This window comes from Phocoena phocoena, chromosome 4 (assembly GCF_963924675.1).
Source record: "Phocoena phocoena chromosome 4, mPhoPho1.1, whole genome shotgun sequence".
Taxonomy (NCBI): Eukaryota; Metazoa; Chordata; class Mammalia; order Artiodactyla; family Phocoenidae; genus Phocoena; species Phocoena phocoena.
Genome location: NC_089222.1, coordinates 94119249 through 94191337, shown reverse-complemented (window position 1 = coordinate 94191337; position 72089 = coordinate 94119249). Strand labels below are relative to the sequence as shown.

At 37.5% G+C, this 72089-nt stretch overlaps 1 pseudogene; it reads left to right on the top strand.

The window, feature by feature from the left end:
• Positions 1 to 24663: 24663 nt before the first annotated feature.
• On the top strand, positions 24664 to 26170 carry LOC136122409 (calcium-binding mitochondrial carrier protein SCaMC-2 pseudogene; annotated as a pseudogene).
• Positions 26171 to 72089: the final 45919 nt, after the last annotated feature.

Here is a 72089-nt window from a genome sequence, read left to right as displayed (position 1 = left end):
GGTGAAAAACTGAAAGCATTTCCACTAAGATCAGGAACAAGACAAGGTTGCCCACTCTCACCACTCTTATTCAACATAGTTTTGGAAGTTTTAGCCACAGCAATCAGACAAGAAAAGGAATCCAAATCAGAAAAGAAGAAGTAAAGCTGTCACTGTTTGCAGATGACATGATACTATACATAGAGAATCCTAAAGATGCTACCAGAAAACTACTGGAGCTAATCAATGAATTTGGTAAAGTAGCAGGATACAAAATTAATGCACAGAAATCTCTGGCATTCCTATATACTAATGATGAAAAATCTGAAAGTGAAGTCAAGAAAACACTCCCATTTACTATTGCAACAAAAAGAAAAAAATATCTAGGAATAAACCTACCTAAGGAGACAAAAGACCTGTATGCAGAAAATTATAAGACACTGATGAAAGAAATTAAAGATGATACAAATAGATGGAGAGATATACCATGTTCTTGGATTGGAAGAATCAACATTGTGAAAATGACTCTACTACCCAAAGCAATCTATAGATTCAATGTAATCCCTATCAAACTACCACTGACATTTTTCACAGAACTAGAACAAAAAATTTCACAATTTGTATGGAAACACAAAAGACCCCGCATAGCTAAAGCAATCTTGAGAATGAAAAAAGGAGCTGGAGGAATCAGGCTCCCTGACTTCAGACTATACTACAAAGCTACAGTAATCAAGACAGTATGGTACTGGCACAAAAACAGAAAGATAGATCAATGGAACAGGATAGAAAGTCCAGAGATAAACCCACGCACATATGGACACCTTATCTTTGATAAAGGTGGCAAGAATGTGCGGTGGAGAAAGGACAGCCTCTTCAATAAGTGGTGCTGGGAAAACTGGACAGGTACATGTAAAAGTATGAGATTAGATCACTCCCTAACACCATACACAAAAATAAGCTCAAAATGGATTAAAGACCTAAATGTAAGGCCAGAAACTATCAAACTCTTAGAGGAAAACATAGGAAGAACACTCTATGACAGAAATCACAACAAGATCCTTTCTGACCCACCTCCTAGAGTAATGGAAATAAAAACAAAAATAAACAAATGGGACCTAATGAAACTTCAAAGCTTTTGCACAGCAAAGGAAACCATAAACAAGACCAAAAGACAACCCTCAGAATGGGAGAAAATATTTGCAAATGAAGCAACTGACAAAGGATTAATCTCCAAAATTTACAAGCAGCTCATGCAGCTCAATAACAAAAAAACAAACAACCCAATCCAAAAATGGGCAGAAGACCTAAATAGACATTTCTCCAAGGAAGATACACAGACTGCCAACAAACACATGAAAGAATGCTCAACATCATTAATCATTAGAGAAATGCAAATCAAAACTACAATGAGATATCATCTCACACCAGTCAGAATGGCCATCATTAAAAAATCTAGAAACAATAAATGCTGGAGAGGGTGTGGAGAAAAGGGGACAGTCTTGCACTGCTGGTGGGAATGTGAATTGGTTCAGCCACTATGGAGAACAGTATGGAGGTTCCTTAAAAAACTACAAATAGAACTACCATATGACCCAGCAATCCCACTACTGGGCATATACCCTGAGAAAACCAAAATTCAAAAAGAGTTATGTACCAAAATGTTCATTGCAGCTCTATTTACAATAGCCCGGAGGTGGAAACAACCTAAGTGCCTATCATCGGATGAATGGATAAAGAAGATGTGGCACATATATACAATGGAATATTACTCAGCCATAAAAAGAAACTAAATTGAGCTATATGTAATGAGGTGGATAGACCTAGAGTCTGTCATACAGAGTGAAGTAAGTCAGAAAGAAAAAGACAAATACCGTATGCTAACACATATATATGGAATTTAAGGGAAAAAAATGTCATGAAGAACCTAGGGGTAAGACAGGAATAAAGACACAGACCTACTGGAGAACGGACTTGAGAATATGGAGAGGGGGAAGTGTGAGCTGTGACAGGGCGAGAGAGAGTCATGGACATATACACACTAACAAACATAAGGTAGATAGCTAGTGGGAAGCAGCCGCATGGCACAGGGATATTGGCTCGGTGCTTTGTGACAGCCTGGAGGGGTGAGATAGGGAGGGTGGGAGGGAGGGAGACGCAAGAGGGAAGACATATGGGAACATATGTATATATATAACTGATTCACTTTGTTATACAGCAGAAACTAACACACCATTGTAAAGCAATTATACCCCAATAAAGATGTTAAAAAAAAATTAAGTTGCAGATGCTACCATTTTTCAGGTGTTAGTGTGACAATTAAATAAGATAGCCTACAAACAGTACAAACAGTAGGCATTTAATAAATACTAATTCTCAACTTGCTGTATATCCTGATATATCCTATTACCATGAAAACCTTAACTAGATTCATGAGAAAGTCTAATATAGCAAACCTCTGGGAATATGTATTAGTACATGGTACTACCATATACCAAGTCTAGTCTGGATCTTCACCAAATTAGATGTTGGTCTATTAACAATAAAGGATGCTAGATCTCTGCTCTCAACTGGTTCCAAGTCTAGTGGGGAAGAGAGATATTGTAAATAGGTAATTATAAGACTGTGTTCTGCGCTACAATAATGGTGTGAATTGAGTGTTACAGTAACACAGAGAAAGGAACTATTAACTGTCCAAGGACAAAGTGACTTCAGATAGGCTAATTTAGAGGAACAATTAATAAAACACCCATAATTTTCCAAAGTACAGGTAATATCTCTTGTGAGCTCATTAGACAAAGAAAATATTAAAAGCCCCAAATTTCCCATAAGCTAGAATATAACTAACTTTCACTGTAGCACAAAGGCTCAGAAGCACAAGAGCAATTGTCTTCAGTATTAATGTAGTATTAATTTTATAATGTAATTTATAGGCAAACAGTCCTCAGCTACACAAGCCAAAACTCATGAAAAAGATTATTGAACTTGCAGGATGAAAGGCCAACATTGCTGACATAAAACACCCAATCCCTCATCAGAGAACAATGACTTTGACTAAACATTGAGAATGCATTCTATGAGTCTTACTTTCATGAAATGTCTCACATTTTGGCTTAGTGCCACCATTGATTTTCATAGGAAATCTTATGTAAAAAAAATAAAAGTAAATATCATCAAAGAGGGAATGGGAAGAGTTTTCTTATGAATAAGAGGCCAAATTTCAAACATCTTAATAGCACAAGCAAGTGGTATGAGAACGTCGCTAGAATTCATAGTGTGTTTACATAGATTTACCTCAACTCTTCCTGGGTTTACCTTTTGTGCATTTAAAGAGCATTGCATGAAATTAAATAAGTGTCTAAAGGGTATTGAAGAAAATTATATTTTTCTTCCAAATTTTAAATTATAGAAAGATAATTGGGAAATAAACAAAACAAGTCTTAGTATCCTTCATTTCCTATCTCATCTGGAAAATAAGGTGTTTTCTCAACTGGAAAATAAGGTCTTTTGTCACCATTTTCATTCTAAAATTTATTTCTATTGATAGAAAAGTGAGGCTATTAATGTCACCAGTCACATTGTCTGCTTTTAAAGAACAACCGTGGCAACTTCTACATTATTGATTAAGTGAACCATGATGGTAGAATTTCTTTTTTAATTCTTGCAGTGGTTTGAGCTTTATCCACAAATTGGGCAATACATTTCTCTTGAGTTGAGGTAGATAATTTGTTTGAAAATGCAAGGATGCATCTGTATGTTACACTTTCTAGCTAAGTTACTAAGCTGATTCATCAACTGTTATAATATTAATAGCTACTAATTATTGAATGCTTACTATGTGCTAGGTATTGCTCATCCATATATATATATAAATATACACATATATATATAAATAATTTCATTTCATCTCACAACAACCTTATTAGGTAGCTATTATAACTGTCTACATTATAAGATGATGAAACTAAGACTTAGGGAATGAATATTATGACTTACCCAAGGACACAGAACTAATACATGTTCAAGGCAGGATTTGTACCCAAGTCTTTTTGATTCTACACCTCAAATCCCTGCTCTTAGTCATGGCCTCCTAATGCAGCCCTAATAGAAAACTTTCTTTCTTTATAGCTCTGTATTGTTTGGTTGTTGCCCTAATAGCTTATTACATCTATGGACAGAAAAAATAATGGATAGTCCCAACTTTAAGCCCTTTAAATTTGTGATAATACATGTCTAACAACTCCATGCAGGCAGGCATTCAGTCTGGTTTTACCACCATAGAATCCACCAGTAGCAACAAGCACCTGGCACATAGCAAACTCCATAATGGGCACATAGTATGCACGTTTGCCAAACCATGGGATTTTAATGCATTAACAAAAACAAAAAAGAAAAGTATGAGAAAATTTACACATTATCTAGTCATGGTATTCATGTAAGTGGACAAAGAAGCATGGGTTTCTAAGCACAAACCAAATTCAATAACCCAGCAATAAAATCCAACCAAACTTGTCTCTTGAGGATGAGTGCTTCAATGACTAGTGACCAGTACTGGCCTTCTGATCAAGCATATTAATTGCCCACTCCATATCTGATGATGACTTAGATGTCTATGTTTCCCTAAATGAGTAGTTTTATTTTTTAAATAAAGGCAATGGAATTTAAAAAAAAAAATTCTCATGTAGAATACGTGAATAAAAATGACAGCAATACACCCAAAGTTCTTGGTTCTTAATGCTAATCTCTACCCTCCCTTAAACTCCATACTCTACCATGGTGATGTAGAACCTACTAGAAGCCTGAATTTGACTTTAAAAATCACACTTCCTTAAATATTGAAATAGAGATAAGACCTCTTTCCACACAATGCTCATACACCTCTTGATTGTTTTTTATAAAGAATACAAAATTGTTATCAAAGAAACTGGCTTTGTTCTCAGATGTCCACAAGTTAGTTTATTCCCTCCAACATAGTCCATACACCCAAATTGTCTGTTTTACACATTAGAGCTAGAAAATGTTCCCCATGAACTTTTATCTATAGGAATTCTGGCCCTCCAGTACTGTGAGACACCCCTTTCCCCCCAGGATGCTAAGGGAGGAGGTGGTGCTTGTATGATGTTCCCAGACCTGACTGCCCAGGATTGAAGTGGCTTATTAAAAATTCCTTACTGACTTGTATTAATATAAATTAGTAGGTAGAGAACATAATCCAGCACAAAGTACAAAATTTTATTCAAATAATTCTATTTGCATAATTATCCTTTATGAGGAAATTAAATGTACATTATTATAGTTAATATGCCACAAATTATGGAAGCAAAAATTTCACTTACAAGGTTCTGCAGTTCTCAAATAATTAGCCATATTGCGCCCTGGAAACTAAAATTAAATACGCAAATTAAACCAGTAGTAGAGATAAAAACATTGTAAAAGGGGTCTGGATATAGTAGAGTATGTCATACCTGAGGCCCAGCCTTAAAGAGTCACTCTAGACTTGGTCAGACAAGAACCAAATCAGGTTTCCTGAAGATCTGAGCATGTGACTGAAGTGATCACTTGGAAAGTCTACCTCTGATGAAGTAGTATTTATACAAATATGTCTCTTTTGCCTACTTTCTGAACATTATTCAGTCCTTAATCTCTGGAATAATCAGAGTGTGAATTCAGGAGCAAGGTGTTACATAAATTGCAAATTATAGTTAATATCCCCTCCAATTTATACAAATGAAATTTTCTGCTCTTAGTTCTCTGAAGACACATACGTGGAGACATAACAAGGACATCCCCTATTCCTCTTACTGGAGGTAGTTTTGGGTTGAATTTATGATATTTATATTGGCTACATTTAATGATAATTGCTCCCCAGTTCACAAGCTGAGGGACTACTTTTTCTACTAGCTAATGCTATTTAGTTGCATGGAAAGATCAGTCTGACACTTAGCTTAAAAGCAAAAAGCATAAAACGAAACTTGAAATCCTTGTAACCTTTTATTCCCCTCCATGTATAGTTATTATTTCCTATAAAATGGGAAAACAAAATAACACTATAAACTAGGTTCTTCCTGTTTGCGTCCCAGGCAGAAAGTGAGACTCATCTTAAACATAAATTGTTCTCTCTCCAAAAGACAAAGTTGATGTTGGGGTGGTGGTTATCTCACTAGTAATGCTGGTACCACAGCCACATCCAATATTCCTCATTTATACCTGAACACCCAACCCATAGGTGCTCTTTTCAACCATATGCTCTTTTAATATAAAATCTGCATTCTTAGAGCATAAGAGATTTTAAGCTACTTACCATCAAATAGATAATCCTTTTACCATAGATTAATGTAAAACCCACAGGAATAGGCACAAACTGTGAAGATCTTTGTATGCCATTTTAATTCCCACCAAAGAACATCCTTCACTGAGGAGTCAAACACAACTAAATGGTTTTACGTGGTTGGTTAACATCAGTTAGCCTTTGTCTTTGGCTAGTGTTAGCACAATGAGCACTAGGTTGCAGGTATGGAAGCTATATATGGGGCCAACATTGTGAACTCACACTCACCAAGTCTGAGCTACATACCATTACTGCTTAATGTTCAACCTGCCAGCAACAGAGGCCATTGATGAGTCGTTGATACACCACTATCCCTCAAAATAACCCAACTAAAGCCAATTCATAGTAAGTTGGCCTTCTTGGACACCTTCAATCCTGGAAGGGTCAGAGATTTCTTTTTACTAGAATCAATATATATTCTGCATATGGATTTGCCTAACCTGCCCACAGAACCACTGTATGAGAGCTTTCAGAGTATTTGATCCAACAACATGGGATCCCACACAATATAACATTGCATCAATAATAGACACACACTTTACAGCAAGGGAGGTTTGGAAGTTGGTATATGACCATGGTGTCCACTCCTTCTATCACGTATTGTAACACCCAAAGCTACTGGTCTATTAAGCTAGGGAACAGAATTTAAAGGCACAGCTGGGGTATAAGCTTGAAGATGATATATTGTAAGGATGGGTACTATACTCCAGGATGTAGTATGTACTCTTAAATCAATGATCCTTTTATGGTGTGGTATCCCCAATAGATAGGGGACGGAGAACAAAGTGTGGAATCAGAAATGGTCCCACCTACCATCACTCTCAGTGACTCTTTGCACTTCCATCCTACAGTTCTAGGTTTTGTGAGTTTAGAGGTCTTGATATCCAGAAGAATGGTTTCACCATGAAAACACAATAATAGTTTCAACAAATTTCAAGCTATGACTATCACCTGAGCACTTAAGGCTCTGTGCTGAGATACCAGCATGCAAGAAAAGAAGTCACTACATGGCAAGTGTAATTTACCCTGTCCATCAGGAGAAGGAAGGGCTGTGGATACACAACGGGTGATGGGAAGAGTATATTTTATAGCTAAGTGATCAACCTAAGTGTCTTTTTTATTTCTTTGCCCCACTTAAATGATATGTGGACAAATACAATAGCCATAATCTGAGAAGAAAACTGACCAGGGGCTAAAATCTCTCAAGGACTATGTTCTGAATAATCAAACCATGAATGAGGGAAATCTAGGATGGAGAGTAGAGTAAATAAATCATGAAATATGAATATCAACTTTAGTCTCATACTACCTGCAGCTGCAGAGGCTTTAATTTATGCCACTAACAATCCTCTTCCCAGGAAAAGAGGCCCACCAGAATTCTGAAGGAGCTGCTCCCAGAAATAATACAAAAAAGATGGTTCCAAATAGTGCAAGGAGTAGACTATAGTATATGTTGTGGTACTGCTCAGATTCCTCAACCTCCTCTGGATTGAAGCATTCATTCCCCTGAAGTGCTGGAAGTGAGTGATTGATGCAGGATTATAAAATCCCAGGCTCCTTTCCCTAATTTGGGACAATTCTAAAGGTCATTCTACTCCAGAAGTACATGTGGGTTCAGGTGAGGTTTTTGTTGTGATTGCATCAAAGTCCAATTTCTTCCTCTGATCAATCCTGCCGCCTTTAGTGTCCCTCAAGAGTTGATTCAGAAAAAAAAAAAAAAAATTCCTGTTTACAAATATCCATCTCACAGTCTGCTTTCCAGGGAATGGGAAATGACATTGTGGGAAACTAATACCAAAATCTGTATTAGTTTCCTAGCGTTGTTGTAACAATATACTGCAAACTGAGTGACTTAAAACAACAGAAATTTAATCTCTTACAGTTCTTCTAGAGGTTATAAGTCCCAAATCAAGATGTCTGTAGGGTCGGTCACTATTGAAAATTCTAAGGGAGAATCTGTCCCATACTTCTCTCCTAACCTCTGGTGATTGTTGGCAATTCTTGACATCCCTCGGCTTGAACATAAATTACTCTAATATCTGGCTTCATGTTGGCAATTCTTGACATCCCTCAGCTTGAACATAAATTACTCTAATCTCTGGCTTCATGTTCACATGGGACTCTCTTTTCTGTATTTTTGTGTTTAAATTTCCCCCTTCTTATAAGGATGCCAGTCTTTGGATTAGGGCATACTTAATCCAGTATAATCTCATTTTAATCCCATTATATCTATGAAGACCCAATCTCCAAATAAGGTCACATCCTGAAGTTCCAAATAGGCGTGAATTGGAGGTGGGAGAGAGCACACTATTCAACCTAGTATACTGCAACAGAATAAAAGAGAAAAATTATATGATAATCCCAGTCAATGAAGAAAAATTATTTAATAAATTGAACATTCATTAATGAAAAGAAAAAAGTTCTTAGTTAAGTAGAAATAGAAGGGAACTACTTTGACCTGATAAATGACATCTTTATAAAACTTATGGCAAACATCATATTTAATAATGACATATTGCATACTTTTTCTCTAAAATAGGGAATGAGGCAAAAATATTAACTTCATTTATTATTAGCATTGTTTAATAAGAAGTAAAATTCCCTTTACTAACCTCACAGTTCTACAGAAAATTATGAGTAATCTACAAAATACTAGTAGAATTAATGAGTGAATATAGTAAATGAAAATTAAAACAAAGGGAGATTCATCCACTAAAATGGAAAAATAAATAAGACTGACAACAGCAAATTATGATGATAAACAGTGAAAAATTATACAATCACTTTGAAATACTATTTGGCATTTTCTTATAAAGACAGAAATTCCACTATTTACCAAACAGAAACTAAAAATATATCAATAAAAAGACTTATACAAGAATATTTATAGCAGCTCTATTTATAATCTACAGCAGCAGTCCCCAAGCTTTTTGGTACCAGGGACCGGTTTCGTGGAGGACAATTTTTCCACAGATCAGGTCTAGGGGGGATGGTTTTGGGATGATTCAAGAGCATTACATATATTGTGCACTTTATTTCTATTATTATTACATTGTAATACGTAATGAAATAATTATACAGCTCACTATAATGCAGAATCAATGGGAGCCCTGAGCTTGTTTTCCTGCAACTAGGTGGTCCCATGTGAGGGTGATGGGAGACAGTGACACCCGAGGTGTGGTGTTTATGTTCAGTCTACTCCGTGATCTCGTTTTGGTTGCTGTCACTGAAGAAAACCCTGCTTCACAAAGATAGGGTGTTGGAAACGGAAGCAGGCTTTTCAGTGCTTTTGTGGCCATCTCAGGATACTCCGCCTTGACCTTAATCCAGAGCATATGGAGATTTGAAGTTGTCTCAAACAAACTTTTAAGGCCACCGTCATTTGTGATCTCAAGCAGTTGATCCTCTTCTAGCACGGATAAAGTCGATTCAACTGGCTTATTCACCAATGGGTTGTGGATCCATTCCTTCCTAGTTCGAGGGTCTTCTGTGGTTGGGAAGTAATGCTCAAACTCTTTTGAAAGCTGAGATAGGTGATCATGCACCAGCCAGGAGAAAGAAGGCCCTGGCTCAGTCTCTCAAAATTTCTGCTAATGTTTGAAACTTGTCAAAAATCCCAATGTTCACTTGTCGCCCCATAATTCCAGTTTGGCTTTGAATGCAGCCTCTTTATCTGCTGACTTGAACACAGTTGTCGTTCTCCCCTGAAGTGACAGATTGAGTTTGTTGAGCAGGTTGAATATGTCACACAAGTAGGCAAGTTTTACTACCCATTCTGTGACACTGAAATGTGCTGCCAGTGGTGACTATTCTTCTAAAAGAAATCTCTGGAGCAGCTCTCGTTAACTCAAGAACCCTAGCCAGAAATCTACCTTTAGAAAGCCATCTCACTTCTATGTATAAGAGAAGACGTGTGTGCTTTGTGTCCATCCCCTCACAGAGATACGCAAACGGACGTGAGTTAAGGGCATGTACTTTAATGTGGTTGATAATTTTAATCACATCCTGCAAAATGTTGTTAAAGTTCAGGTGACATTTTTCTGCTAGCCAGCATTTCTCTATGGATGACACAATGCATAGACTCACATTCAGAAGTGACCTCTTTTACCCAAGTAGTGAAACCAGAAAGCCGTCCAGTCATGGCAGCCACTCCATCCGTGCATATACTGACACAAAATGACAAATTCAGTTTTCCTGATAAGTAATCATTCAAAGACTTGAATAGTTCTGCAGCTATGGTATTGGTTGGCAACAAAAGTACACATAACATATCCTCATGCACATCCTCCTGAAAAATATATCACACGAAAACAAGCATTGTTGCCTTGCTGTCAACATCAGTAGACCTGTCAACTTGGATTGTGTACCACAGTGACTCATTCATCCTAACAATTGTGCCTCAATATCCTCTGCTATTTCGTCAATTCATCTAGTTATGGTGCTAGCTGAAAGAGGAATATGTGCCACCTTTTGAAATGCAGCCTCTCCTAAAAGTTCACAACAAATGTCCTCAGAAGCAGGCAGGATCAACTCTTCACCAGTAGTAAAGGACTTCTTAGATTTACCAATGCGATTAGCCACTAAGAATTATGCTCTCAGCGCAGACACATGTGAAGAAGTGGTGGCCTTTGATAACTGCTTCTGTTCTTCATGTTCACATCTTTTTCTTTTGAAAAACTCAAAAGGCAGGGTGCTTGGTCTCCACGTGGCGAAACAGTTTTGAAGGTTTCATGGCTTAGTTGGATAGTCGGTTGCCACATATTATACAAAGTGGGCTTGGAGAATGTGAATCACCTGTTGCAATGAACCAGTAATTTAAGTAGCATTCTTGGTATTTTCTTTTAAATGCAGCTTTCTTTTTGTTGGCAGTCTTAGAGTCTTCTGCTGTCTCATCATTGGGTCTTTCCCCCTTTTCAAAGAAGCTCTCCAGCAACGTTTGTTTTTTACTCATTTTGGCTAGAGTTAGCTTGTGGGCTTACCAAAACTGTGACTGAGACAAGTGCGAAGTGCAGGAAAGAGGCGCGGGTGGAAGTGGCAAATAAAATAATGGGCGGGCCACGCACAGACTAAAATAAGTGTCAGATACTGACTTAAATCCTGTCACCAGATGCAGCTGTACAACAGAAGTACATCAACTCACTTGCCGCTATAAAGCCTGCCACCAGATGCAGCTTAATTGTCACTTGCCACTCACTGATAGGGTTTTGTTATGAGCCTTCAAGCAATTGATTTATTATGGTCTCTGTGCAGTCAAACCTCTCTGCTAATGATAATCTGTATTTGCAGCCGCTCCCCAGAGCTAGCGTCACCGCTTCAGCTCCACCTCAGATCATCAGGCATTAGATTTTCATAAGGAGCACGCAACCTAGATCCCTCGCATGCGCAGTTCGCAGTAGGGTTCGCACTCCTATGAGAATCTAATGCCGCCGCTGATCTGACAGGAGGCGGAGCTCAGGCAGTAATGTGAGCGATGGGGAGCAGCTGAAGTTTTGCTGACTCGCCCGCTGCTCACCCCCTGCCGTGTGGCCCGGTTCCTAACAGGCCACTGACTGGTACCAGTTGATCAGGGGGTGGGGACCCCAACCTACAGTAATCAAGACAGTGTGAAATTAGTGTAAGCATAGACAAATAATCCAATAAATAGTCAATTGATTATCTAAAAGATAAATTCATTCAATTGGGAAAGACTTCTCAACAAATAGTGTTGAAACAACTTGATAAATATATTCATAATAGCTTGTACCTGAAAACAACCCAAATTCCTACCAAAAGAAGACAGATAAATAGTCATATACAATGGAATCCTACTTATCAATTAAAAGTAAAAATGGGGCTTCTCTGGTGGCACAGTGGTTGAGAGTCCACCTGCCGATGCAGGGGACATGGGTTCGTGCCCCGGTCTGGGAAGATCCCACATGCCGCGGAGCGGCTGGGCCTGTGAGCCATGGCCGCTGAGCCTGTGCATCCGGAGCCTGTGCTTCTCAACGGGAGAGGCCACAACGGTGAGAGGCCCGCGTACCGCAAAAAAAAAAAAAAAAAAGAATGAATTGTTGTTACATGTAAGAGCATGAATGATTCTTAAAAAATTATTTTGAGTAACAGAATCCATGAACAAAAGAGAAAATATTTTATGACATTATTTATATGAAATACAAAAATAGACAAAATTAACCTATCATGTTAGAAATGAGAATAGTTGCCTACAAGGGTGTAAAGGTGAGGATTGACAGAAAAGGCACAAAAGTAAAATCCCTGGGCTCATGGAAATGATCTATGTCTCAGTTAAGATGTTGGTTACATGGATATATGTCTGTCAAAACTCTGATTGTCCATTTAAGATCTTTGCATTTTACTGTATGTAGATATTCTTTCTTAGTGAAATGAAAAAAAAAAAATAAAGTTATTTGAACTCTGGGAAGTGAATTATAATAATAGAAAATTTTCAGATTATACCAAAGCTGTCATTAAGTGAAAGAGAGGCATCTCAAATAGAAATAATAAATAGATGTGAGGATTTTAACAAATAATCTGAGAATAAATCATTGGAAAATGATTTGACTTTCTTGCTGGCTTGACATGAAAACTTATTTCAATGACGGTAACATAATATGCCCTAACAAGGGCATCAGTGACACTGATAGCATAGTTTATGCTATAGTTTATGAATGTCGTGAATTCAAGAAGTATTTAAGATTAGCCATTGCACAAAAGGAACTTTAAGTTCCCTGTTCACACTTGATAAACTCAGAGGCTTTCTCAAATTTGACACCAATCCTGAAATACAGCATGACATTATCAGTAATGAATTATGAAGCAGAAAGAAACTTTTCTAAACTATCAATAATAAAGAACGATTTCATATCAGCCTTGCTAGAGTAAAGATTTTATTATCTTTCTATTCTCCACAGAAGATGATATTACAAAATATTTATCATAGGAAAAAGCAACAAAGAGTATGCTGCCAGAAATGTAGGAAAAATGATTATAAATGTCTGTCAGAAATTTCATTAATGAATATATTAAGGTATTATTCTGGATTTTGTGATCATTGTGGTATATTTTAGCATTTTATAATTTGTAACTTGTTATGATTTCTCATCCTAAATACTCCTTTCACCTTCCCACCCAAATTTATAGTCATAATTTTGTAATCTTTTTTCTCAAGGAGGACAAGCAAAATGATATGAGATTCAATCTTCATGAAACCTGGATCTGGCCCTCCTTCAATTCCTTTCAAGGGTCATATCTTACAGGTGGTAAAAATGTCCCATCTTTACATTCCTAGGATACTGCACCACCCTTGTGTTTTTCCCACCCTCAGCCTCATCCCTATAGGCTACTCTTCTCTACTACTTCCCTATTGCATTAATAGGTTAATTCCATTTGAAACACTTGAACTTAAAGTTCAAATAAGGACTTATGGTTTCATGATCAGCTCTTTTTCTTCCAAACACATAATCCATATTTTATCTTCTTAACAATTTGTTAATCGACTCTAATGTTGTTTATATTATTGTCTCTAAATCTCTGTAAAAAGGACTTTTTTTCTGATAAAGAAATAAGATTATAACACAGAATAGATATCACCAGCTAATCCCTAATTGATTTAATACTCTTATGTCTGAATAAATATTGTAATACAAATAACAACAATAAGACTTTATAACACTCAACTCCAAAGAGAGAAGGGGGAAATATCCAAAGATCTATTCCAATTTTTTTTCTCCTTTCTCTTCTGGACCTTACAAAATTCACAATGGCTGACAAATAGTTAAGATTTACAAGATGATATCTTTGCCAGTGGGTGAATAGATTTAATCACTGTTGCCATGACTTAGCTGGCAAAACAGTTTAAACATGAAGAATTAGATTATTATGCAGTTATTTTAAATGATGTTTACATTAAAAATTATGACAGAAAAATATTCAAAATAAATTTAAAAGATGGTTACAAAATGGGTTGTACCATACAATACTAGTGTTTATTTTTAAAACATTCTGTATATGTATGTAAAAGTCTAGAAGGAAATAGAAGAAAATGTTAACAGTGAAAGACATCTCTGGGTGGTATGACTGCTGAGTTTCTTTCTTTAAGTTCGACCATAGTTACCATGCTTCTATGACTATATGTTTCATTTTATAGTAAAGAAGTTTTAAAAATAAAGTTTCTATAGAAGGCTCAATGACATGGGAATTATTCACAATACAATAGAGAAGAAATAAGCTAAAAATATTTTGTATACACTATGATCCCAGGATACAAGTATATGTGTATGTATACATAAGTACATGTATATACAAATGCATTTTATTTAAATTTTTAAAAATATATACAAACCAGCACTCATATTTACTGGGAAAAGATCAAAAGGCAGTATAGCATATAGTTAATAGGGGTTCTTTCAAGGATTTGAGTATATGAGCGATTTTCACTTTCTCTTTTATACTTTTTATGTTCAATTTTTTCTGCAATTAATATATACTGTTTTTTAAATGAAGGAACAAGACAGAGGGCAAGAAAACGTTCAGAAAACAGTTTCTCTTTTGCTTTATAACAATAACTGCTCCTAGTAATACTGCATAAAGCCAAACATTTCCTACCTCAAATTTGGGATGAATATCCTCAACGCATTCAGAGAGTGGGAAAGAACAAACCTCAAGCGTAAAGATTTTTCAGCCCAAATATGGGTATGAGCACTGGAGAAAAATTAGGGGAGTACGAGGAAGAGAAAAATGCAGCAGAAAAAAGCAAATGACCAAACAGATAAGCAAAGATATTTGTAAAGATTTGTAATTAGGTCAGCAAGCTCAGGAGTGATTATAGTTTGACTCTGAGACATTGTTGAGGGTGCCTGCGGGACTGCAATACATACACAATCTGAACAAAGACATTGCAAGAAGCCATTATCAACACAGCCAATAAGACCAAGAAAAATCGAATCACATACACAGATATATAAACACACACACACACACACACACACACACACACACACACACACACACAGGGCCAAGTCATGAATCCAGCCCCTGAAACATGGATGGGCTGGAACACAGATCTGACAAATGATTACCAACTATTTAAAGGGGCAAAGGGGTGGGAAGGTGAGGGTGGTGTCAGATATTCCTGGTAAATTAAACTCACACAGAGAACATTTAGTAATAACAATACCCATTCTTAAATAAAGAAGTTAACTCTTTCAGTTACGTTTGACTTCTAATTTCCCCTGCATTGTGCTTCCAGTGAACAAATATCTTCGTTCAAATTTGATAAACATCAATACAATTTGGTACGGTTTGCCAAAGAAATACCCTGACAGATTTTAAGAACCTTCATTAACACACCAGTGTCCAAGTAAAAGTCAATTCTGCTTGATTAAATTTGACAGCGGCTCAACCTACCCTGTGTGTAGAGAAATTTGGGTAGAGGTGGTTTTGTGTATATATATAAAAAAAACACTATCAGTTGAAAATTATATCATCCTAAAAACAAAACCAAAAAACTGAGGTGAGTCTGATTGTCAATGTCCTCTGAATAGTACTATTTTTTTTTTTTTTTTTTTTTTTTTTTTTTTTTTTTTTTTGCGGTACGCGGGCCTCTCACTGTTGTGGCCTCTCCCGTTGCGGAGCACAGGCTCCGGACGCGCAGGCTCAGCGGCTATGGCTCACGGGCCCAGCCGCTCCGCGGCATGTCGGATCTTCCCGGACCGGGGCACCAACCCGTGTCCCCTGCATCGGCAGGCGGACTCTCAACCACTGCGCCACCAGGGAAGCCCTGAGTAGTACTTCTTAACATTTACTAATCTCTTTGTAGTTTGCATGTTATTGGTACAGAAGTATTCATTTCATCTAACTGGTTTGAACTGAGGTTAGGTATTATGGAATGACCAAAAGTTACAAGAAAAGTTTTCAGCTGCATTTCATCCCTAAATTAGGATGGCTCTCTAGTACCAGACCCCAGGGACCAATCACACATCTCCTCTCAGGGGAAGCTCCCATCAGCAGTGCTGAAGTACGTGTAAGAGTTGAGGCTGGGCACCAGTCCATGGGAAAACTATAAACTGAACAAAAATCACCAGTGAACTTTCAGAGGGTAATAACTTCTGTTCACTTCTACATTACCTATGCTTAAACCAGTGATTCACCTCTGAGCCATTTTTAAAAATCACAATACCTTTTAACCATCCACAAAACAACAGCCTAATCTCTTTTAAAATCTACTGTTTATACTAAGATATATGATTATTTCAAGTAAGTATGGAAGACCTAATTCCAGGGGGAAAATGGTATGTATATGGGTTGAGTGCAAGGGCTTTTTGGTTTTTTTCAAAACAGATTACCTCATGTAGTATAATCTCTGTCTTCAAATTGAGGAGATGGAAGAAATGAGATGAGATTAGAAAGAGATATGTAATCAGTATGGTAGATAATATTTACTACAAGGATATAGTCAAGAGGCAGGCAGGTGTTAAAATGAGCCATTGTCTAGAACAGTAAGTTACTTAAACACCTTTGTGATTTTTAGAAGGAGAAACACCAACTTTATTCTGTTTTCAAAGGTGAGATATCGACTACTTTGGAAACTAAAAATTCTAACTTCAGGTCCTTGGAACTTAAACTTAGAAGTCTGATATAAAAAAAGAAATAACTCTCTTACAAAATATGCATTTGTATATTTGAATATGCAAATGATTGGTAATTTATTGGAAGTAGTCTAAAGATCATTGCTTTATTCTATATATTGATCTAAAAATCATTGCTTTATCTTATGCATGAATTAAGTCCTGGAAAAAGGATGAAAAAAAGTCTCAATATTTAATATTGCTGTAAAATTTTACAAATTGCCATCCAAGGAGTACAAGCAAATAATGATAATATCTACCATAATATAGCGGCTAATATTTTTCTAATTTTACTAACACTATACCTAGGTATTTTTCAAGACAGGTATTATTTTCAAGACAGGTATTACTTTCTTAATTTTATAAACCATAACCAATAAACCCACAGTAAGAAATAGAGTCAGAATTGCATCATGAGGTTTCTTTGTTCCTTTTTCTCTCTCTTTTTTTATTATTGTCAAACCCAGCAAACAGCCTCATACAGGGTGTAAATAATCCACAAATACCATTCCAGGGTTTCTTTTAATTCCCTTTACCTGATTCAAATAAGAGAGGTCAAACATGAAAGAAGATCTCTCATAGGCTCCTGTATACCTTCACACTGTTCTTTCAGGTAATCATGAACTATTGCCTTAACACTCCATTCATTTATTATTCAATTCCATCTGTCCATTCACTCATTCATTCAATCAATAGGGAAATAGCCATAGTCAGGGCATTTATAGTTCTTGTCCTCACAGAGTTTATAACTTAATGGAGGATATCGAGGAATGAAAAGCTGGTGCAGCACAATAAGCCCTGTGATAAGAGAATTTGAGACTTGAGCAGTATGAAAGGCTTCCCGGAGAAAACAGACTTGAAGGGGAGTGCATTCAGTCTTGGCAGAAAAAAAGAAAAAGAGTCCTGCCCCTTGTGTCCCGCTCTCGAGCATAAATTAGCTCAGTCAGTAGTATCCCAAAACTCTACTGCCCTCCACCCATTCATCTGGTGGTCCTAATTAATAGACAATCAATAGACCATTTGATAATCTTATTAATGTAACTGAATGGTCCTCTAGAGAGCATACAAATTTACACAGAGAAAATGTTTTAAGAGCAGAATCTCCAAAATGTAAAAGATCAGATGAAAATGTGAGTGCTCTGGGGCTTCCAGCCTATGCATATTTGCTTATTCACCCTCATTTTACCAGAAGTAGGACAGAGTTACATAATACTCTGCTTCGTAAAGTTGCTCATCCTGATATACGTATTATACTAATACCATTCTCTAGATAAGGATGTGCACAGGGTGAAGAATAATAAAGGCATAAAGTCAGGATGGATTTTAATTCCTGGTCCTTGAGAATTCCATTAAGCTATATGGTTTCCCACAACCATGATTCTACCAATCAATTACACTAATAGTGTAAAGGAAACAACCAAACCACAACATTAAAGTAACAAATAAGTGTTTCTGTTTAAGGGAATGAAATGAACTTTAAAAACAGAAACTATTATATATGAAAGTACGTATTTCATAGAGATTTTTGTGGTATTTTCTAAGTATGAAAGTATTAAATTTATCCTCAAATAATAACATAGAGGGTACTTAATAAATCCATATTAGAAAAAGATGGATAAATGGAAAGATAAATAATGTATTTATTTATTTAACATCTATTGGATACTATATTCCTAGTACTATTTCAGATATGAGTCAGTCCTCTAAGGTGTCTGCTCTCAAGAAAGTGAGCTCTGTGGACCTGGGAGAGGAATGAGGGAGCCAGTGTGTCTGGAATATGCTGGGAAAAATAATACAGAATGAGCTTGGAACTATAGGCAGGTACCAAGTAGTGCGTGATCTTATAAAGCCAAGGTACTCATTTTAAGAGTTAAACACTAACATAATATAATTTATGATTTTAAAAATCACTCAGCTTACTGTCAGGTTTACAGTGAGAAAGTGTAGAAATGAGACTAGTAAAGCGTCTTGCTGGTAGGAGGTATCGGTAGTTCAGGTTACAGTGGTATCTGAGCAGACAGAAAAGAGTATAGATTCCAACTAGGCTTATATGTTTGAAAATGGTACTAGCTGATGGACAGTGTGTGAAAGTTAAAGGGAAGGGGTTGAGTAACTGATTAGATGATATCATTTACTGAGCTCAAAAAGACAGAGCATAGCATACTTGGGGAAAATCAAGGGTTCCATTTTGGCCATATTAACTTTGAAATGCCTGTTAGACATTTGAGATGAGGCCATTGGATATATAATCTGGAGATGCAAACTGGAGAATATATATATATAGTGAGAGAGAGAGAGAGAGAGAGAGAGAGAGAATAGACAAGATTAGAGAGACATGTAGCATGTAGTTTTGGATGCCTTCCAACATTTAAAGTTTTGGTAGAGAAGGAGTCAGCAGAAAACTGTTAAATAGCCAACAAGGTGGATTAATAGTGAGGTGGGACAGAAGTCACAGAAACCAAGAATTCCAAGAAGGAAAGAGTTGGGCTTCCCTGGTGGCGCAGTGGTTAAGAGTCCACCTGCTGATACAGGTGACGCGGGTTCGTGCCCTGGTCCGGGAAGATTCGACATGCCGCGGAGCGGCTGGGCCCGTGAGCAATGGCCGCTGAGCCTGTGCGTCTGGAGCCTGTGCTCCGCAACGGGAGAGGCCACAACAGTGAGAGGCCCGCGTACCGCAAAAAAATAAAAATAAATAAAAATAAAAATAAGGAAGGAGTCATCAGCTATGCTGAATGCTGCTGAAAAGTCAAGTATGATGGGGACTAGATAAGTGAGCGCTGAATTTGACATTAAGGGATCATTTGGTAATTTAATAAGCAAATTCAGTGGTGTACAGACAGTAGCAGGAGTGGAGTGGGAGGATGAATGAATTTGAAGTGAAGACAGGGAGGTAGTGAGTGTGCACAACTCTTGAGAATTTTTGCTGCCAAAGAGAGCAGAGAAATGAAAAGGCAGCTAAAAGCAGGTGGTGGGATTAAGAGATGTTCCTGTTTTGTATGTGATGTTATATGTACATGTTAAAGTTATCAGTGCATGTTTATATGAATCGTACAGGAGAGGTGGAAAAAACGTGACGATTTCATGATTCAGATGAGAGGATAAATCCACGTGGGAAGTCCCTGATAAGAACAAGAGTAAAGGGTGCAGGATGCAAGGGGATAAGTTGCAGGACTACCTCCTTGATAGAATAGAAGCAGGGACTCCTTGTCCCTTGTAAAAAGTGGAAAAAAGAGAGTATGGTACGCATACAGAGTACGGACACCTCCTCTAACAGTTTTCAAATCCAATGAGTTCTCAGGTGAAGGGTGAGGTGAAGCAGAGATATCTTGAGTGAGCAGGGCTTGATGCATATATTGCAGCGGCCAAGTGCAAAATGAAAATGCAAGGACCTTTGTTGCAAAAGCAGGAAAAAAAGCACTAAAAGTACTCGATATAAACTTTTCCTTTCTTCTGCTGTCTTTCTCTCAGCTTGCCATTATGTATTTTCTTTGTCATATAATGCCACTCTAAGTAAAGAAGAATTAAAATATTAAATTACTAGCACTTAATTTAAGCATTTCTTTTTATATTGTACAATGCCAGTTTTAACTGGAAATATAAAGGCACTAACTCATTTAAAGAATTACTGAAATTATACAATTTGTAGTCCAGAGTTAATCCCTGGAGGGTGCCTCAAAATGACTAGAAAAGACAATGAAAACTAGATTCAGGAAGGTTGGAAGGTAGAAAAGATGCCCTGCCAGGCATTGAGTCAGCAGGGGGAGTGCTCCCTTGGGAACTGGTATACTCATGGGGCCAGTGCAAACACTTATTTGTGCCTAGGGGCCCCTGCTTGTGGCTTAGGACATACGTGCTGGGCAACTTTTCCTGCCTGCTGCTAGACTGATATATTGCAACCTGAAGCAGGGGAGGGGTGGTGGTGATCTGGAAAAGTCGAGCCAGGCACCTCCTCTTCCCATAGGCCTGCCGCCCCAACCATGGTGAACAGGCAGTATCCAGGGTCTTTAAATCCCTGTGCATGCATGGATGCATCCTCAGTACTCAGGATGCACTGGATCAAGGGTGGGCTAGCGGCTTTCTCCCACCCATACCTAGTCTCAGCCTGCCCACCCTCTGGGTGCATGTGTAACTGTCAGCCTAGGGTGAGATGGCTGCCACCGCAACCCATCCAAGGCCTTTGTGTGGGGAGAAGGGCAACAGCAAACAAAGGCCTCTCCCAACTAACACAACCTAGTCGCTGCCCCAGGGAGAGAGTAACATCCTTCCTGGATGGGGAGGCTGGGCAAGTGTATGGGGTGTCAGGGACAGTAGATGGCATAGAACCCATTCCCAGGAGGCAGGGAGGTGGCAAGAGACAGGATTATGCACAAACCATGACTTCAAGGGCCTGCCAACTGCTCCATTGTCTCATAGGACTTCACTTACCAAACATAAGATCTAAGATAACATTATTAATAGTTTCAAGACAATAATGAGAAGCAGTCACAGGCCATTAAGCCAGAGTTCCTTGTGTGGTTTCTGGGCATAGGGCTTTGTGTGTTTGCACTGGTTGTGTATCCATGAAGATGATCCTGTGTGGAAGGGTTTGAAAGAGATCATTGGCTAGGTGCATGTATGTTGGCTTACGCTTTGTAAAGCCAAATCCATTAGCACAGCTTAAATGGGAGACATTTCTCCGTGAATTTTGCATGTTTCTGCATATCTGGCAAGCAGAGGCACTGATTGCCTTGAATTCAAGACCATTTTTTCAGGATGTCTGGATAGTGAACAGCTTTGAAAGACAGAGATATTGTATTTATCCAAAGCAAAGTGGAAGCATGCTTTTGCCCATTATGAAAGGCCCAGACTACCGAATCTCAGGATTCCCCTCCTGAAAGCAGCTCATGATGTGTGCAGCTGTTATCTAGCCTTCCTCGTGTCTACCTGTAGGACCTAGCTCTTAGAGAACTGCCCCTACCCCTACCCCAAAATGCTGACACTCTGGCTACTAGTCAGGCCATCATTCATCTCTGACCTAGGAATTGCATATATTTTAACAGCATCCATTAATATGTGATAGACTAACTTGTTAGCTAAGGTAAAAATTCTAGTTCTTCTTTTCTTTTTTAAAATTTATTTACTTTATTTATTTATTTTTGGCTGCATTGGGTCTTCGTTGCTGTGAGCGGGCTTTCTCTAGTTGTGGCGAGCCGGGGCTACTCTTCATTGTGGTGTGTGAGCTTCTCACTGCGGTGGCTTCTCCTGTTGCGGAGCACAGGCTCTAGGCACACGGGCTTAGTTGCTCCATGGCATGTGGGATCTTCCTGGACCAGGGATCGAACCTGTGTTCCCTGCATTGGCAGGTAGATTCTTAACCACTGTGCCACCAGGGAAGTCCCAAAATTCTATTTCTTGATACTTTTCCTTCAGTTATGTCCTCTCTGATAAAGACTTTCCAAGAATAACTGAATTTGCAAAACACACTCTAAAATCCAGGTCATTGTCATTCCCCTGTTAGCAGATATAGTAAATGGAAGCATCCTGTCTGGAAAAAATAAAGCTTCTGGCTACTAAAACCATGATTCACAAAGTGTGTTTCATTGGATCATCATCAGTGATACATACATACACATAAAGTCGCCTATATGATATAAATTCAAAGTAATGTTTTACTACGGAAGTTCTAAGATTAATGAAGTGTGCAAATTTTTTCTTCATACATCAGTAACAATTGAGCATTATTTTCAATAGAAGTGTATGTATTCACATGTAAATTGAATAACTCACTGTTGTGATAATGTTATATACATTATAAAAGACATAAAAATAAAACGAAATAGAAATATTATAAAAATAAATATTAAACATGTTCTCAAGTTTCCTTCCTACCCCTTATTGAATTATCTTGTGCACCCTATGATATTGATGTACCCCATTTGGAGACTGGTGTTTTAATGTGTTTGATATACATTACAAATCTGCAAAAGAAGATGTATTATGTGCAGAGTTTCTCCAACATTTGTAACCATGGAAGTTTCCCCCTCCACTCCAGGAATCTTTTAAGATGAGTGTTTCTTAAAAGGTGCCTTAGAAATATTGATCTATTCTCCAAAGGTTGCAAACTGGTGACCTAGAGCAGTCTCATTTATTTCAATTGAGTTTGTATGACTTTATTAGCAATGTAGCTAGTCTCCAGTTTACCTACTCATAGTACTTCTGTTTGCCTTAGAAATCTCTTTTACTCATTCATCTATCTAACATGTAAAGTTCTTTTAGTTTAGTTTTTTTTTTTTTTTTTTTTTGCGGTACGCGGGCCTCTCACTGTTGTGGCCTCTCCTGTTGCAGAGCACAGGCTCCTGACGCGCAGCCTCAGCGGCCATGGCTCACGGGCCCAGCCGCTCTGCGGCATGTGGGATCTTCTCGGACCGGGGCACGAACCCACGTCCCCTGCATCGGCAGGCGGACTCTCAACCACTGCGCCACCAGGGAAGCCCTCTTTTAGTTTTTTACCACCACTTGGACTGGTTTTAAACATCACATGAAGTTCAGTGAGAAGCTTCACGGTCTTTAAGGAGCATAATTTCTTCAGAGTGAACAGATGATTTTGGCCAGGGAGAGTAGGTGATAGTTTGCTTGAGTTGGACCTACACCAAATTGTTGTGCAGGGTAAAAGAATAGTTAATGTCCCTCCCCACTACTGTTTTAGGATTTTTTTTTGTGCCAAAACCAGGATATTTATGATTTTAACATTACAGCTTTAGCCTATGGCCAAGCTTGAGGAAGACAGTTGCTGGCTGATACAATAATTAAGAAGAGACATTAGTTTGTCATTTCTCTTTTGTCACCAACCCCATCAGCAAGAGACAAATTTTTCACACAAATTAAAAATGTTAAGTTTACTTCAGAGTTATCTTATTGGATTTCAAACCAGCTTAGAAAAGAAAAGAAAATTTAAATATTTCTCAAATTCTTACAATGAGGGTAAATTAAACATTTCAGAGTATAATAACTGAATCATATTAATCCAGTGAAATTTGCATTGTTTCTGTGATCCAGTGAAAGAAAGGCAAGAAGAGAGAAAGAAATTACACAAACAACAGGGTTAGTGCCTTCTTTTACTTGAAACGTTTTCAAATGTTAGCAAGAAAAGGGAAACATTTTGCAAGGTTTTGTGCCAACTGGAATTGTACTGACATTCATTCTATTCCCACAGGGAAAGAGTGGATGAGACAGTAATTGATTTCTTCCAAGAGGATCCATCACCCATGACTCTCACTGTTCTTATACATCATTAGTCAGACAAAAGAAAGTTTCCTAATGGGGTTTTAGATTCTCTTGAATCAAAAAAAAAAATGCATTTCCAGATGTTTTAATTATTAAATTTCAAAATTGTATTATACATCATGTTTTTGTTATTCTCAACTAACTGATAAAGAGAGTCATTTAGCATGAAATTTAATTAAAAAGTGGAACTAATATTGGACAGAATCAAAATAGAAGGTCTAATGAGTAAGGTATCTAGAATGAAGTTTTTGCCATAGGTACAGCATAGTTATGGAGTGGTCAAAATAGTGTAATTTAATTACCCTACATAGGGAAATGTATTGGAGACAGATGAAAGATATTTAAATGACTAAGCACCCGGAAGCTGCCCATTCCGCCAGCTTGCCGGCACCTGGAGTCCGCGCTACTGGACTAAGGACACCTGCGTGTCTTCCGCGCTCTCCCCGCCAGCCCGTCACCCCTGCCTCGCGCCCGATGGTGAGCAGTGTGTTGTGCCGCTGTGTGGCTTCCCCACCGCCGGACGCCGCAGCCACCACCTAGCCGTCCGCCTCATCGCCAGCGTCCGTGGACCCTTGTGGCGGCGCCCTCTGCGGGGGCCCGGACCACCGGCTGCGCCTTTGGAGCCTTTTCCAGACTCTCGAAGTCAACCGCGAAGGCCGCCTGTGTGTCAACGACCTGGCCATGGGATTTCGGCTCCTGGGACGGCACCGCACAGAGGGCGAGATCCGGAAAATTGTACAAGCTGGCGACAAAGACCTCGATGGGCAACTAGACTTTGAAGAGTTTGCCCATTATTTCCAAGATCACGAGAAGAAACTGAGGCTGGTATTCAAGAGTTTGGACAAGAAGAATGATGGACGGATCGACGCGCAGGAGATCATGCAGTCCCTGCGGGACCTGGGAGTCAAGATATCTGAACAGCAGGCAGAAAAAATCCTCAAGAGCATGGACAAGAATGGTACGACGACCATCGACTGGAACGAGTGGTGAGACTATCGCCTCCTGCATCCCGTGGAAAACATCCCTGAGATCATCCTGTACTGGAAGCATTCCACGATCTTTGATATGGGTGAGAATCTGACGGTCCCCGATGAGTTCACGGCAGAGGAGAGGCAGACAGGGATGTGGTGGAGACACCTGGTGGCTGGCGGTGGGGCAGGGGCTGTATCGAGAACCTGCACAGCCCCCTTGGACAGACTCAAGGTGCTCATGCAGGTCCACACCTTCCACAGGAACAACATGTGCATTGTGGGTGGCTTCACCCAGATGATTCGAGCAGGAGGGGCCAAATCACTCTGGCGGGGCAACGGCATCAATGTCCTCAAAACTGCCCCCGAGTCGGCCATCAAGTTCATGGCCTATGATGCAGATCAAGTGTCTCATTGGGAGTGACCAAGAGACTCTGAAGATTCGCTAGAGGCTTGTGGCAGGGTCCTTGGCAGGGGCCATCGCCCAGAGCAGCAGCTACCCGATGGAGGTCTTGAAGACCTGCACGGCCCTGCACAAGACAGGCCAGTACTCGGGCATGCTGGACTGTGCCAGGAAGATCCTAGCCAGAGAGGACATGGCCGCCTTCTACAAAGGCTATGTTCCCAAAATGCTGGGGATCATCCCCTGCGCTGGGATAGACCTGGCCGTCTACGACATGCTCAAGAATGCCTGGCTGCAGCGCTATGCAGTGAACAGCGCACACCCCAGAGTGTTTGTGCTCCTGGCCTGTGGCACCGTGTCCAGTGCCTGTGGCCAGCTGGCCAGCTACCCACTGGCCCTGGTCAGAACCCGGATGCAGGCCCAAGCCTCCATTGAGGGCTCTCCGGAGGTGACCATGGTCAGCCTCTTCAAACAGATTCTGTGGACCGAAGGGGCCTTTGAACTGTACTGGGGGCTGGCCCCCAACTTCAGGAAGGTGATTCCGGCCGTGAGCATCAGCTACATGGTGTACGAGAACCTGAAGATCACCCTAGGCGTGCAGTCGCAGTGATGGGAGGGAGGCCATCCTGCCCACGGACTCGCTGATCCTGGGCCTGCCGCCCCGGGGTGTGTAGCCATCTCATTCTGTGAATGTGCCAACACTGAGCTGACTTAAGCCAAGCTGTGAAAACCCTATAGGATGCACCTGCAAGGGTGGGGGCAGAGCCGGCAGGCCCATGGTGTTTGTCCTGCTGACCCTGGCTGACCCTCGTGTCCGTCCCAGGGAAGACCTGTGGGTGTTCCTCAGGGTCCAGGGCTCAGCAGAACACAGGCTCGCACGTGTGGGGACAGGACATTTCCTGCGGTGCCTGCCGAATAGCTGGGCTGGGAAGCTGGCTTAGTTCTTCCATCGTGACCTCACAGCCAGACCATTGGCGCAGGGTGCCTTCGGGCCCACCTTGCTTCCTTCCTTGCTGCTGTTTTAAATGGTAGGAGGAGGGCCCGCAGCCCACTCCCCATGCTGCTCCTCTCCGCTCAGTCCATGGGGAAGGGTAAGCCTACCCGACCTCAGCCTGACTTCCCAACTGGCAGCGCAGTCACTGGCAGGAAGAGGGAGGAGTCTGGCTTCTGAGCTGCCCTGCAGACGGGCACCTGGATCCCCGTGTGCATGACGAGGGCAAGGCTGCCTGGCGTCCTGGCGCACGGCTTCGTGGGTCCTGGGACCCAGAGGGCCTCTGCTGCCTGCTGCTGGGGGCTCTTGGGGCTCTGAGCTGGCCCCAGCCTCTGTCAGGACTGGCACCAGCTCAGAACTAACTCCCTCTCCCTCCCCGCTGGCATGAGGGCAGTTTCTGCCCTGAGTCTGCATGCCCTGGTGAGAGAAGGAAAAGGTGTTCAAGGACTTAATTATGTATTGTTGGAAAAGACAAGCTGGACAAATGTACAAGTTCTGTTCTTCCAGAGGGAAGACAAAGAGAGCCAATGGCTTGGCCGACTGCATTAAAGTCTGTTTCTGACACCCTGGGGATTCGTGTCCAATCCCAACTGGGGCAAAGTGGGACCAGCCTCACATTCCAGTGATGCAATGTATCACGCTGCTTGGAGCCTATTTATTTCGTATTTATTTGAACAGAGTTACGTCCTAACTATTTTTATAGATTTGTTTAATTAATAGTCTGTCATTTTCAAATTCATTTTTTACTCATATTAATGTTCCTGGTTGACTGCACCTTCCCATCACCTGTGAGGTGGGGCGGGAAGAGGAAGGAGGGGGCCGTGGGAGTGACCCTTCTTGATGCTACATCGTGTCTGTCCAAAGAAATTCCTCTCGGAACTGGTGACAGAAGAAAGGCAAGAAGGCAGAAGGGCCCTGATCATGGAGAGACAGTCGTTTGGCGGGTCAGGGCAGGACCAGCACCTAGGAAGTCTTAGGATCTGAGTGTTTGATCAGGGGGCAGGAAGAGTGGGGGAAATCTCAACCCTGTTGAAGATGGAAGTCCAAATCATTTCTTGGACTGGGAGGGATTTCTTTATTCACCCTTTTTGAAGGGCAAGGAAGTGAGGTGCCTATCACTGTGAGTTTGGGGTGGGGGCCAGAGGAGAGGGAGGCCAGCTCCCCACCCGCACCTGTGAAGTAGGCTCCCTCTGTCCTGGGCCCCCCTCTACCCCCGCTCAATAACGCTGGTCAACGTGCAACAGCACAGTCACACTTCCATTCACTGGAATGGCCTGATGAGAACAATTTAAATAGGATGCAAAGATCAATGCAAGATTTATTGTTATATGTAAATAGAGTTATAACTGGAATTGGTGACAACGCAAATTAAGAAAGAATTGGAAGTTGTCATTTAAAACAGCCTTGTAATAAAGTTGTTTCACAGATGAGAAAAAAATAAATGATTGAGCAGTAAACAGGGTAAGGTAGACACAGAAATTGTCCATCTTAAGTGTTTTTAGTTCATATCCAGATTTCTCTCTTAAACCTTCAAGACTTTAAAAGGGCCTGTTTGGTTCTCCCTAACTTACTGTAGGACTTGAACTGGAAAACTATAGTAAACCACTGAAAGGAATTAGAGCCAGAGATGATGATAAGCATGCAGTCTCACATTCAACAAAAAAAACTCAATGAACTTGCATTAGGTTTTAAATGGTTCCTGTTTATACCCAGTAGAACCTCAGAAAGGAGAGTGCAAAATCTTATCATCTTACCAGCGTGCATTCTCTCTCTGCTGTTTTCTCTCCCTCTCTCTCTCTCTCCATATATATATATACATATATATATATATGTATATATATATATGTTGCTTTTATATTATGTCTTAGTGGGAGCAAGATACCATCCTCTTTGAAGTTGGCATCACAATGTATTTTTGTGGGCTTCTACTTATGGCAGGCTTACATGGCCTAGGATGAAGAGTCCTATACGGTAGAGCCACTTGTCTATAACAAAGTACAAAGGCGGGGGGTAGAAGCAAGATATCAGTTGAACAGTAGGACTTTCATTTCAAGATCTATTTCTTGAAATGTAGAACACTGGCTCTCTCTTTTTTTTTGCTCATGCTGATAAGGTGGTAACTAAGTTAATAATTTGATTGCAAGGTATGAAGTTTATTAATAAGGAGCATGGGAGTGGCAAATAAGAACGAGATTACAGAACAGTGCTGGTAGTAGTTAGTATCAAGCATTAAAGCCACCCCCTCTGCACAATTAAATTCAGTGCTGAACATTTGGAAACAATAGAAGCTAATAAAAAATTGGCTTGGCCTTCCCAAAGTGAGGGAAATGCAAAGCTATGTAGATACTTTCAAAGCGATATAAATACTTGGAAGTGATGATAGCAGAACTCAGGGCAATGGGCTCATGATTAAACTGACATGAAGAATCTCCAGCTGGAATAATGCAATTTCAAAAAGCAATGTTAGCAGCACTGACTGGGCAGCCAAGGACTGATCTATTCTGGTTCAAATACTGAACACCCTGATTTGAGTTTCTAACTTTGTTCCTCAAAGAGGTGTCAAAATGATTGTAACAATGTTGGTTTTCTTCCTCTTTTCCCTACCCGGTAGCCACAAGCATAAGTTCCATCCACAGTATAAGAATGTATGTTTACAATTATAATTCCTGAGTTTGGGAACATTGTTCCTATGTTTCCTTACTTAAGAGAGTATCTGAGCAACCCAAACTCTGAACACTATCCATACCGAATGTCCATGTTAACTCAGGCAGTCCAGCTTTATTTCATCTCAGCATAGCTATTTTCTGCTGATGAATTAAATAGCAAAATGTTGTTTCAGGTTGTGTTTTAAGGTTGTGCCCTAGACAGAAATTCAAGAATCAGTTTAGTCAACAGAGCTGCATTTCCTAGCCTACATTTGATTGAATGTGTTCTGTCCACAAAGTGCTTTGGAGCAAAGATGGTAGGTGATATATAATAACTAAATAGACAGAACTATATTGGGGCAGTTAGGGTGGGAAACAGAAGAAACATGCCCATTTATAGATGTTGCCATCAGGCTGTTCGAAGGGAAACTGGTACAAAACATGTTGTCAATAAGAGCAGATTCAATAACTCATTGTTATTAATATAAGCCAAAATCAATCACTTGGGGAAATATCACTTTTAAATGTTTATTTGATCATCAGGTTTCGTATCCAAAGTAGCCATATTTATTAATTTCCTTTCTCCACATCAGTTTTTATCCCATTTTAGTCTTCTACATTAATAATATGTAGAAGTACACATTACTACACATTAATAATATGTAGAAGTACACATTACCTCCTTTCAACAAATTTAAATTGCTGATAATCTCTAAAACTGCCAGGAATAGAACTATCCTGTTGATACCCATCAGCCCAGAATTAGTGGAAATAATATTATTATTTTAAGTCACTAAGTTTTGGGGGTGATTTTTATGTTGCAACATATATCTAAAAACTTAACATAGAAATAAATAAAACATTTTGAAATTTGTTCAGATTTTTAAAAATGTTTCACATTGATAAAATGTGACCTCCCAAATTAATATTACAGCTCAGTCTCCCACAATATATAGATGGAAAAAATCATACACACACACACAATGCCCACACATATACTCATTCTCTCACACACACTATATTATTAAACAGAACCAACTCAAACATTAAAAGAATAATAAATACTATAAATAAGAGTGGTTCATCCCAGCAAAGCAAGTGCAATGCTAGGAGTATGATGGAGATCTGAATAATGAGGCATTCTCACATATAATAAACTGAAACAGCCTTTGGGAAGGCAATATACCAATATCGAAATTTAACATACATATGCTTTTTTATCTAGTAATTCCATTATTAGGTACTTATCTGATGGGAAGGCTGAAATAAAACTATGGCCTAGGACTTCCCTGGTGGCACAGTGGTTAAGAATCTGCCTGCCAGTGTGAGGGACAGGCAGATCCCACATGCTGCAAAGCAACAAAGCCCGTGTGTCACAACTACTGAGCCTGCGCTCTAGAGCCTGCGAGTCACAACTACTGAGCCCACGTGCCACAACTACTGAAGCCCGTACACCCAGAGCCCATGCTCCACAAGAGAAACAACTGCAATGAAAAGCCCATGCACCTCAACGAAGAGTAGCCCCCGCTCACCGCAACTAGAGAAAGCCTGCGCACAGCAACAAAGACCCAACGCAGCCAAAAATAAATAAATATGGCCTAATATATACGAGATAGACTATTGATTGTGGCATTGTGTGTAAGAGTTAAAAACTGAAAAATAAAATCTAAATATCCATAAATAAGAAAATGATTGATTTATTTTTAAAATCCTTATTAGGCAGAAGTTTACAATGAATTAAATAAGTGCTTAATATCTCTAAGATGGATGAACTGAAGGAAAAAAGTATGTTACAAAATGATATAGAATACAGTGAGTTGTTGATACGATCTGTATAAAAGGTGTATATGCCGTTTCTTGAATTTGCATACAAAATTTTAAGAAAGAAACACAAGAAAACATTAAAGATATTACAGTAATTAATTTGGTTAGTGGGATGCGGAAAGATGAGAGAGAAGAGAGAAGTTTACTATTTATATTAAACATTTCTATTTGTCTTTGTTATATTCATGAATAGATGATAGATAGATAGACAGACAGACATTCCATGTTTAGGCATTGATCTCTGTACTTTCTGATGTATTTACTTATTTTCCTCAAGTACCTCCTGTCATCATTTTTGTTAGGTAGGCAAGTGTTTTTCATAGTATCTCTCTTTTAATAGAATTTAACAGATTTTATTAAATTTCTTTATCTATTAAAAGAGAAACAATACAAATGTGTACTTATGAAACAATTATTTCACTTCTAGAAATATACTTTAAGACAATGTTTTGTAAACTATAATTTTATTAATTAGTGGGTAGGGAAAGCAATTTATCAAGTAAAAATCAACATTTTATGTAGAATAGAATAGAATAGAATAGAATAGAATAGAACAGAATAGAATCAAACAAGAAAATACAAAGTTCATGAGATGTAGAAAGGGTGAGAACTGTGTTGGGAAACTTTTGATGTATACGAGCATATGTTTGCACATGCATGGATTGTGATGAATACTCACAACTTAAGGTTTTACCTTTAAATAATGAACCAGCAGCCAGCTACAAGCATGCTGCTACTTTGCCATAGATTGTGATTATTGGCTGAGTAGCCTGTACTACCCTGTGCCCTGTTTGCTTTATGTATTTCAGTGCTATGTTACTTGGTGCTAAGTGAGAACTTAAAACTCTAACAACAAGAAAAAGCTTAATAACTTACCAAAGCATAATTTTTGGAGCCCTTTACAGAGTTGAAGTCACAAGGAAACTTGATAACCTATATTTCAAAAGGAAAAAAGCCCCTTTGAGGAGTAAAACACATGGCTTCACTTTGTGTAGTACAAGACAGGAAGAGAGGAAGAAGGTAGTCTCCATAAAAGCAAGTAAGAAGGAAACAACTGAAATTTAACAAATTAATAGACTCACTGTGAGCTAGTTTAACAGTTTAAAATACTTGGCAGCCTCAAATGTAAGGGAAATTTTTATCCATTCTCCAGGTCTTTTTCACAGGCCTCCATGGGGTCCTCACAGAAAATTAGTGACAAAGCAGAAGACCTGTGAACGCCATCTGGGTGGTGTGGACATCAAGGGTTGGAGTAGGTTTGAGAGTTGAGTAGCAGCACCTAGAGGCACCATTCATGCTTCAGGACTCTCATAAGTATGAGATGGTGATCAGTGGCCACTGTAGGACAGGCACAGAATCTACCCTTGTCTTGGAACCTTCTCTCATACGAAACAAGTCTGCTGTTAGGGAAGCTGCAGAAGACCTCCTATTCACCAAGACTTGCCATGGTGCTTGGCAAGATCAACTACCACTGGGTTAGGCCTGTACTAACAGGCAAAAGCCATCTGCCAGTGGGAGAGGGTCAGGATACCTAAACATGTTCAAGAGCCTGCACTGATACAAGCAGAATTCATTGCAATGGGGGAGGAGAGAAGGGTTCAGGAAACATTTTTATGGAGGGAGAATTGGTTGTTTGCCTCTAGGGGAGGAGCAGAAATACTGAGAAAGTCTCACCATTACCCTTTACTTGAAATGTTATAATATTTGAAAGTAGACTCTTATGAATCCAAGATCTATATTATAAAAGTGTAGAGGTTCCTTAAAAAACTAAAAATAGAGTTACCATATGATCCAGCAATCCACTCCTGGGCATATATCTGGAAAAGATGAAAACTCTAATTCAAAAAGATACGTGCACCCCGATGTTCATGGCAGCACTATTTACAATAGCCAAGACATGGAAGCAACCAAAATGTCCATCAACAGATGAATGGATGTAGAAGATGTGGTATATATATACAATGGAATATTATTCATCCATAAAAAAGAATGAAATAATGCCATTTGCAGCAACATGGATGGACCTAGAGATTATCATACTAAATAAGTCAGACAGAGAAAGACAAATCATATGATACCACTTATATATGGAATCTAAAAGAAAATGATACAAATGAACTTATTTACAAAACAGAAATAGATTCAGAGACATAGAAAACAAACTTATGGTTACCAAAGGGGAAAGCTGTGGGGAGGGATAAATTACAAGGTTGGGATTAACATATATACATCACTATGTGTAAAATAGATGAACAACAAGGACATACTGTATAGCTCAGGGAACTATGTTCAATATCTTGTTATAACCTATATGGGAAAATAATCTGAAAATGAATATATATAACTGAATCACTTTGCTCTATACCTAAAATGTTGTAAATCAACTCTACTTCAATTTAAAAATAAATAATCTAAAAAAAACTATATTTTTAAAAAAGGTCTATATTGTAAACACTAGAGCATACTTTCTCACTCTTGGCACTATTGACATTTTGAGCCAGATAATTTTTTGAGCCAGATACTGCCCTTGTATTACAGTATGTTTAGTAGGATTCCTGACCTCTACTGTCTAGATGTCAGTAGCATCCCCCAGTTGTGACAGCCAAAAAGGTCTCCAGTATTGTCAAATAGTCACAGATGTAGAGACCCACTGGCCTAGGTCAATTAGATAGAAGGATAGATAGATAGATAGATAGAGTTTAACCATAAGCTAATAGAGAAGATAAAATTGAATCATAAAAATAGTCAATTTTTAAAGAGGCAGGAAAGAGAAAAAAGGAACATAGATGGGTCAAAGAGAAAATAAATAACAATATAGTATTTTTAATGATTTAAGCACCCTCAAAAAAAAAATTAAGAATTGTATTCCCATTTAATCTCAAAGCACCTCTCCAAAGTTTGCATTCTGGGTGTCTCACGTATCAGTGAAGGTGTGGTTATACCTAACCCTCATCCCTGAACTCCTTGTTTTCCCCTCTGTATAGTTCCGCACCTAGAGTAATGACCTCACATTTTTAAATAGATCACTTAACTCTTCAACAAAAATTCAGGGCTTAGTACCATCCATCAAAAAAAAAAAAAGTAATTTTTTGTTTTGCTAATAGGTGTTTTATTTATTCCAGGTTCACTTCTTAAGATTAATTTTGACATTACATCATCTGCTTTTCCCATAGGATCCATACAGAGCTTAATGAGGACAGGGAACTTAGTTTGTTTTGTTCAATAGTCATGTTCAAGTATTTAGAATAGTGCCTGGGACAGTGCCTGGAACATAGAACTCAAGGAAAAATATTTGTTGAATGAATGAATAATTGAAATTATACGGTAATAGGTATTTAATTTCTCCTTGGATTCTATCTGCCACTTCCTTATAAAGAAAAGACTTCACCTCTCATTTTATGGTTTTTGTTATAATTTTTATCCCCATTACAGACAAAATAAAGATTAACTTATTGACGTATATTTTTGAGTAGAAATTATTACCCAAAACATAGTTATCATTGCCTAGAAAGAATGTACTTTTTAAAAAATTCAGAATACAATATTCCAGCCCTCTAAGAAACTAAAACTTATTTATGGGATACAAAAAACTGAATATATCTAGAGAATAGCTACAACTTATCAGTCAGTAGAGAACAATCTACTATAAAAATGAAAGCTGTGATGTGAGTGTTATAGAGAGTGAATCCAGGGAGAATTCCTAGAAAGTTATTTTTTTAATAAAATGTTGAACAAGGTGTTGAAACATGGGTTATTAGCTCAGAAAACAAAGGGTATTCTCTAAAGATTAAAAAGCTGACACTAAACATAAGACAATTTAAGCAAATTTTGTTAGAGTGGAGCAAAATATTAGGAATGAAAAACAAAAAGAAAATATGGAAGCATAAGAAAAATTATAGAAATTTAACGCTAAGGTGAGAATATGAGGGAGTTTGCCAATAAATTCAAATACATGGAATTAGAATTTAGAATTGAATTAATATCTTCTAAATTGTTTAGTAAATATCATTAAGATTCTTCTTAAATATATAGCTTTGGGGCACAGTAAGTCAATTCATTTATACATCCTTCTACACCAAACAATGATGAATATATATAAAAAGTGAAATTCTAAAAGAAAAACATGCCTTAAAACTATCATAACTCTCTCTGTAAGCAAGAAATGTAACAAAATTATGCATTACTGAGTCGAAATGAACCATGCACAGGCATGCTAGTTTCCAGTTCAGAAAAATGCAGTGGCAGATGGGAATTCAGCTCCTGCAGGGTCACAGGGGTTGAAGTCCTGAATACAGGACAGGAAATCAGATGTCAGTGTTTAACAGCTCAAGATCTGAAGGAAATCTGCTTGGGTTCAGCTCCACCACTAACTAACTAGCTATGATCCTGGGTAAAATGGGGAAGTTAATAACTATTCCATAGGAGTTGCATGAGGATAAATTGAGCTGACACATGTAGGGCACTCAGAAGAGTACCTGGACATCCAGGTACTAGAACCCACCCCTTCTCATTCATTTAAAGATACAGCTCCAGCATTACTCCCCTCCCTTCACACTGAGTTTGTGCTTTCAGCTTTCTGCTGGATCATTCCTAACAGCATACAAACATGTTGGCCTCACTATCCCTCCAATCTGCTCTCCCATTTCTTTCTCCCCTTTGCAGCAAAACTCTTTGAAAGCGTTGCCATATTAAGGTCTCCAGTTCATCTCCTTTTATTATCTTTTAAGCCCACTTCGAGCACTTTTCCACCTCCATCACCACAGTGAAATTGCATGTTAAGGTCACTAATGACTTCCTTATGGCTACATCCTAAATTCTCAGTCCCAATCTTATCTGACCAATGCAACATTTCATACAGCTGATGTTTCCTAATCCTGATAATTTTCCACCCCTTGGCTTCCAAGGCTTTAACCTCTTTTGCTTTTTGCTTCATGGGTCACTCCCTTTCTTTATCTTTTTAGCTTCTCCCTTGTCTCCCAGATTACTTAATGTTGTAGGGATGATGCAGGACTCACTTCTAGGCTGTCTTCTCTTCTGTATCATGCTCACTCCTTTGATGATCTCATCTAGTCTGTGGCTTTTAATTCCATCTGTATGCTGAAAACTCCCTAATTTATGTATTTTATCCAGATCTCATTCTCAATTCTAATTCTTAAATCCATTTACTTACTAGACATCTCCACTTTAAAATCTAAAAGACCTTAAACTCAGCAGAACAAAAACTGAACTCCTAATCTCCCCAGCTCCACACCAGACTTACTCTATTGTAGACTTTACCATTACAGTTGATGTCAATTCCAACTTTTCAGCTACTCAAGCAAAAAAAAGAAAGAAGTGGGGGAGGGAAAGAAAGAGAGAGAAGAAAACTTTGGTTCATTTTTTTCTAACAAAGCAATAAAATCCATCAGCAAATTCTGTTAGCTATTCCTTCAAAATACATCTGAAATCTGACTACTTCCAGCCATATTCACTGCTACCAACCTAATATGAAGCACTTTGTTGGGCTACTCTAAAGCTTCCCTACTACTCCTGCCTTTACACTCTTATAATCTCTTCTCAACACAGCAGCAAGAATGCTTCTTTTAATGCTTACAGCAAATAATCTTATCTCTCACCACTCTTTTAGAGCAAAATTAAGTTCTTACAATGGCCTGCAATGCCCTCAAAATCCACCCTACTTCTTCCCTTTAGAGCCTAAAATCCTACTGCATTTCTCCTGCGAGCAAAATGGACCATCTTACTAATCCTCACGTGTTCTAGGCACACTCCTGCCTAAGAGTGGTTCCCTGAATATGCTTCTCCCGACTCTCCACTGCACTACCTACCTCATCTGCTTCAAGTGTTTGCTCAGATTTCAAATTCTTAATGAGGCCTATCCTACCACTTTATTTAATACTGCCACTTGCAGTGGAATTAAAACTTTATCATTTATTATATATCCCTGTACCCCTGTCACATAGAAATTCATCATAAATTGAGCAAAAAGTGAGCCACTGGTAAAATTAGAATGATAAATTAGAAAAACTAATCCTTCAGTACATAAGATGCATTAAAGCAGGGGGTGATGAGACATAAGTGAACTAGGTGAGAGGTTCTTGGAAAATCATAGTAAAGTACTGAATTAGTGTGGAGACGGTGAAATAACTGTCAGAGCAGAAATGCAATAGATATTGGGGAAGTAGATATGGCAATTCACTGGATGTTTTCAAAATACAGATATTAAAATTTTGGATAAATATGGAAAGGAAGTAGTCATTAGCTATTCATTTAACCTTGATATCTAATAATTTGTCCTAACTAGTATGATTTTACTAGAAATGTATGCATATGTACATGGAATTATTTTGTCAGTGCTCTACAATACTGACTACTTGAAATTCACAAAATGCTTTCTTCCCTCAACAGAGATATTCTTCTGGTATTCTTCCTAGCTTCTGTTTCCCAGTGTCCTGTGCTAGATTTTCTTTCCCAGGTGACCCCAAAATTAGGGTACCTAAGATTCACTCCTAGACATTCTTATCTGATCACGCTATCCATTTTTCCTTAACAAACTAATTTAATAAGTTAATAACCTATAAATCTGTATCTGAAGCTCATTTCTCTCTACTCTATTCCAGAGCTATATGTACAAACTCTAAACTATTACCCCCGCATACATAACTAAAAGGCCCTTCAAACACAACATGATCAGAACTAAACATCTTCTCAAAAATAATTTTTTAAAAATCTCACAACTACAAAATCTGATCCCATGTCAGTGTTTCCTACATTAGTAATTAACACCACTATCTGCCACCTTATACAAACAATAAATCTAGGAGTCCTCACAGAATCTCCCCTTTCCCACACTTGCCATCTAATCAATCACCAAGTCCTTTCAATTCCACCTGCCAATTATTTCTCAAAATATTCCACTCCTCTCCTTTCCCATTCCCCCATATTAGTCTGAGTCACCATCATCTCTCCTAATGTCTTCACTTCTCCTACCCCTAATCTTCTTTTTACATTGTATCCAGAAAGATATTTTGAAATTAAAATTGGATCATGTTACTCACATTTTAAAAATCTTTCAATGTCTCTCTATGAATAAAGACCAAAACCATTCTATCCTCATATACGTGATTCTGCATTTATAAATCCTGTGTTTCTCCATTCTCTCTCTCTATATATGTTATATATAAATCCACATTTTTATTAAAATGCAATATATACGTTGTATTTATAGTAACAGTAGCATATATCATATGCTACTCTTTCTATAAATACAAGTCTGTTTTTATTCCGGTTTCTTGAAATTACTCCTCTCCCCACACCTCTCATCTTAAGGGTTTTATCCATGATGTTTTCTCTGCCTGCAAATACTCTACGTTTTTGCCAGAGGAGCTGTAAATGGGCTCTCATACTAGGTTCACCCTATTGTTTTAAGTTTCCATTTTATCCTTTACGTCAACTTTTTAAGCACATTACACTTCCAATTTCTAGTTCAATGTTTGTCTTTTCCATTAAACTGTAAGATCAGTCACCATTTGTTCACCATTATATCCCCAAGGCTCAACCCAGCACTTGGAGAATAGTAGCCTCAACGTTACTTACTTACTTAATTACTTACTGACTAGTTAATTAATAAATTAATACTGTGTTTGGTTTTTAAAAATTTAACTTAGATACATTTCTGCACATCTGCTAATGTTAATAAGTAATAAAAATACTAGTTTAACATTGCTTTTGATTTTATGTTTGTTTTCATATAGTTTGATTCATTGATGTAAAAGAGAAATAAGCTATGGGTAACTTTATACTCAAGAATTTCCCTGCTGTTTAAGCAAGTCCATGGCATAGAAAGAGCACCTACTTCATTATTTCTTAAAACGATGGTAAAGCAGTATTTACACCATGTTGAATCAAGGAAAACTGAGTTACAGTCTTGTTGCTTAACCAACAAGATCTCTAGGTTAGACATTGACAAATAGTAGGCTGTAAGTCAGGATGAATACAAAAGGGTTTGAATAATACACATCAAAACATTGTAGCCTCAAGTATCACTAAACAGGAAGGCTGAGAAGAACATTTTTCAAGGACCACTAATAATCCTATCATATACTTGTGTGGTTTAGAGGATTAGAGCAATTCAGTGATTCACCACACCCACCACTAATCTTTCATTTCCAATGCTATTTATTCTGACGTAGAATATTAATTAAATCAGTTCTATACAGATATAGTCTCTTGAAGTGCTAAAGCAAACATCTGAAGTAGTCTCATTGAGACTGATGTTAATATCAGGTTCATCTACAAAATCCCCTGAGTACCTGAAGAATACATTTTAGGTTATGAAAAATATGGGTTCTGACACTTCAATTTATTCAAGTATTTTGTTTCATTTCCATAATCTGTTTTTATGTGCTGCTTTTTCATTTTTAAAAATGGGAGTGAGTTGAAATTAATTGCTTGGTTGCATGAACCTTAATAATTACAAAAATCTCATATGGTTTATTTAGCGCATTCCATTTAAAGAGATGCTTGTAAGAAAAACTGACTGTAATATGATTTTATGTATGAATCCCCCTTTAGTGGAAAAGGAGTTTCCTGAACTTTTGGCCAACTGTAATAAAGCTTTATATTTTTCTATTAACCATACCCTAGATATCATTGACTTTCAGTTTTCTTTCAATGCTCAGTCATAAAGACCACATCGCACTTCAGGACGTCCATTCTTCTACTAAGTTCTCCACTCCACTTCTGAGACCCTTAAAATTTCTGAGACTAATAAAGCATGCACATATGCTCCTCAGATCCCTCCTTCTCATCACTTTCATTTTGGACCACAGATGCCCCCCAAACCTGCTACTCAAAGGTGGCTTCTTAAGTAAAGCTCCTGTCACCCATAAAATGCAAGCATTGTTAACAAGCTGCTTTTTTCATTCCTTGAAGCATACCCTGGATCAAGCCATAATATTTTTAAAATATTCACTAAAGGGATAAGAAAAGTAAGCTGAGAGAATAGCTTATGCCCCAGCCTAGCTCTCAGCAAACTGACACAAGGAAAACCAACTCAGACTCCACCAAAGTTTAGTGTCACAGTACAGCTCTGCTTCCATCCTGGAACAAAAAGAAATTCTGCTCCAATCCAAGACTACAACATTTCTTACTCCAGAATTTAACTCTTCTCAAGAGAGGGAGGTTTTAATTATTTTATAGGGAAATTCCCATTTCCACCTATAAAATAGGATCTGGGAATCAAGATAATCATATGTATCTGGCTTTTAAAATATTACATAACATTCCATGTGGGATACTAATAATGCAGCACAAGTTGGACTGTGACAGCCTCAATCTGGCTAACAGCCTGTCTTCTATTATGGGATGAAGACACTATCAGATTTACATATCTTTCCTGGAGTGATCTGTTCTTCCAATAAATGCAAGTAAATGTTTGGATGTAAAGCAACACTACCTCTCAAGGACAAATAATAGTTTTCAGTCATGGGATAGCATATATCCAGGTTCAAGGAAAAAAAGTTCATTTCTCTATCTCAGCAGGGATACAGTTTTGCATAAGATAAACCTAACTTCTATCATTAAACAGAACACATTTGGTTGGAAGCAGCTGCATTTTGATTACTTCTCTCCTCAAGGTTACACTATAAGGGGAGTGTAGCTATTTGCTTTATATATGCATGAGTAAAAGAGCAAACCAGAGTAACAAGTTCCCTATTCAATGTAAAGAAATATAAAGTCCAGTTTCTAGCCCCAATCACTGGAACTTCCAGCAAAACCAAAAGTGGCAGTTTTAAACTTTCAGCATTCTAAAATTCAGTCTTCATTATAAAATCTCTCTCTCTCACACACACACACATACACACACACAAAATCCAAAAAACCCAATAGTCAGTGACTCTATTTGCTTTTTCCCTGAGGAAAGCTGACACACTGTGTATTTCCTCTAAATTCTATTACTTATCTTCCTGGCCACTGCTAATTAATCTCTCTCCTTTTAAAGCTTGTAAATCATTAAGCAATTCATCATTCACCACGTTGGAAAATCATCTCTATTGTTTCCCAGTATTGCTTTTAATCACACATTACTGTCAACCCCCAACTCAATTGTATACTTGAAGTGTACAGCTGTGGAGTGGGGACAGATTTGTGTCTTTCAAACTACTTTGAACTGTTTCTCTGCACTCAATAGGTGGCCAATAACTATTGATCCTAATCTATTAATATATTCAGAATAATACAGTCTCCACTGTCTTTTATTAACCCCACTGTGCCATCTACAAGTTATCTTCATTTTAGTACCACTGAATATTAAATACACTATCTCAGTTAATGCTGTGACACATCTCCTAAGTCATAAATGATCCTAAGTTTTAATAACTCCCTCTTTTCTTATTGTCTCAGTGAATTATCCAACAATTTGTCTAAAATGTTTCCTGAGAAAAGCCTGTGTAACTTTATTCCTCTGTATTTCCCTTAGCTTAGGACTCACCTGGAATATTCTAAGGACTGCTAGTAATTCCCTATACCTCTAGTCAACTAACATGACTGTTCATCATTTCTACTAATCCCATCAACAAACTACTAAACATGAAATTGATTTTGTCCCACTTTGTCTTGAAATATTCCAATATTTTCCTATTATAATCTTTGTTTGGCATCAAAGCTCTTCACGATATGGTCCCATTCTTCATCTCCAGTCTTATATCCACCAAATTATATTACACACACTGCATCCTGCCACACTGAAATTTCCACTTCCTCTTAGATACAGCATTTACTTTGCACATGTATATGTTTTGGCATAAACGAAAGCATGTCAGCACATTTTATCTCTGTAAAATCTTATTAGTCCTTCAAAACACAGGTTAAATATAATATTACCTTCACTGTACATTCATCCATGTCTCTTCCAGGTAGAATTATTAACAGCAATTTAAGTTGTATCTCCATAGCACTTTATTCATATCACTAATATAGTACTCATGATGTTTATTGTTTACTATTTGTTTATATGTTTTTTCTCCTTGTTCTTTAATGAAAATGACATATTTATATCCAACAAACAGTTCCATTTCTGGAAACTTATTGGTCTATGGCAAGAAAAAAGCATATAATTCCAAGTTATAAAGATATAAGTTGAAATTTCAACTCTGCTGCTGGATTCAAATTTAAGATCCAACATTGACCAGCTATAAAGAATAATTTAACCTCCTTGTAAATGCAGTTTTCTATAATGTAGAGCTTATAACACTTACCAAATTTTGTGGTAATAATTATCAATATGATTTTAGACCTGTATATTATAGACTCCCCTTAAATAAAAATTTTTATTATATCACGTTAGAAACCAGTTGAGTAAATGAATTCTTTACTTTTAATATTTCCATAATTTTATTATGTGATTTAGTTTCTGGTCACTGCATCTGCACCCAATAACACATCAAGAAATAACATATAAAACTAGCTCTTCTGCTTAGATGTAAAACGCTGCTAAGAATGCTGCTTCCACCTCCACAATGAATAAAAGCTGTAAAAAACACAAAATCACAATTTCTTGAACAAATCAGAGAGCAAAAGCCATAAAACACCTGTTAACCAGGTAAATTCCAAAGAGAAACAAGCTTCTCCAACGAGAAACAAGGTACACAAACTGTCATATCTGTGGTAGAGCCACCCACCATTTCTTACCTGATTAGGTAAGAAAAAACAGTCAAAATTTTACTTAACTACCAAAGTTCAAGTGTAGACAAGTTTATCAGTTTCAAATAGCTGAATCCTGGACAAAAGGGAAGTCTCCACACATTTGAAAAACTTTCTCACAAGTCTCTACCAAGTGAAACAAGAAAGATTTGCACCAGGACATCTGAGAATGAGTAATGCAGGTATAAAGAGGTAACTGAGGCTGGGAGGAAACTAATTAAACACTGTATATTTCTCTAGACCTTTCTTTCCTATGAAGCAGCAGCTTTTAGCCTGCTGATTGAAGGGCAGCAAAGTCTTTCATACCCAGAGCACAGGCGAAAACCTTGTAACTGGGGAAAGATAGAAAAACAAACTCTGTACTCTGGAAGATAGCAGGAAATCAAGATGGCAGGAAAACATCTTAGGCCCAAAATCCTATATTGATACCAAGCAGTGATTTCTTATTGCTAGCAGAAAGGAAGTTTCCATCAAAATGAACCACAAATATGACAGTCTTTGACTGTCAAGGAAATGAGGACTTGGACTGCTGAGAAAACCATGTTCCCAAAGCTAAGGTGCACAGGGCCTCCATCAGCATGAGGCTAAATTAGGGAAAAAAGAGAGGAAAATCCTAACCCAAAGATAATCTTAGTACACAGCAACAAGCAACAGTAATTTGCTATGGGGTATGGGACAAGAGCATGAAGAGATACCTGCAGTTCTGGCACAGGTATGCAGGAATAGCTGAAGCTAAGGATAGAATACTTATACTGAGAAAACTCATTCAAAAACATAACTGAAACATTAAAAACAAGACAAGATCAGCCCAAACTAAAGAAATTTAAAACAAGTGGTGCACTAAGGATAATCATAGCAATAATAAAACCCACAAACCAGTTCACCTCCTGACTAGATTCATTTAATCCTATACCTCACTTACACCTTGATAGAAGAAGAGGTATGAATTTTCCAGGCATAAAATATATCGACCTTCACTTTTATTATTTTAACATGATGTCTGGCAGTTAATCAAAGATTATAAGACATGAAAAAATTAAAAAATGAAAGGAAAAGAAAACCAAAGAATCATAATAAGGTGAACCAGAATAAGAGATGACCATATGTTGTAACTCTCTGACAAGGATTCTAAAATAACTATGGTTAATTTTTTTTAATCTAGTGGGATAAACAAAAAGACAACATGCATTCACAGATGGAGAATTTCAACAGAGAGTAGAAACTATATGAAAGAGTCAAGTGCAAATGCTGATTTTTTTTAAAAAAGATACTCAGAAGAAGAATTCATTTGGCAAGTTCATAAGTAAATTCAAAACAGTTAATGAAGGAAGTAGTGAACTGAGAGACAGATCAATAGAAATTATCCAAACTGAAACACAAAGAGGAAAAAGAAGGGGAATAAGGACAAAGAGTTTATCTAGGGACTGTGGAAATCTTCATATAGTCTACCATATGTGTAATTTGAGTTTCAGAAGGAGAAGAATGGAGCAGAGAAAATATTTGAAGTGATAATCGTAAAGAATTTTCCAAAATAATGAAAGGCATAAATGACATATTAGAGAACCTCACTCAGGGTAATCTCTCTCTCTCTCTCTCTCTCTCTCTCTCTCTCACACACACACACACACACACACACACACACACCCCACACCACACACAGCATGCAAAAATCTTAAAGGCAAGTAGAGAGGGGAGGAAATGCACATTACATACAGAGGACCAAAGACTTGTAAAATAGCAAACTTCTTGCCAGGAACTATGCAAGTTAGAAGACATTTGAGTGACATCTCCAAAGTACTGCCTACAATAAATTCACTTTAAATATGAAAATATAAATAGATGAAAAATAAGGTGATAAAAAATTAAAATATTGAAAAATATACAGTGCAATCAATAAAAGAAAGCAGAGGGACTATATTAATGTCAAAAAAAACTGACTTAGAACAAGGAAGAGGAAGAACATTATGTAACGACCATTCACTAAGAAGATGTAAAAATCTTATATATAAGTGAATGAATCAATCAAATAAGAGAGCTTCAAAATGCATAAAGTAAAACAGATAGAACTGAAATAAGAAAAAGAGAAATCAACAGTCATAATTAGACAGCAATAGCTCTCCTCCACTAATTGATAGAATAAATAAACTGAAAATCAGTAAGGATCTAGAAGACTTAACACCATAAGCAAGAAAATTTACAAAAGAGTTACAATAAATAAATCAACAGTGGGGATAAAATGGAATAACCAAAAACACTCACTAGAAAAGAACAGAGAAAAAAATTACAAAGAATAGGTAGACAAATGGAGAATGAATAAAAAATGTTATATTTAAATACAACTAAATCAATAATTTCACTAATTGTATAAATGCTCAAGGTAAAAAAACAAACAAACAAACAAAAACAGAGTTTATCAGATTAGATTACCCTAATACTGAAACCAAACAAAGATATTATAAGGAAAGAAAACTACAGACCAATATCTTTTATAAGCAGAGACACAAAATCCTTAACAAAACAGCAAATTAAATCTAGCAACATATAAAATATCAAGGCCAAATTGGATTTATCACAGAAATGCAAGTTTGAATCAACATTAAAATATTAAACTAAACATTCACCAGGTCACTAGACTGAGAGAAAAAATTATAGGATGACCTTAAAAAATACAGAAAAAGTATTTGACAAAAGTTAACATCTATGTTTGTTTAAAACTCTCAGCAAACTGAGAATAGAAGACTAAATGTTTTTCCCTTAGTTAACTTGGAACAAAGTGAAGCTATGCATTGTCATTATTCCTATTTATCATTGTATTGGAAATCCTAGCCAGTCCAACAAAAAAGAAAAGGAAATAGAGATTGAAAAGGAAGAAATAAACAGTGTATGTAAAGATACATGTTTTTCTGCATAGAACATTTCAAAGTCCCTAGAGAAAAAAAAAGAAAAGCTACTAGAATCAAGAAGTGAAATCAATTGTATCCTTAAACTAGCAATGAAAAAACTGAAATTAACATCATTATTACTGTCTGAAATAACACTATATTAAATGCTTAGAAATGTCTATCAAATTATTTGAAATATATGTATGCTGAAAAACACTGATGAGATAAATCAAAGAATTGAAATAAATGAAGAGATATACCATGTTCATGGATATGAAAAGTCAATATTGTTAACAGGCCTTTTGTCCCCAGATAGATCTAAAGAGTAAATATAATCCCAGTAGAAATTTCAGAAGTCTGTTTTGTTTGTGTTCTATTTTGTTTTCTTTAATAAAAAAGATGATTCTAAAATTTATATAGAAAATAAATGACCTAACATGGAAAAACACTTTGGAAAACTCAGAACTAACTTGAAGGACTCACATCTCGTAATTTAAAGCATACTATATTTTTGGGGGGAGGGAAAAATTACTTTTATTTTTTAATTAACTTTTATTGGAGTATAGTTGATTTACAATGTTGTGTTACTTTCTGCTGTACAGCAAAGTGAATCAGTTATACATATACATATATCCACTTTTTTTAGATTCTTTTCCCATATAGGTCATTACAGAGTATTCAGTAGGGTTCCCTGTGCATTACAGTAGGTTTTTATCTATTTATATATAGGAGTGTGCATATGTCAATCTCAATCTCCCAATTTATCCCTCCCTCAATTTCCCCCTTGGTAACCATAAGTTTGTTTTCTACATCTTTGACTCTATTTCTGTTTTGTAAATAAGTTCATGTGTACCATTTTTTTAGATTCCATATATAGGTGATATCATGTGATATTTGTCTTTCTCTGCCTGACTTACTTCACTCAGTATAGCAATCTCTAGGTCCATCCATGTCACTGCAAATGGCATTATTTCATTCCTTTTTATGGCTGAGTAATATTCCATTGTATATATGTACCACATCTTCTTTATCCATTAATCCATCAATGGACATTTAGGTTGCTTCCATGTTTTGGCTATTGTAAATAGTACTGCAATGAACACTGAGGTGCATGTATCTTTTTGAATTATGGTTTCCTCTGGATGTATGCCCAGGAGTGGGATTGCTAGATCATATGGTAGCTCTATTTTTAGTTTTTTAAGGAACCTCCATATTGTTCTCCATAGTGGCTGTAACATTCACATTCCCACCAACAAGAATGGGTTCCCTTTTCTCCACACCCTCTCCAGCATTTATTGTTTGTAGATTTTTTGGTGATGGCTATTCTGATCAGTGTGAGGTGATATTGCAATGTAGTTTTGATTTATATTTCTCTAATAGTGATGTTGAGCATCTTTCCATGTGCCTCTTGGCCATCTGTATGTCTTCTTTGGGAAAATGTCAATTTAGCTCTTTCATCCATTTTTTGATTGGCTTGTTAGTTTTTTTGATACTGAGCTGCACAAGATCTTTGTATATTTTGGAGATTAATCCTCTGTCCATTGCTTTGTTTGCAAATGTTTTCTCCCATTCTGTGGGTTGTCCTTTCATTTTGTTTATGGTTTCCTTTGTTGTGCAAAAGCTTTTAAGTTTAATTAGGTCCCATTTGTTTATTTTTGTTTTTATTTTCATTACTCTAGGATGTGGGTCAAAAAAGATCTTGCTGTGATTTATGTCAGAGTTTTCTGCCTATATTTCCCTCTAAGGGTTTTATGGTATCTGGTCTTACATTTAGGCCTTTAATCCATTTTGAATTTATTTTTTGTGTATGGTGTTAGTGAACATTCTAATTTCATCTTTTACATGTGCTGTCTAGTTTTTGCAGCACCACTTATTGAAGAGACTGTCTTTTCTTCATTGTATATTCTTTTCTCCTTTTTCATAGTTTAGATGACCATAGGTGCGTGGGTTTATCGCTGGACTTTCTAGCCTGTTCCATTGATCTATATTTCTGGTTTTGTCCCAGTATCATACTGTTTTGATTACTGTAGCTTTGTAGTATAGTCTGAAGTCAGGGAGCCTGATTACTCCAGCTCCGTTTTTCTTTCTCAAGATTGTTTTGGCTATTTCTGGTCTTTTGTGTCTCCATACAAACTGTAAAATATTTTGTTCTAATTCTGTGAAAAATGCTGTTGGTAATTTGATAGGGATTGCATCGAATCTTTAGATTACTTGTGTAGTATAGTCATTTTGACAGTGTGATTCTTCCAATCCAAGAACATGAATAAATAAATAAATAAAGCATACTATAGAGCTAAAGAAATCAATAAGTGTAGTATTGACAAATTAACATCTATAAAAGTCAATAAAACAGGATAAGGAGTCAAGAAATAGAGGGACATATAAGAGAAAAATTGATTTCCAACAAAGATAATTCAGTGGAGAAAGTTAGTAATTTCAACAATAATGCATGAAATACTGAACATCCATATGCTAAATAAACTAACCTTTACTTTCTGTCTTGTAAAATATACAAAAATTAACTTGAAATGGATCATTGATCTAAATGTAAAGTTTAAAATTAACAAGCTTCTTCAAAAAAAATAAAAACACAGAAAAAAACATTTATGATCTTATGTTAGGCAAAATTTTCTTATGTATGATACCAAAATAAGATCTTTTATGGACTGAATGTTTATGTCCTCCCAAAGTTTATATGTTGAAATCCTATTCCCCAATGTGATAATATCAGGAAATTGGGCTTTTGGAAGGCAGAGCCCCCAAGAATGGAATAAGTACCACTATAAAAGAGGTAGACTTCACTTGTTCTGCCATGGGAGGACACAGTGAGAAGATGGCCATCTATGAACCAGGAAGTAGGCTCTCACCAGACATGGAATCTGCCAGCACTTTGGTTTTAGACTTCTCATCCTCTAGAACTGTGAGAAATGAACACTGTTTAAGTTTTCAAGTCTATGGAAGCTAGAAGTCTAAGATCAAGGTTCCAGCAAATTCAGTTTCTGGTAAGAGTCTATTTCCTGGCTTGCAGATGGCTGCCTGCTATCTATGTCCTTATATGCCCTTTCCTCCATGCATATTTATTGTTGGGGTTGGGGGCTGGAAAGCAGTGGAGAAAAAGAGAAAGAGCTTAATATCTTCTTATAAGAACACTAATCCTAATGGACCAGGGCCCCACCCTTATGACCTCCTTTAACCTTAGTCCTTGCTTAAAGGCTTTATCTCCAAATACAACCACACTGAGGGTTAAGGCTTCAACACACAAATTTTAGGGGGAAACAAACATTCAGTTCATAACATCCCACCCTAGGTGTCCCCCAAATTCATGTTCTTCTTGAAAATATATTAATTCCATCATAACATCCCTAATATCTTAACTCATTTCACCATCAACTCTTAAGATTAAAGTCCATAGTCTCATCTAAATCAGATATGGATGAAAAGAGAGGTACAATTTATCCTGAGTCAAAATTACATTCTAGTTGTAAACCTGTAAATTCAGTCAAGCTATGTGCTTCCAAAATACAGTGTGGTTAGACAGGCATAAGATAGACATTTCAATTCCAGAAGAAAGAAATCAGAAGAAGAAGGGGTAGTGGGTTCCAAGCAAGTTCAAACCTAGCAAGTCAAGTTCCATTGGACCTTAAGGCTTGAGAATAATCCTTTTTGGTTTGATGCTTTGCCCTCCAGGGGCACTGGAGTAACAGTGTCATCCCTACCACTCCCACTCCTTTGGTTCACTAGAGCATCCCCACCCGCATGGCTCTCTATGGTAAACCCACTCGTGCAGCCCTCTGTGATAGCTTCCCAGTCGGCTGAAACAGAGGTGGGGCTCCACCTTCTGGAACCAAAGAGGAATCAACCTTACTTCCTGTATCTGTGGCGAGAGTGGCAGCCCTAATGATCTATGAATTAACTTTGGGGTCATTATTCATTTGTCTTGAAGGATAAAGTGTATTTGCAGCTGAATAAATACTTCCACTGACCTGTCCTGAAGAATCCAAAAAGTCTGACAGCTGACAGACTTCCTTTATTTTATTTCCTTTTCTCTTTTCCCTTTAGTTCAAACTGACGTGTCTCTGTTGATATAATCCCATCTCCATTCCTGACTTTGGTTGAGATGGCTGATTAAATCTACGAGTCACACTCATGATTTCCTAATCAATGGCTATTCAGCCACATTCTTAGTCTTCTATTCAGAACATGCTATCTCATTTTTTTTGTAAGGTGGAGAGGCTGAGAATATCCCAAAATATCAAATTCTGGTTTGTTTGTTTTTTTAAACAATTCTTTCAAGTTATCTCTCTCTTCTCACATTTCATCACATTTTACAAAAGTATTAAGGAGAAACAAAGCCACTTCTTCAACACATTGCTTAGAAATCTCAGCTAAATATTCAATTTCACTGTATGCAATTTCTATCTTTCCAAAACACTAGAACACAATTCAGCCAAGTTCCTTGCCACTTTATAACAAAGAATGCCTTTCCTCCAGTTTTCAATAATATGTTTCCATTTCTCTCTGAGACCTCACCAGAATAGCCTTTTAATATTTCTACCCATATTTCTACCAAAATTCTGTTGCTGATGATACAAGTATTCTCTAAGACGATAAAGGTTTTCTCTGCAGCTCACCTGTTTCCTTTTTAATCTCTCACAGAATCACCTTTAACATCCATATTTCTACCCACATTCCTTTCAAGGTAATCTTGACTATTTCTACCACCTTCAAACTTTTCCAGTCTCTACCCATCACCCAGTTCCAAAGCAACTTCCATATTTTTAGATATTTGTCAAAGCAATACTCTTTCAGCAACTTTTTTCACAATCACCAATATCTGGAAAATATCCAAATGTTCTTGTTCTTCAACAGGTGGATGAATGAAAAAATTGTATCCAAGGATGGAATCAAGATAGTAGAGTAGGAAAATCCTGAGCCCACTATTCCCATGGACAAACCCCAAATACAACTACATATAGAAAAAGTCTCTCAGAAAAATCCGAAGACTAGCAGAACAGCTTTTCCACAATTAAGAATATAAATTAAAAAACAGGGCTTCCCTGGTGGTGTAGTGGTTGAGAGTCCGCCTGCCAATGCAGGGGACTCGGGTTTGTGCCCCGGTCCAGGAGGATCCTGCGTGCTATGGAGCGGCTGGGCCCATGAGCCATGGCTGCTGGGCCTGCGCGCCTGGAGCCTGTGCTCCGCGGCGGGAGAGGCCACAACAGTAAGAGACCCGCATACCGCAAAAAAAAAAAAAAAAAAAACACTTTTAGAAAGGTAGGAGGGATAGAAATGCAGTCTATTCAGGACCCACACCCCTACCACAGTGACCTATAAGCAGTTTAGGATATCACAAACATAAGGTCTTCCCTAAGGAATAAGGGGTCAGAGCCACATGTTTGGCACCGTAGCCCTAGGGAACAGCTACAGGAAGATGAGTCACCATACCATCTGGCTTTGAAAACCAGAAGAGCTTATGTGTGGGAGAGCTGGAGGGTTGTAGGAAACTAAGACTCCGCACTTAAAGAGTTGAGGTACAAACACACTCTCTCCAAGTACCAGCACAGAAGCAGCAGTTTGAAAAGTACCTGGTGCTCTAGTCGTATTGCCAAGGGCACTCCAGCACACACCTGGTTCATACCTACTTCAGCTCCAGCGGCCCCACCAAGACAGCCCCAACCCATCCAGGCAACATTTGACCCTTGCCCGCTCCAGCTCTAGCAATCCCAACAAAGTGGCCTGGGCCAACCATGCATGTCCTGGGACTCCTCCACCAGACTGCACTCACCCCAATACCAGCCAGCCTGAAAAGCTGCCAGGCACACACAGTCTACATAGGAGATGCCTCTACACAAGCCCAAGCCTTTAAGGCTGAGAGACTTGCCTATTTCATAGAAACAAACACAGAAGTCAAATAAAGTGAGGAGAGATGAGAATATGTTCCAAATGAGAGAACAAGATAACCGCCAGGGGTGAACAAAAAGTAATGTAAGGGAGATAGGTAATTTACTGGATGAGGTGTTCAAAGTAATGGGTCATAAAAATGCTTACCAAACTGAAGAGAAGAATGGAGGCACACAGTGAGAACTTCAACAAAGGGTTAAAAAATATAAAAATCAATCAGAGCTGAAGAATATGGTAGCTGAAATGAAAAATACACTAGATGGAATCAATAGCAGATTAGATGATACAGAAAAATGCATAAGAAATCTGAAAGACAGAATAGTGGTATTCACCCAAACAGAAAAGCAAAAGGAAATTTTAAAAAATGAAGATAGTTTAAAGGACTTCTGAGACAACATCATACTAACATTCGCATTATAGGGATCCTAGAAATGACCAGAGAGATAAAGGGGCGGAAAATTTATTTGAAGAAATATGGCTGAAAACTATCCTAGCCTGGGCAAGGAAACAGATATTAAGGTCCCAGAATCAAAGAGAATCCCAATCAAAGTGAACCCAAAGAGATCCACACCCAGACATGTCACAACTGAAATGGCAAAAGTGAAAGATAAAGAGTAAATTTTAAGGCAGAAAAAGAAAAAAACTAGTCACATACAAGAGAACCCACATAAGGCTATCAGATGATTTTTCAGAAGAATCTTTGCAGGCCAGAAGAGAGTGGCATGATATACTTAAAGTGCTAAAAGGAAAAACTTATAATCAAGAATACTATACCCAGCAAGATTACCATTCAGAATTGAGGAAGTGTGAGAATTTCCAGAGGAGCAAAAATTAAAAAAATTTGTTACCACAAAACCATCCTTACAAGAAATATTAAAATGTCTTCTTTAAGCAGAAAAAAAAGGCCATAACTGATATAAGAATATATATGAAAGAAAAAAATCTCACTGGTAAAGACAAATATATAGAAAGGCAGTGGATCACCCATTTGAAAAGCCAGTATGAAGGTTAAGACAAAAGTCATAAAATCAACTTTAACTACAATAAGAACACAAAATTTAAAAATGTAAAATATGATGTCAAAAACATTAAACATGATGGAGGGGAGTAGATATACAGCATATTTACAATGCATTGGAACTTGAGTGACTATCAGCTTAAAATAAACTGATATATATATAGGACAATATATATGAACCTCAAGGTAACCAAAAAACCTACAATAGATACACAAAAAATAAAGAGAAATGAACCCAAACATAACACTTAAAAAATATCAAACTACAAGGGAAGAAACCAAGAAGAAAGGAACAGAGAACCAAAAAACAACCAGAAGACAATTGACAAAATGACAATAAGTACATACCTATCAATAATCACTTTAAATGTAAATGGTCTAAATGTCACAATCAAAAGACATAGGGTGGGGCTTCCCTGGTGGTGCAGTGGTTGAGAGTCCGCCTGCTGATGCAGGGGACATGGGTTCATGCCCCGGTCTGGGGGGATCCCGCGTGCCACGGAGTGGCTGGGCCCATGGGCCATGGCCGCTGAGCCTGCGCATCCAGAGCCTGTGCTCTGCAGTGGGAGAGGCCACAACAGTGAGAGGCCCGCGTACCGCAAAAGAAAAAAAAAAGACATAGGGTGACTGCATGGATAAAAATACAAGACGCACCTATAGGTAACCCACAAGAGATCCACTTCAGCTCTAAAGACAGACAGACTGAAAGTGAAAGGATAGAAAAAGATATTCCATGAAAATGAAAGGAAAGCTGAGGTACTAATACTCATATCAGACAAAGTATATTTAAAAGTATATTTAAAGTATATAAATATATTTATTTATATTTATAATTTATTTATATTTAAAGTATATAAAAAACTCTAGAAAAAACAACAAAGAAGGGCATTAAAAATGGCAAAGGGATCATCCAAGAAAAGGATATAACATTCATAAACATTTATATACCCAACATAGGAGCACCTAGATATATAAAGCAAATATTAGCAGACATAAAGGGAGAAACAGACATTAATACAATAATATCAGGGGACTTTAATATGCCACTTACATCAATGGATGGATCACCCAAACAGAAAATCAATAAGGAAACATTGCCCTCAAATAACACATTACAGCAGATTAAATTAATAGACATGTACAGAACATTCCTTCCAAAAACTACAAACACCCATTCTTTTCAAGTGCACAAGGAACATTCTCTAGGATAGAGCACGTGCTAGGCCACAAAACAAATACAAATAAACTTAAGACCAAAATCATATCAAGCATTTTTGTGGGACCACAGTGATGTGAAACTAGAAATCTTTTACAGGAAGAAAACTGGAAAAACACAAATACATGGAAATTAAACAACATGGGTCAATGAAGAAATCAAAGAGGAAATCAAAAAATACCTTGAAACAAATGAAATGGAAACACTACTTTCCAAAATCTATGGGACACAGCAAAAGCAGTTCTACACAGGAAGTTCATAGCAATACAGGCCAACTTCAAGAAACAAACAAAGAAGAAAAAAACTCTCAAAGAATCTAACTTTACAACTAAAGTAACTAGAAAAATAGGAACAAAGTACAAAGTTAGGAGAAAGAAGGAAATCATAAAGATCAGAGTGGAAATAAACGAAATAGACACTCAAAAAGAAAGATCAATGAAACTAAGAGCTGGTTCTTTGAAAAGATAAACAAAATTCATAAGCCTTTATCCAGACTCATCAAGAAAAAAAGAAAGAGCTCAAAAAAAAAATAGAATCAGATACGAGAGAGAAGTTATAACCTAAACCACAGAAATACAAATAATCATAAGAGACTATTACAAATAATTTTATGCCAACAAATTGGACAACCCAGATGAAGTGGATAAATTCATAAAAATATACAGTCTTCCAGGAGTGAATTAGGAAGAAACAGAAAACCTGAACAGACCAATTACTAGTAATGAATATGAATCAGTAATCAAAAAACTTCCCCCCCAAAAAAGTCCGGGACTATACAGATTCACAGTGGAATTCTACCAAACATTTAAAGAAGAGGTAATATCTATCCTTCTCAAAATATTCCAGAAAATTAAAGAGGAAGAAATGCTTCCACCTCATTCTATTAGGTCAGCATTACCCTAATATGAATATCAGACAGACCGTGAAAAACGAAAGTTACAAGCCAATAATTTCTAATGAAGAGAGACGCAAAAATTCTCCATAAATTATTAACAAACTGAATTCAACAATACTTTAAAGGGATCATACACCATGACCAAGTGAGATTTATTCCAGGGATGCAAGAATTGTTCAGTATCTGCAAATCAATTGATGTGATACACCACATTAACAAAATGAAGGATAAAAATCACCATAAAACTCCTAGAAGAAAATATAGGCAGTACACTCTTTGACATCAGTCTTAATAATATTTTTTTGAGTTTGTCTCCTCAAGCCAGGGCAACAAAGGCAAAAATAAACAAATGGGACTATATCAAACTAAAAAGCCTGTGCACATCAAAGGAAATGATTGACAAAATAAACAGGTAACCTACTAAATGGGAGAATATATTTGTAAATGACATGTCCAATAAGAAGTTAATATCCAAAATATATAAAGAACTCATATAATTCATTGTCAAAAAAAATCCAATTAAAAAATGTGAAGACCTGATAGATATTTTTCCAAAGAAGACACCAATGCCCAACAGGCACATGAACAGATACTCAACATCATTCATCATTAGAGAAATGTAAATCAAACTCACAGTGAGATATCTCCTTGCACCTGTCAGAATGGCTATTATGAAAAAGACAAAAGATAATGCGTGTTGGTGAATCCTTGTGCACTGTTGAAAGATTTACTGGGAATGTAAATTGATAGAGCCACTATGGAAAACAATATGGAGGTTCCTCAAAAAATTAAAAATAGAACTATCATATGATCCAGCAATTCCACTCCTGGTTATTTACCTAAAGAAAAAGAAAAGACAAATTTGAAAAGATATATGCACTCCAATGTTCACTGCAGCATTATTTACAATAGCTGAGATATGGAAGCAACCTGTCTAATAGATGAAGGGATAAAAGAACATGTGCTGTATATATGTATTTGTGATATGCATGCATATGTATATATATATGTATATATATTTGTGATACACACACAGGAATATTACTCAGCCATAAAAAATCAAATCTTGCCATTTGGGACAAGATGAATGGACCTAGAATACATTGTTCTAAGTAAAATAAGTCAGACTGAAAAATATAAATATGGTATGATTTTTTTTGTGTGTGGTATGTGGGCCTCTCACTGCTGTGGCCTCTCCCATTGCGGAGCACAGGCTCCAGACGCGCAGGCTCAGCAGCCATGGCCCACGGGCCCAGCCGCACCGTGGCATGTGGGATCTTCCCAGACCGGGGCATGAACCGTGTCCCCCGCATCAGCAGGCGGACTCTCAACCACTGCGCCACCAGGGAAGCCCAATATGGTATGATTTTAATTATACATGGAACTAAAAAAACAAATGAACAAACATAACAAAACAGAAGCAAACTCATAGATACAGAGAACAAATTACTGGTTGTCAGAGGGATTGGAGGTGGGGGGACTGGTGAAATAGGTGAAGAGGATTAAGAGGTATAAACTTCCAGTTTTAAAATCAGTAAGTCACAGAGATGTAAAGTACAGCATAGAAATATAGTCAATAATACTGTATTACTTCCTATGGTGACAGAGGGCAACTAGACTTATAGTGATGATCATTTTGTAATATATATAAATGTGGAATCACTATGTTGTACCCCTGAAACTGATATAATATTGTAAGTCAACTATACTTCAATAAAAAATTATATCCTATGATTGTATACTACTCAACAATAAATAAGAACAAAATACTGAAACCTGCAACAACAGAGATGAATCTCAAATTATGCTAAATGACATAAGCTAGTCTCAAATAGCTAGATACAGTATGATTCCTTTTCAATGACATTCTGGGGACAGAAAACAGATTCCTCAATTGTCAGGTGCTTGAAGTAGGGAGATGAGTTTGACTACAAAGAGACAGATAGCAATGTTTTGGGTGAGGAAACGATTCAATATCTTGATTGCAGTGGTGATTATATCACTATAAACATTTTTCAAAATTCTACTGTGTATAAATAATACTAAAGGGGAAAGAAAAGAGGATGAAGAATAGGAGGAGGAAAGGGAAGAGGAGGAAGGGAAGAGGGCTACAGAAATGTGTGAGCCTGGTTCCAAGATTATTTCCAAGTGATCTAGGCCCCTGGTATTTTACCCTGTGCAGACCACTCCAATGAATTGGGGCTTACCATGTATGAACCAACAAAAATATAGTAGAGGATATTACTTAGTTGCAAAATTTTTGAGGCCAAGTCGTAAAAGACCTTGCTTTCTAGGAACAGTCATTCAGAGAGCCCTGAACTGCAATGTAAGAAGTTTAACCACCTTGAAACTACCATTGTGGACAAAATACACGGGGAAATATACTTTAGAAATTCAAACTAGAAAAGGAGAGAGGGCTGCCTGCTCAGCCACATCGTAGGTATTGTAGTCATCCTGGAAATTGTAGACCAGAGACCATTTGTCCTGCTGAAGCCTGAACAAATTGAAGATTTATGAGAAAAAGAAATGGTTGTTGTTTTAAGACACCAAGTTTTGGCATGATTTTTTATGAAATAATAGATAAATGGAAGAGAAAATTGTAAACTAAAATAATAATCATTAAAGGGGTGTAAGCAATCAGGATAAATGCTCATACCTCAGAAGCAAAGAAAATTTTACAGAACAGAATGATCAAGAAGATAATTCCTCTCATTTGGGGAAATTTTCCCCCACATTTCTTTTTCTAAAACTCCTTGAAACATCTGTTAATGGGGATCACGAGATTAAAAAAAAAAAATTGCTTAAATTTAACCTTAATGGAATCAAGCCTTCTTACCTTCAAAGGGAGATCTACCAACAGTTTAGATATGATATTCTTGAATTCTGATATATACATTATGATTCACAATACAAACACTCTTAAACATCATGCCAAATCCAGTCTTGAAGTCTATGAAATATAGTTAAGCATTTGTATTATAAACTGCGGGATAATCTGCAAATTGCCGATGTATTTGTCATCATCCTATTTTGCCCAATGAAGTTAAACCCATTTCTTCGCTGGGCCCAACTGTCAGGATTTGGTTATGAAAATACGATAGTCATTGACCAGTTTTAAAAAATGGCTTTTAAGGAAAATGCAAAAACCTCTTAGAGGGGGTCTGTATATCTTTAGTCTTACTTTTTTTTACATGGTACACATACAAAATTAATTCTATCTGCCAAATAATAGGAATTTTTCTAGATGATAAATAGCAACATACAGAGGAGCACAGATAAAATTTGAGGGACAATAGATGCCAGCATTGAGATTTCTGATAAAAGAGGCCAAGCTGACTTACTGTGGGCACTGCTAGGCCTAACTATTGGGGCCACACCAGAGTGTGACCACATACAGCCAAATGACATTCCATAGTAGAATGTCAAGTCAAGATGGCCCCAGGTAGAACAATGAATCAGATATTAATATATTGAAAGTAACATCTTGACAATTTAGAAGACAAAATGACTTTAGTTCAAATAAAGACTGATTCTCCTCCACCTTGAATAAAACATCACATTCTTCCCTAATTTTCCAATCCATTTTATCTTACCATCTTTCCCCTTTAGCCACCATTTTGTGTTAGAATGCACTTTCTCAAGTTTCTACATCTTCTTCAGCATAAAACCTTTCACAGTGAGTTAGAATAGAGATTCATAATAAATTTACTGCACTGACATTTACTAACCTCCTGGTAATTGCTGTCCCCTTAAGACAAGAGTCTAACTCAGAATGTAAAAGAATAATTACAATAAGTTGTGGTAAATGCAACAGAAGGCTGTACAAGGCACAGATGTAGCATCAATGCATAACTGATTCTTCCAGGCTACAGCAGGCTTGCTGGACACATCAGATGGACATTTATTAGACATTTATATGAGTTTGCCAAGAGGACAAGTGGTGAGCAGAATGTTCCAAGCAGAGGGGAATAGCAGGTGCGAAGCCAGGAGGCTAAAAACTGCGTGATGCTTGGTATTTGATAAATCATAAGTATGATTAGGGGAGTAGCAGGAGATAAGAAAGGGACCAAATCAAAAAGGCCTTGTATTTTGTAGCAAGGCAAGAGGTAGAGAGTGAAGTTCTTTAACTGGAAGAAAAAATGTGATTAAATAAACATTTTTTAAAGATCACATTAGCAATAAAGTGAAGGATGGCTACAATGGAGGATATTTAAAAACAAAGAGACTATTTAGGTCACAATTTGTCTCATAAGATGAAAAAAAGCCTGAAAAGTGGCAATAAAAGTGGCAAAGGCATAGAGGGGAGAGGCTAGTTTTTAGAATATTTAGAAAGAGTACAGTTTGATAACTAATTAGATGTAGACATTGAGGTCAGCTAGGGTTCTGGAATAACTCTTAGATTTTTCCTAAGGTAGTGAATAACCAGTGAGTCATCATCCAATACGAGTACAGAGAAGGAACACATTTGGGTGGAAAGGTGAGTTGAACTTTTGAAATTCTGAGGTTAAAATGACCATAGAAAATACAGGTAGAAATGAAGATAAGCAAAGAATAGTTGGGATTCCCTCTAGCATTTGGGACTCCTACCTAATCAATGACATTTTCAGATTTCATTATCTATTAAGGCATATTTTCTATGAGCAGCTGCATGAAAGTGTCATAGGTTAAGAGCACAGACTCTGAAGCCAAACTGCCAGGATTCCTATACTTGCTCTGTTACTTTGGGGCTGCATGAACTCCAGCAATTGCTTAAGCTTTCTAGGCCTCAGTTTCTTAATCTGTAAAATGGAGATAATAATGATATTGTTTTCATAGGAATATTATGAGAATTCAATGAGATATTACCACTGCACTAGTGCACAATGTGCCTGGCACCCAGTGAGGACACTGCGGTTGCTAAATAAGATAAATAAGGCAAAGAGAAACCAATCATTTCAATATCATATTATTTTGATCTGGTATAGAGACATACCATGACTAAATTTTATACTGATTGCATACCATAAAGGCAAAAAAGGGTTTTTTGTTTCTGCTTTTTTAAGTATTTTCTTAAGAGTTGCTAAAGCATTGAATTATGTGCTTCTGAAAAATAAGGAACAGGGCTTAACATTTATTAATTTGTTTTTCTGTTGATTGCAGTGTGGTCTACAGGAGACACAAATCTCATTAAGGCTGTTCTGATTTGAAATTTAGCATTTAAACAGCTTACTATTTTTCACAGAGATCTTCAAATATGGAAAATAATTTTTCATAATTTAAACTTGGTCTAATTTAACATGGAGGCAGAGGAAAAGAATACCCTTGCTTTAGGCCAATAATTTTCTGATGGGAAGAATATAATTTTTAATTCAGTGGAAATGTACCAGGGTTTTTTCCAGAAAAAAGTGAATGTTTCACAGTCTTACTCTATTGTATAACCCAGAAGAATGGTTCATGAACTTTTCTTTCTGTCAAGATGCCTTTTCATCATCTTATTAAAGTTCAGTGATTCTTTTCAGCATCCCTCTGAACTCCCACACTGCTCACTCTTGCCACCTCATTAACTAACTTCTGCACCTTGCCCACTAGTCTGTGGTTTTTGCCTTTTGCTGTTCTGTCTCCTAATGCCTTCAGGAGTTAAATATCTTACTCCTCTACAGACACCGCATAAAGCTGGAAAATTATGAGAAAAATCCCCTTTTAGAACAACGTCACTGTAAATACTACAGTTATAAAGATGACTCTGAACATAGGTCAGAATTACAAAATTGGAACTGATTTTGTCTGAATTAACGGCACTTTGGGGGAAAAGAATCATGGAACTGGTGAACTTTTCACCTCAACTCATTTCTAGAATATTATATGAGTTTAGCTAGGAGTGATTAGGTTAGGGGAATCATTCTCTTGGTACTGGAGGTAAGGAGAAGCAGAGATCAGCAAATAAGGAGGAAAATTAGTCTTTTGGATACAGTCTCAAGTGTTTAGTAGTTTCACCTTTACATAAAATTCATTTTCTTAAATAACTTCATGTTTTCTTATGGAATAAGAAACTTGGCACTACACTCTTGACTAATTCTCAATGCAAGATAAAACAATGGATACAATGAACAAAATGTCAGTTCCAAAACCTTCCTGTTTTAAAATAATACAGCAGTGACATCCTTGATAGATACTGGCTACAAAGAAAGCCCCAATGTTAAAGCATAGACAGGGTGATTAAAACCTCCATTCTCATATCATAACTTTAAAATAGAATTGTTGCTTATATTAAGAAAGAAATTTGGGCTTCCCTGGTGGCGCAGTGGTTGGGCGTCCGCCTGCCAATGCAGGGGACACAGGTTCGTGCCCCGGTCTGGGAAGATCCCACATGCCGCGGAGCGGCTGGGCCTGTGAGCCATGGCCGCTGAGCCTGTGCGTCCGGAGCCTGTGCAACGGGAGAGGCCCCAGCAGTGAGAGGCCCGCGTACCACAAAAAAAAAAAAAAAAAAAAAAAAAAAAAAAAGAAAGAAATTTGTTTCCATTATAAAAATTTAGCAGGCTGTTGGAGAAAAATTTTCTTGGCCCAGGTCTCTTTTAAAAAGCTATCCAAAGGAACATGAATTTATGCCATCATTTTATACATTTCCCCGTAGCAAGCAGAGCATTCAGAATCATTTCATTTGTTCAGACTATGAGTACTCTAAAGTGACTTAGACCTTTACTGCAATCACAGCACCTGCAGAATTTATTCTGGGGCTCAGCACACACCTGTGAGCCTTCATCCATCCACATCAGAAAGACTGCTTAAAACCAGGGCAGAGGGATTATCAACCCCATCATGGGATTTGCTGCCGTATTTCCACTGCACACACGATTGAGAGATCTGCCCACGCATTCAGGTTCTTATCTTCTAGTCCCAATACATTCGTCACCTTTTCCTTCATAATTGCTTAAGTCCCGAACTCTGTCCTTACACACTGTTGCAGCTTCAGCTCTCCCTCTGTCCTAGACTGCCTGACAAGGACCTCAGCCTTCACACATAACATCATGGATTCTACCTGCGGATGTTTAGTTTGAAAATTTGGCAAGTACATTTATTTTTTTAAAAATTATTTGCCCTCGGAAATATGCTGGATGATGCTAATTTAAAAAGTTCTTTTATATACCCTGTTTAACTTGAAAATCATAACCATCCAGTGTGATAGAATGTCAGCCTTTGTCACAGCCCTTGCATTTATCTTTCTCTTCCTGGCTTCCAGGGCTGAGTACATTTCTGGTCCCCACTTACAGATCAAGACTGAGTTTAGTTCCTGAGCCAACCAGCAGCGGTGGGAAGCAAAAGTCCATTTTAATGGAGGTTGTAATTAAGTTATGTATATTAGACTCAGTGATTCAGCCAAGATGTCTGGGTTTCCTGGTGTTCCAAGACTCGTTCGTACATTGATGGAGCTTTTAGTTGGAGAAAAACCCAACATACCCTTGTCCTTACAAAGCTGCAGCCAAGAGTTGGCCCTGTTCACAAGTGTGTGCACATGATGGGGTTCCCCTCTATAATTTCTTTCTGTTTACTTGGTGCTCTACTTTATGACCCCAGAATCAGGGTCCTGCCTTACACCCCAGACGTTGATAGACTGCCTACCTCCTGTCAGATCGCCTCCCAAGAAGCCAGCTTCCCAAGAAGTGCACCTAGACTATTGCAATAATGATGATGATGATGTAATAATAATAAACAATTCTTGAAGTTTTTATGTTTGCCAGCCACTATTTTAAGCTGTTTACATGTAGTAATTATTCAATCTTCAAAATAAGTCTATGAGATAGAAAATGTTATTCTCTTTATTTTATAGATGAGGAAATTGAGGCACAGATGAGCTTAATCAAACAGTCAGGAAATCGTGAGCTAGATTTTAACCCCAAAGTTGTTTTGCTTCTAGAATCCATGCTCTTAACCATGATTCAGTAAATTCTGCATGGACATGGACTTTGGATATTGCAACTTGAATCACCGGGTTTCCTTTGCAGGGGAGGTTACTATCATCTCAGCACCATCCTATGTCCAAGTCCCATCTTTAGCACTCTCCTGCTTTGGTAGACTATTTTCAAATATGATCATAATAATATCTTCCATATTATATACCTTCTGCAACAAGACTTCACCACTCCTCTTATCCAGTGGTGGCGCTGACTTTTTCTCCCCTTGAATGTGAGCTGGCTTTGTGACTTGCTTTGCCTATAAAACATGGTGGAAGGGACCCTGTAGGACTTCCAACATTATCCTTTAGGAGCTTCGTAGCATCTATTCTTGCATTCTTAATATCCTCCCTATTGGAACACTGCTTGAGATCAGCAGGCAGTGAGAAAGCCCAATCTAGCTCCATGGGAAGGCCCTATGGAGGAAAACAGTCTCCCAGGCTAACAGCCCAGCTGAGCCCTGCCCCTAGTCAATCCCAGAGCTAGAGGCAACATGAATGATCTAGGTCAGATCAGCAATAAACTCACTCAGTCAACCCACACAGTCATGAAAAATAAATTGTATTGTTAGAGGACAGTAAGTTTTGGGGTGATTTGTTATGCAAAAATAAATAACTGAAACATATTCCCAGTCCTGGGGTGCCTGGATTCCAACATATCTCATACCTGAGTTGCCTGAAATAGCAAAGGTATGAATTTTAGAAAAGATGAAACTGAAGCTCAGAGGGATTTAGTGAACTATTCTAGGTTATATTTGTGAGATACAAAGCCTAGACTTCAACCCTAGCCTTCTAGATTTTAAGTGCCATAGATTCTTAAACCCACTGACCTCCCTATAACAATATACCATCTTTATCACTCCATCCTTAAAAACAGGAAACTACATTCTAGTAGCCATGAAACATCTCTAACCAGCTTATGTTTAGGCCTTTGAATTTTACCTGATATGTTTCCCAGACATAGTGCCTCCTGGAATGCCCAGTGAGATGATTGATACCCCTAATCTTATAATACTTCTCTAAGAGCTAAAGTGAATGCTTTTTGATGAAAAACAGGAAAATGCTTCTCCCATGGACAACCACTGGTAAAGTAAGAGATTAATACAACATTTTTCACTTTTACATTCTCCTAAGTCCTCACTTTATTCAAAAGAACAAATGAAACTATTTAGCACCAATTCATGAAAAGTTAAGACTTACTAATTGATTATTATTGCCTTTGTAGAAATCCTATTTTATCACTTGTTCACAGATATCAGAGTCCTTCAAATGTCTTTGAGAGGCCACAGAAAAATAAAAATTTCGTCTTTCGCATAGAATTTTAAGTCAACTTCTGAGAAGAATTTTGTGTTCTGGCCATTCAAGAGTTGTTGGTTTGGAATAGTCAAAATTCTGTGAGGAATGGGTTGTAATTAATTAAACATCATAAGATAAATAACACTGATGAAACTAGAAGACTTACTATGTAACCATGCAAATCTGAAAGGAATAATTAAATGTTATTGAGTGCTTTTGGTGGGAGTTTGGATTCTGTGCTACAAGATTACATTCTAAAATGTTTTGATTTTCTAAGAAAACAATTTGGAAGAAAGTAATATTAGATTGTCCTCATTATTTTTCTAAATTAACTTTCTTCTTGCTGTCACAATTAAAAAACTTTGTTACAATCGACAGCAGTCACTTGTCCTATATATTCTTTTTTCATGTGATTCTTTTGTAAATGAGATCCATTAATATAAAGCTAAATGTGATATAGGTTTTCTAACTTTGCAGTAAGTTTCTTTTTTTTTTTTAAATAATAAAAATTTAGTGTAGGCCAGGTCACACAATGACATTTTTTATTAAGAAAATGTTGGAATCATGCATATATCATTCTCTCCTCATGTTCCAACAAAAACAAATTTAGGAAAAATAGATGTACTCTATACTCCTAAGGCTTAAATAGATTAAGATTATTCTTCTGTCCAGGGTTATATTCTTGGAAGCAACACTATAAGGGAAGCATGAAGAATTCTCTGCTATAAAGAAACACCATATGTGTTATTTCCTTATTTGAACAATAATATATTGTCATGCTTCATTCTCCCTTATTGACTTATAATAGAAAAGCCATCTCAGCAAATGACTTTAAATATTATCAGAAATTTTTAAAATTGCATGCTCAGCTACAAACATAGTGATGGAATTGCCATAAATGACTCATACATTTTAAGCCATGTAAATTAAAGCTAATAAAGATAAAAATGTACCTTTCACACAGACATCTCTGATGTAACTATGGATAAATTACTTTATCTATTTGTAGCTCAGTTCTCAAACTTAAGTTTTCTTCTCCAGGGTACTTGCTTATAAAGTACCGTACACTCATGCATACTTGCTATGTGCAATATTAATGATTCCTCTGTAGATGATAATGAAAGTAACAGGTGTTCTCCATGTATACAGGCTGAAAATAAAAATTGTAATTGTGAAAGGGCTGTGTGCACTGTAGAGAGCTCTGAGAACGCTTTAATTATTTAATTTACTTAGGACAAAGTAATAGCAGCATCAGTCAGACATTCAAGCATTTATCAGTAATTTAAATGCAAAGACAGCTGTTGGTCAGTTCTGTGCATCTCATCACCCTTTCTGACTGAAGTACCACAGTTAAAACTAGAGTCTAATTTTAACAAGTCAGGAAGCAGATGATTTTTCTTTCTGCACCTTCAGCTTTTCAGGACTACTTTGCCCTCCAACCTCCACTTTCTGATACCCATGCCATGTCCTGTTCCTACAGGAATGAACGTCTACTGGCTTTCCACCATGGGATTAACCGATATTGCCTAAGGTTTTCTAAGATAACTTGCAATTTAATAGCTGCACTTTTGAAAACTAAAAACTTTTCACACCAAAGGAGTGAATCTGGAACGGCAAGGACAAGGTGTTGGGACTTATATTAGTACAATGATTTCTACCTGCAACTCCATCAACTCCTAAAACATAGTTCAGACCCCGTTCTGCTTTCTCTTGAGGTCAACTCTGACAAGGCTTCAGTAATGCCTCTTCCCAGTGATCACATTTCTCACAGGAGAAGGATTTCTCCTCTTTTATTACTAAGAGGAGAAGCAATTAAAAATTTGAGCAAGCTCACATACAACTTTTAAAAATAAATATGGGTAAATTATACCAACATGCTAAGTAATGAAAAGCTGAGCAACTCTGTCAAAGTTCTATCACCCTGAAAAAGTATGCACTTAACTTGAAGTTTCTTTCCATCAGTATGGCATTTCTTACCTGCCATGTGGCAATTAATTTCCTATTAAACAAAACCTGTGTGGGCAGAAGGCAAAATGTGATGACTCTGGGCAAAAGTTAATGATTCAGAAGTCAAATAAGGCTTAACTTCAAAAAGGTCTTTGAGGTTCATATCAGATCACATCCAGTATGAACAAGAGAAGATGGCACGTCAGCAGCAGACAGGGCACAGGCACTGTGGGATTATCTTGGCAACTCTGTAAGTATTCAGAAATGGGGATTAAAAACTTCCAGGTTGGCAGATACTTTCCCTGCTCTAACACTTTAAATGTCATACAACTTCATCCTGGCTAAACATGACAGATGATGTTTCAATTCCCCTTGGATTTTGCCTTGCATTATCACTGCAAGAAATGTGGAAACAATCAAGGTATCCTACCTTTCAATATCAGCTTGATCTAGAGCTGAAAGAAATATAAAAATGACGTGGAGCCAAAATATCCATAAAGAGAAATTTGACAGCCCTCTTTGGGCTTACCCTTTGGAAGTTACTCTTTGCATACTCTCTACATGCATCTCTCAGCCGTGAACATAAACCCTGGAATGTGTGCTTAGGAATGAGAAGGAACCTGTGCGGGTCAAATGAAAACCAGACAAAGAACAAAATGAAAACCAGACTATGAGCCTAAGTGACAGAGGAACTCTGTCTTTCTAGTCTCTTTTCATTTTACTTTCATGGTCTCTTTGGAAAGTATCAGTGCATCTGCTGCTGCCAGAAGTTTGTTGCGTGATAAAAGAAGATGGAAGTAGCCAAGGAGGAGGAAAGTATCTGGGAATAACTGCCGGACAGTCAAATGCAAATGTTGAGAATCAGGTGGAAAATAGTCACTCAGATTACTTTTTAAAATGTTTTGCAAACTAGGCTCAAAGCTTAATGTGAGAGGAGGAAAGGGAAAGGAAGTGATAAATAAATAAAGATAAATAGAATTAATTAACCAAAAAAGGAAAAATAAAACAAGGATCAATGTGACAACCCCTCGGTCATATTAAAAAGCCCACATAGCTCTGTTACTTTTCAAAACCTGAGCTGCTATTCTACTCCATTGCCCAAGTATAAAACCACTAGTGTGAGCAGCGACATATTAGATGTAGCCACTTAAAAGAGAGAACTTCACAGCATAGAGGGTCTCTCAGAAGACAGAGACATTCAAAAGGAAAGTTATTGTAGTGATTTTCCTTGAAATAAAACCTGGCATCATTATTTGATGTTCTCATTCATTTCTAGGCTGTGCTCAGTATTTCTGTGGCAAAGAAAAAAACAGAAAAAAGACCCATGTTCAGGAAAGAGGGTTGCTTTCAATAATGGAAGCTCGATATTTAGAGGGCAATCCCACCACTGTTTTGTGCATAGGAAACTAAGTATAAGGTTTGATACACTCCTTTAAAACTGCATTCAAAGGTTTCAACTTTGAGCTTCAGGTGGTGAAAGAATCCCCTGAAACAGAATGCTGAATGCACATGTAACTTTTGGGGAGAAAGAGGGTCCACTGCCTTATATCAGAATACAAAAGGATCTATGATTCCAACAAATTTAAGAGCTACTAAACCAGAAAATCTATGAAGTTCTCCCTAATTCTATGATTCTGAATTTTAAACTCTTTATGTCAAAATAAGTTGATATTTTCTGCAAAGTATGATTATAAATTATAATAGTACAAAAATGAATTTTTTTTTTTAGTATTTATAGTAAGCTGGGCAGTTGGCTTTCTAAACACTATCTCATTTAATATGCAAAACAGGCCTATGAAGTAGACATTTTTATTGTCATTTACAATAGGAAATAGGGACTCAGGAAAGATAGATGATTTGCCAAAGATCAGACAACTGGGAAGTAGAAGAACCTGTCATAAAACCTACACAAGTCTGACTAAAAAGATGGTGCTTTCATGACTACACTTTACAACATTTCATAAAGATGTGATCATGTAGCCTCTTTCAAGAAACAAAAAGAAATGAGAATTTTCCTTGAAGGTCCAGAGCCATACATGGGATGCAGAATAGGGAAAGGGAAAAAACTCATTTTGCCTGCCAGTGTTTTAATTCATGTATAGTAGGATGAAAATAAGTATCAAATGGTAAAAGAAAGAAAGAAGAAAACACAGAACAGTGTATGTGGATTTGGTGTATGGGCTAGACAGTCAGAGCCAAAACAAGATCATCATGTGTTTGGGGAACAGCTCACAGATAACATCAACAGTGCATTCTCCAAGCCTCCCAGGATCCCATCTTTCCTCTAAAATGCAATGGAGGTACATGCTTATTCTACCTTAGGGACAACGCTGCTACTGATCTTTGGGAGACTGCAGAGTCAAAGGGGGTGACCTTTGCAGGACCACCTTTACAGTGTGAGACCTGAGACCATGCTCAGAAGGATTCTGCAATTTTAAGACTCTGTTGTGCCATCTTGAAAATTTTAATAATTTTTGGAAAAGGGGCTCTACATTTTTACTTTACAATGTGCACTGAAAATTCTGTAGCCAGTCTTGGGTCTTGGCTTGAAGTTCATGTATTACCTATTTTTTTTTCTTCATTTAAATTGAATTATTAAGTTTTATTTACATTACATATTCCAGCTTAGTGATGGGGGTAGCAATAGAGAGTAAGAAGGGGGACCCTTAGCTGTCCATAAGGTACCATTCACTGTCCAGCCATCCATATGGCTTACTACAACCCATTTCATCCCTTTAATCCAATGCATGCTAAAGGTGAGAAAATGCCTTAATCTTCATCAAACTGATACTTCCATTTTTATGGAAAATTGATTCACTTCAGTGAGGCTGATTCAAGACATGGAAAAAGAAGATTCAACTAAGCTGTTTCCCTTCTGGTCCTGACGATTGCCTGTCACACACAGAAACACAATCTGATGAGAGAGGCTTCGTGCTTGATAGGTTATCTTCTGCAGGTGGCCAAGGCCTACTAATTGTATCTGAACATGCCAAAGCTGCTTAATCCACCTACTTGTGTTTCACAGTCCCTGAAGTGCTGAAATAAAACACTATATGCCCAATTAAACATCTATTTCCTGGATATTATTAATTTAGGGGGCATTGGAAACTTTATGCTAATTCAGTTTTTCTTAAACTTTCCAATACAAGAACCACTTCAGTAAACGAAACAGAGTCCGCATTTTCTTGCATACACCACCTAAATAGTCATGGAATATTTATTCTCACAACAATTTAATTTAACTACAGATTAAAATACATTTAACCTATTTTCTCTGGGTTAAATTAAGGAAATCTATTTTTATTTGTATTTTTGTACATGCCATCTGATGATCTTAAGAATCTTAAGAGAAATTCATAGAACTCTCAGAGAGAACGACTAATTAAACATCTTTCATATATGATATCTGGATGGAAAGAATACACTTTGAATACCTGGAAAGTTGTGGAGAGTAATAAAACATTGATTACTCTTCTAAGAGTAATTATTTTTATATCCTTTCCCAGAAAAATGCATTTGTAAGAAATGTCAACTTAGACACTGAACAGCTTATTTAAAGTCACGTAATTATTTTGTATGTTGTAACATAAGCTCTGCATTGAACAATAAACAGGATGAAGCTGGAGACCTTGAAGATGGCAGAGGAGTAAGACGTGGAGATCAACTTCCTTCCCACAAATACATCAGAAATGCATCTGCATGTGGAACAACTACAGAACACCTACTGAACGCTGGCAGAAGACCTCAGACCTCCCAAAAGAGCCGTGTGGCTGACAGGGTCTTGGTGCTCTGGCCAAGTGTCAAGCCTGTGCCTCTGAGGTGGGAGAACCGAGTTCAGGACATTGGTCCACCAGAGACCTCCCAGCTCCACATAATATCAAATGGCAAAAGCTCTTCCAGAGATCTCCATCTCAATGCTAAGACCCAGCTCCACTCAACAACCAGCAATCTACAGTGCTGGACACCCTATGCCAAACAACTAGCAAGACAGGAGCACAACCTCACCCATTAGCAGAGAGGCTGGCTAAAATAATAATAAGGCCACAGAAATCCTAAAACACACCACCAGATGTGGTCCTGCCCACCAGAAAGATAAGATCCTGTCCCACCCACCAGAACACAGGCAACAGTCCCCTACACCAGGAAGCCTACACAAGCCACTGAACCAACCTTAGCCACTGGGGTCAGACACCAAAAACAACAGGAACTAGAAACATGCATCATGTGAAAAGGATGCCCCAACCACAGTAAGTTAAGCAAAATGAGAAGACAGAGAAACACACAGAAGATGAAGGAGCAAGGTAAAAACCCACCAGACAATAAAAATGAAGAGGAAACAGGCAGTCTACCTGAAAAAGAATTCAGTAAAGATCATCCAAAATCTTGGGAATAGAATGGAGAAAATACAAGAAAGATTTACCAAAGACCAAGAAGAACTAAAGAGCAAAAAACAATGATTAACAATACAATAAATGCAATTAAAAATCCTCTAGAAGGAATTAACAGCAGAATAACTGAGGCAGAAGAATGGATAAGTGACCTGGAAGATAAAATTGTGGAAATAACTACTGTAGAGCAGAATAAAGAAACAAGAATGAAAAAAATTGAGGACAGTCTCAGAGACCTCTGGGAAACATTAAATGCACCAACATTCAAATTACAGGGGTCCCAGAAGAAGAAGAGAAAAAGAAAGGGACTGAGAAAATATTTGAAGAAATTATAGTTGAAAACTTCCCTAAGATGGTAAACGAAATAGTCAATCAAGTCCAGGAAGGGCAGAGAGTCCCATACAGGATAAATCCAGGGAGAAATGCGCCAAAACACATATTAATCAAACTACCAAAAATTAAATACAGGGCTTCCCTGGTGGTGCAATGGTTGAGAGTCTGCCTGCTAATGCAGGGGACACGGGTTCGTGTCCCGGTCTGGGAAGATCCCACATGTTGCGGAATGGCTAGGCCCGTGAGCCATTGCCACTGAGTCTGTGTGTTCAGAGCCTGTGCTCTGCAATGGGAGAGGCCACAACAGTGAGAGGCTCACATACCACACACAAAAAAATAAAAATTACATATAAAAAAAATATTAAAAGCAGCAAGGGAAAAACAACAAATAACATACAAGGGAATCCCCATAAGGTTAACAGCTGATCTTTCAACAGAAACTCTGCAAGCCAGAAGGGAGTAGCAAGACATATTTAAAGTGATGAAAGGGAAAAACCTACAACCAAGATTACTCTACCCAGCAAGGATCTCATTCAGATCTGACGGAGAAATTAAAACCTTCAAAGACAAGGAAAAGCTAAGAGAATTCAGCAATACCAAACCAGCTTGAAAACAAATGCTAAAGGAACGTCTCTAGGCAGGAAACACAAGAGAAGGAAAAGACCTACAATAACAAACCCAAAATAATTAAGAAAATGGTAATACGAACATATGTATAAAGAATTACCTTAAATGTAAATGGATTAAATGTTCCAACTAAAAGACATACACTGGCTGAATGGATACAAAAACAAGACCCATATATATGCTGTCTATAAGAGACCCACTTCAGACCTAGGGACACATACAGACTGAAAGTGAGGGGATGGTAAAAGATATTTCATGCAAATGCAAATCAAAAGAAAGATGGAGTAGCAATTCTCCTATCAGACAGAATAAACTTTAAAATAAAGACTATTACAACAGATAAAGAAGGACACTACATAATGATCAAGGGTTCAATCCAAGAAGAAGACATAACAATTGTAAATATCTATGCACCTAACATAGGAGCACCTCAGTATATAAGGCAAATGCTAACAGCCATAAAAGGGGAAATTGACAGTAACACAAGCATAGTAGGGGACTTCAACACCCCGCTTTCACCAATGGACAGATCATCAAAATGAAAATAAATAAGGAAATATAAGCTTTAAATAATACATTAAACAGCATGGACTTAATTGATATTTATAGGACATTCCATCCAAAAACACCAGAATACTCTTTCTTCTCAAGTGTTCATGGAACATCCTCCAGGATAGATCATATCTTGGGTCACAAATCAAGCCTTGGAAAATTTAAGAAACCTGAAATTGTACCAAGTATCTTTTCTGACCACAATGCTATGAGACTTGATATCAATTACAGGAAAAATATCTGTAAAAAACACAAACACATGGAGGCTAAACAATATACTACTTAATAACCAAGAGATCAGTGAACAAATCAAAGAGGAAATCAAAAACTACCTAGAAACAAATGACAATGGAAACACGACGACCCAAACCCTAAGGGATGCAGCAA